The 72,089-nt window shown below is 37.9% G+C and overlaps 1 protein-coding gene across 1 annotated transcript; it reads left to right on the top strand.

The window, feature by feature from the left end:
• Positions 1-42,375: 42,375 nt before the first annotated feature.
• Positions 42,376-60,297, top strand: LOC308611190 (dual specificity protein kinase CLK4-like; the record flags this gene model as incomplete). Its single annotated transcript, XM_081260069.1, has 13 exons — positions 42,376-42,536; positions 47,371-47,439; positions 47,755-47,908; positions 48,958-49,048; positions 49,447-49,513; positions 52,458-52,574; positions 52,667-52,833; positions 53,040-53,134; positions 53,384-53,513; positions 56,282-56,364; positions 59,177-59,256; positions 59,979-60,069; positions 60,147-60,297. 13 exons carry the CDS (start codon positions 42,376-42,378, stop codon positions 60,285-60,287), a joined length of 1,446 nt encoding a protein of 481 aa, XP_081116195.1. The 3' UTR covers positions 60,288-60,297.
• Positions 60,298-72,089: the final 11,792 nt, after the last annotated feature.

The raw sequence follows: 72,089 nt of genomic DNA, 5'->3' as shown, positions 1-72,089 counted from the left end.
TCTCAAGACAATAAAAATAAAAGCAAAAATAAACAAAAGGAACCTGATCAAACTGAAAGCTTTTGCACAGCAAAGGAAACCATAAAACTGGGAGAAAATATTTGCCAGTGATGTGACCAACAAGGGCTTAATTTTCAAAATAGACAAACAGCTCATACAACTCAATAACAAAAAAACCAAACAACCCAATCAAAAAATGGGCCTAAATAGACCTAAATAGACATTTCTCCAAAGAAGACATCCAGATGGCCAACAGGCACACAAAAAGATGCTCAATGTTGCTAATTATTAGAGAAATGCAAATCAAAACTTCAGTGAGGTATAACCTCACACCAGTCAGAATGGCCATTATTAAAATGTCTACAAATAATAAATACTGGAGAGGACTTCCCTGGTGGTGCAGTGGTTAAGAATCTGCCTGCAAATGCATGGGACACAGGTTCAAGCCCTGGTCTGGGAAGATCCCACATGCCACAGAGCAATTAAGCCCACATGCCACAACTACTGAGCCTGCGCTCTAGAGCTTGCGAGAAACAACTACTGAGCCCACGTGCCACAACTACTGAATCCCGTGCACCTAGAACCCATGCTCTGCAACAAGAGAGGCCACTACAATGAGAAGCCTGTGCACCAAAACAAAGAGTATCCCCCACTTGCCACAGCTAGAGAAAGCCCGCATGCAGCAACAAAGAACCAACGCAGCCAAAAAGTAAATAAATAAAACAATAAAATAAATTTTAAAAATAATTAATTCTTTAAATAAACAAATAAATAAACACTAGAGAAGGTGTAGAGAAAAGCGAACCCTCCAACACTGTTGTTGGGAATGTAGATTGGTACAGCCACTATGGTAAACAGTACGGATGTTCCTTTAAAAACTAAAAATAGAGTTACCATATGATCCAGCAATCCCACTCCTGGGCATATATCTGGAGAAAACTATAATTCAAAAAGATACATGCATCCCAATGTTCATAGCAGCACTATTTACAATAACCTAGACACAGAAGCAACCTAAATGTCCACCAACAGATGAATGGATAAAGAAGATGTGGTATATATATATATATATATATATATATATATATATATATTGTGGACTATTACTCAGCCATTAAAAAGAATGAAATATTGCCATTTGCAACAACATGGACCGACCTAGAGATTATCATACTAAGTGAAGTAAGTCAGTCAGAGAAGGACATATATCATATGATATCACTTATATGTGGAATCCAAAATATGATACAAAATGAACTTATTTACAAAACAGAAACAGAATCACAAACATAGAAAGCAAACTTGTGGTTACCAAAGGGGAAAGGGGTGGTGGGGGATAAATTAGGAGTCTGGGTTCAGCAGATACAAACTACTGTACATAAAATAGGTAAACAACAAGGTCCTACTGTATTGCACAGGGAATTATATTCAATATCTTATAATAAACCATAATGGAAAAGAATATATATATACACACACACACACACACATATAACTGAATCACTTTGCTCTACACCAGAAACTAACACAACATTATAAAGCAACTATACTTCAATTTTTCCAATTAAATTTTAAAAAAGAAAAGAAAAAGAGTAGACTGGAAATGTAAGGCATTTTTGACTCTAAATTAGAGGATGTTCAAGGATTTATTGTATTTCTTATTGGTGCATATTTGAAGAAAGTTTGTTTTGCTTTTCTCATAAACATTACTCCTATAATGACATAAAATTAGTATATATGTAAGGTTACCATCAAAACACTAAATGCTGCGGTACAGAGGCCCTTACAGTCAGCTCTTACTTTAATAGTATTTTTTTTTACTTTTATTTATTTTTTTTAATTAGTTTCTGCTTTATAACAAAGTGAATCAGTCATACATATACATCTGTTCCCACATCCCTTCCCTCATGCATCTCCCTCCCTCCCAAGCTCCCCATCCCACCCCTCCAGGCGGTCACAAAGCACCGAGCTGATCTCCCTGTGCTCTGTGGCTGCTTCCCACTATCTATCTACCTTACGTTTGGTAGTGTATATATGTCCATGCCTCTCTTTCGCTTTGTCACAGCTTACCCTTCCCCCTCCCCATATCCTCAAGTCCATTCTCAAGTAGGTCTGTGTCTTTATTCCCGTTTTGCCCCTAGGTCCTTCATGACTTTTTTTTTTTTAAATTCCGTATATATGTGTTAGCATACAGTATTTGTCTTTCTCTTTCTGACTTACTTCACTCTGTATGACAGACTCTATGTCTATCCACCTCATTACAAATAGCTCAGTTTCGTTTCTTTTTATGGCTGAGTAATATTCCATTGTATATATGTGCCACATCTTCTTTATCCATTCATCCGATGATGGACACTTAGGTTGCTTCCAGCTCCGGGCTATTGTGAATAGAGCTGCAATGAACATTTTGGTACATGTCTCTTTTGGAATTATGGTTTTCTCAGGGTATATGCCTAGTAGTGGGATTGCTGGGTCATATGGTAGTTCTATTTTTAGTTTTTTAAGGAACCTCCATACTGTTCTCCATACTGGCTGTACCAATTCACATTCCCACCAGCAGTGCAAGAGTGTTCCCTTTTTTCCACACCCTCTCCAGCATTTATTGTTTCTAGATTTCTTGATGATGGCCATTCTGACTGGTGTGAGATGATATCTCATTGTAGTTTTGATTTGCATTTCTCTAATGATTAATGATGTTGAGCATTCTTTCATGTGTTTGTTGGCAGTCTGTAAATCTTCTTTGGAGAAATGCCTATTTAAGTCTTTTGCCCATTTTTGGATTGGGTTTTTTGTTTTTTTGTTATTGAGCTGCATGAGCTGTTTATAAATTTTGAAGATTAATCCTTTGTCAGTTGCTTCATTTGCAAATATTTTCTCACATTCTGAGGGTTGTCTTTTGGTCTTGTTTATGGTTTCCTTTGCTGTGCAAAAGCTTTGAAGTTTCATTAGGTCCCATTTGTTTATCTTTGTTTTTATTTCCATTTCTCTAGGAGGTGGGTCCAAAAGGATCTTGCTTTGATTTATGTCATAGAGAGTTCTACCTATGTTTTCCTCTAAGAGTTTGATAGTTTCTGGCCTTACATTTAAGTCTTTAATCCATTTTGAGCTTATTTTTGTGTATGGTGTTAGGGAATGATCTAATCTCAAACTTTTACATATCCCTGTCCAGTTTTCCCAGCACCACTTATTGAAGAGGCTGTCCTTTCTCCACTGTACATTCCTGCCTCCTTTATCAAAGATAAGTTGGCCATATGTGCGTGGGTTTATCTCTGGGTTTTCTATCCTGATCCACTGATCTATCTTTCTGTTTTTATGCCAGTACCACACTGTCTTGATTACTGTAGCTTTGTAGTATAGTCTGAAGTCAGGGAGCCTGATTCCTCCAGCTCCGTTTTTCGTTCTCAAGATTGCTTTGGCTATTCGGGGTCTTTTGTTTTTCCAAACAAATTTTGAAATTTTTTGTTCTAGTTCTGTGAAAAATGCCAGTGGTAGTTTGATAGGCATTGCATTGAATCTGTAGAGTGCTTTTGGTAGTAGAGTCATTTTCACAATATTGATTCTTCCAATCCAGGAGCATGGTATATCTCTCCATCTATTTGTATCATCTTTAATTTCTTTCATCAGTGTCTTATAATTTTCTGCATACAGGTCTTTTGTCTCCTTAGGTAGGTTTATTCCTAGATATTTTATTCTTTTTGTTGCAATGGTAAATGGGAGTGTTTTCTTGATTTCATTTTCAGATTTTTCATCATTAGTGTACAGGAATGCCAGAGATTTCTGTACATTAATTTTGTATCCTGCTACTTTACCAAATTCATTGATTAGTTCTAGTAGTTTTTCGGTAGCATCTTTAGGATTCTCTATGTATAGTATCATGTCATCTGCAAACAGTGACAGCTTTACTTCTTCTTTTCCAATTTGGATTCCTTTTATTTCCTTTTCTTCTCTGATTGCTGTGGCTAAAACTTCCAAAACTATGTTGAATAAGAGTGGTGAGAGTGGGCAGCCTTGTCTTGTTCCTGATCTTAGTGGAAATGGTTTCAGTTTTTCACCATTGAGGACAATGTTGGCTGTGAGTTTGTCATATATGGCCTTTATGATGTTGAGGAAAGTTCCCTCTATGCCTACTTTCTGCAGGGTTTTTATCATAAATGGGTGTTGAATTTTGTCGAAAGCTTTCTCTGCATCTATTGAGATGATCATATGGTTTTTCTCCTCCAACTTGTTAATATGGTGTATCACATTGCTTGATTTGCGTATATTGAAGAATCCTTGCATTCCTGGAATAAACCCCACTTGATCATGGTGTATGATCCTTTTAATGTGCTGTTGGATTCTGTTTGCTAGTATTTTGTTGAGGATTTTTGCATCTATGTGCATCGGTGATATTGTCCTGTAGTTTTCTTTCTTTGTGACATCCTTGCCTGGTTTTGGTATCAAGGTGATGGTGGCCTCGTAGAATGAGTTTGGGAGTGTTCCTTCCTCTGATATTGTTTGGAAGAGTTTGAGAAGGATGGGTGTTAGCTCTTCTCTAAATGTTTGATAGAATTTGCCTGTGAAGCCATCTGGTCCTGGGCTTTTGTTTGATGGAAGATTTTTAATCACAGTTTCAATTTCAGTGCTTGTGATTGGTCTATTCATATTTTCTATTTCTTCCTGAGTCAGTCTTGGCAGGTTGTGCATTTCTAAGAATTTGTCCGTCTCTTCCAGGTTGTCCATTTTATGGGCATAGAGTTGCTTGTAGTAATCTCTCATGATCTTTTGTATTTCTGCAGTGTCAGTTGTTACTTCTCCTTTTTCATTTCTAATTCTATTGATTTGAGTCTTCTCCCTTCTTTTCTTGATGAGTCTGGCTAATGGTTTATCAATTTTGTTTATCTTCTCAAAGAACCAGCTTTTAGTTTTATTGATCTTTGCTATCATTTCCTTCATTTCTTTTTCATTTATTTCTGATCTGATTTTTATGATTTCTTTCCTTCTGCTAACTTTGGGGTGTTTTTGTTCTTCTTTCTCTAATTGCTTTAGGTGCAAGGTTAGGTTGTTTATTCGAGATGTTTCCTGTTTCTTAAGGTGGGATTGTATTGCTATAAACTTCCCTCTTAGAACTGCTTTTGCTGCATCCCATAGGTTTTGGGTCGTCGTGTCTCCATTGTCATTTGTTTCTAGGTATTTTTTAATTTCCTCTTTGATTTCTTCAGTGATCACTTCGTTATTAAGTAGTGTATTGTTTAGCCTCCACGTGTTTGTATTTTTTACAGCTCTTTTGCTGTAATTGATATCTAGTCTCATAGCATTGTGGTCAGAAAAGACACTTGATACAATTTCAATTTTCTTAAATTTACCAAGGCTTGATTTGTGACCCAAGATATGATCTATCCTGGAGAATGTTCCATGAGCACTTGAGAAAAATGTGTATTCTGTTGTTTTTGGATGGAATGTCCTATAAATATCAATTAAGTCCATCTTGTTTAATGTATCATTTAAAGCTTGTGTTTCCTTATTTATTTTCATTTTGGAAGATCTGTCCATTGGTGAAAGTGGGGTGTTAAAGTCCCCTACTATGATTGTGTTACTGTCGATTTCTCCTTTTATGGCTGTTAGTATTTGCCTTATGTATTGAGGTGCTCCTATGTTGGGTGCATAAATATTTACAATTGTTATATCTTCTTCTTGGATGGATCCCTTGATCATTATGTAGTGTCCTTCTTTGTCTCTTCTAGTAGTCTTTATTTTAAAGTCTATTTTGTCTGATATGAGAATTGCTACTCCAGCTTTCTTTTGGTTTCCATTTGCATGGAATATCTTTTTCCATCCCCTTACTTTCAGTCTGTATGTGTCTCTAGGTCTGAAGTGGGTGTCTTGTAGACAGCATATATATGGGTCTTGTTTTTGTATCCATTCAGCCACTCTGTGTCTTTTGGTGGGAGCATTTAATCCATTTACATTTAAGGTAATTATCGATATGTATGTTCCTGTTCCCATTTTCTTAATTGTTTTGGGTTCGTTATTGTAGGTCTTTTCCTTCTGTTGTGTTTCTTGCCTAGAGAAGTTCCTTTAGCATTTCTTGTAAAGCTGGTTTGGTGGTGCTGAACTCTCTCAGCTTTTGCTTGTCTGTAAACGTTTTAATTTCTCCATCAAATCTGAATGAGATCCTTGCTGGGTAGAGTAATCTTGGTTGCAGGTTTTTCTCCTTCATCACTTTAATTATGTCCTGCCACTCCCTTCTGGCTTGTAGAGTTTCTGCTGATAGATCAGCTGTTATCCTGATGGGGATTCCCTTGTGTGTTATTTGTTGTTTTTGCCTTGCTGCTTTTAATATGATTTCTTTGTGTTTAATTTTTGACAGTTTGATTAATATGTGTCTTGGCGTATTTCTCCTTGGATTTATTCTGTATGGGTCTCTCTGTGCTTCCTGGACTTGATTAACTATTTCCTTTCCCATATTAGGGAAGTTTTCAACTATAATCTCTTCAAATATTTTCTCAGTCCCTTTCTTTTTCTCTTCTTCTTCTGGAACCCCTATAATTCGAATGTTGGTGCGTTTAATGTTGTCCCAGAGGCCTCTGAGACTGTCCTCTGTTCTTTTCATTCTTTTTTCTTTATTTTGCTCTGCAGCAGTTATTTCCACTATTTTATCTTCCACCTCACTTATCTGTTCTTCTGCCTCAGTTATTCTGCTATTGATCCCATCTAGAGTATTTTTTATTTCATGTATTGTGTTTTTAATCGATGCTTGATTCATCTTTAGTTCTTCTAGGTCCTTGTTAACTGTTTCTTGCATTTTGTCTATTCTATTTCCAAGATTTTGGATCTGGGAAATAGAATCTTGGATCATCTTTACCATCATTATTCTGAATTCTTTTTCAGGTAGACTGCCTATTACCTCTTCATTTGTTAGGTCTGGTGGGTTTTTATCTTGTTCCTTCTCCTGCTCTGTGTTTTTCTGTCTTCTCATTTTGCTTATGTCACTGTGTTTGGGGTCTCCTTTTTGCAGGCTGCAGGTTCGTAGTTCCCGTTGTTTTTGGTGTCTGTCCCCAGTGGCTAAGGTTGGTTTAGTGGGTTGTGTAGGCTTCCTGGTGGAAGGTTCTAGTGCCTGTGTTCTGGTGAATGAGGCTGGATCTTGTCTTTCTGGTGGGCAGGTCCACGTCTGGTGGTGTGTTTTGGGGTGTCTGCGGACGTTTTATGATTTTAGGCCACCTCTCTGCTAATGGGTGGTGTTGTGTTTCTGTCTTGCTAGTTTTTTGGCATAGGGTGTCCAGCACTGTAGCTTGCTGGTCGTTGAGTGAAGCTGGGTGCTGGTGTTGAGATGGAGATCTCTGGAAGATTTTTGCCGTTTGATATTATGTGGAGCTGGGAGGTCTCTTGTGGACCAGTGTCCTGAAGTTGGCTCTCCCACCTCAGAGGCACAGCACTGACTCCTGGCTCCTCAATTTGGGATGATTTGTTGTCTATTCATGTATTCCACAGATGCAGGGTACATCAAGTAAATTGTGGAGCTTTAATCCGCTGCTTCTGAGGCTGCTGGCAGAGGTTTCCCTTTCTCTTCTTTGTTCTCACAGCTCCTGGGTCTCAGCTTTGGATTTGGCCCCGCCTCTGCGTGTAGGTCGCCGGAGGTCGTCTGTTCTTCACTCAGACAGGACAGGGTTAAAGGAGCAGCCTCTTCGGGGACTCTGGCTCACTCAGGCCGGGCGGGAGGGAGGGGCACGGAGTGCGGGGCGAGCCTGCAGCGGCAGAGTGCGGCGTGATGTTGCACCAGCCCAAGGCGCGCCGTGCGTTCTCCCAGGGAAGCCGCCCCTGGATCCCGGGACCCCGGCAGTGGCGGGCTGCACAGGCTCCCGGAAGGGCGGTGTGGACAGTGACCTACGCTCGCACACAGGCTTCTTGGTGGCAGCAGCAGCAGCCCCAGCGTCCCACGCCCGTCACTGGGCTCCGCGCTTTCAGTCGTGACTCGCGCCCGTCTGTGGAGCCCCTTTAAGCAGCGCTCTTAATCCCCTCTCCTCGCGCACCAGGAAACCAAGAGGGAAGAAAAAGTCTCTTGCCTCTTCGGCAGCTCCAGAGTTTTCCCGGACTCCCTGCCGGCTAGCTGTGGCACATTAGCCCCCTTCAGGCTGAGTTCTCGCTGCCAGCCCCAGTCCTTTCCCTGCGCTCTGACCGAAGCCCAAGCCTCAGCTTCCAGCACCGCCCGCCCTGGCGGGCGAGCAGACAAGCCTCTCGGGCTGGTGAGTGCCACTCGGCACCGATCCTCTGTGCGGGAATCTCTCCGCTTTGCCGTACCCAGGTATGTGGGGAGTTTCTTGCCTTTTGGGAGGTCTGGGGTCTTCTGCCAGCATTCAGTAGGTGTTCTGTAGGAGTTGTTCCACGTGTAGCTGTATTTCTGGTGTATCCGTGGGGAGGAAGGTGATCTCCGCGTCTTACTCTTCCGCCATCTTACCCGGAAGTGTTGTTTGAATTTTTAAGATTAAAATGTTTCCTTCCTCCTTAGTTTGAGTCTCCTAAGGAAGAATTGTGCTCCCCTTTGTTAGGTCTCACTGGAGTTTCGCAGTCAATAGAAATATGCCGAGCCATGAGAAGACACTTCATAGCCTTGATGTAGGAATTATTCACAGAAATGCTGGTGTGAAAGTTCACCCTTGTGAGGAACTAGTGAGTTATGGAACCATAGAGCTAATAGTATTAATGTTGATGATTTATGTACTTTCAGCTAATTCTTCTCTGTGTAAAGCTCACATTTTTGTCTGAGTTTTTCCCCCAGGTTCATCACTCTTAGCAAACATGTTGATGTATTGTCATGAAAACCACCGTGCCAACGATAATAATACGTACATAAGTGTAGGGTCCTGCAAATAAGAGCAGAGGATTTAGGAGACTGGAAGGTGATGAGACTTATGGCACATGTCAACAGACACAGAGAAGATGAACTTCATTTATGAGATGAAAACCAAAGGAGACATTTACAGACAGCAGGAATTACATGTTCTGATGTCCCTAAAAGAGCTCTCATGAGTAACAGAGATTGGATGAAGCCAAGCAAGGGATTGGGAATTCCGCCAGGCACAAGAAGCTTCCTTCATCTCTCATAGGGTTTTGATCTCCTTCCCCTAGCATCTCTCCTCCACACACAGACATTCATAACTGTTCTCAAGAATGACTATGTGTGTTCACCCTCTCAACAGATATAAGGAAATGGCACACTACTAAAACACCAGTTAATAAACAAAAGTTTGAACATATCCTGTCTTTAAGAAGAATGGTACCATTGAGGGTGCCTGGGAGGGGATATATTGTCAAGCAACTGTGAGGACACATATACATATGCATACATTTGTATGCATACATACAAATCTGTTGCATGTGCATGTGTGCATTATTCCAGAGAAATAAACTTTTGTCAGAAATTTCATTACCGGAGTTCAGGAATACCCTCTAGAACCTTGCTATTTAAAGTGTGGTCCTTGAGCAAGCACCATCATCACCTGGGAGCCTTTTAGAAACTCTCAGGCTCTAACTCAGACCCACTGAATCAGAATCTGCATTAACAAGATCCCTTATGATTCATGTACAGATTAAATGTTGAAAATGCTGATCTACAATACTTTTTTCAAGGAGCCTAATAATCACTCATGAAATCAGTTTAGGCTGTTGGAACCAGCCCTTGGAAGAAAAATCAGGACAGGGGGATGGAAGAAGAGATGGCAGGAGACGGAAAGAGAAATGGAGAGAAGGTGAATCAAAACAAATAGGAGATATGAGAGCATATTGCAGTTAATATGGATAAGTATTATTTCATGAGCATGTGGTTTCCAAGGTCACCATAGCAGAGGAGGAGATATGGAGGCTGCACACTGACTTTATACAGCCTAAACCAGAAATCTCTGCATGCCCACAGTCCATTGGCCAGATTTAGTCACATGGTTCCAACCTCACTGCAAGGAATGCTGGGAAAAAGAGAGGAGCACATGAATATTCAGTGAACACTGTCTCCTCCACAACCCATGCACTGTTTTACCCCACAAACTTGAATGTGACTTCTATGAGAGATTTATCTGTTAGGCCTCCCTGCTGGATCCCCAGCCATGAGCTCTGTACCTGGCACAGAGTATGCCCTTGTTAAATGTGTAGAGAATGAATAAATGTGCCTTTACCATTAAGTTAACTAGATACTGAGATTACAAAAATAAATCTGATGCCGTTCCTCTTTTCAATGAGCTCCCAGGATTCTTGTCTCACATTTTGGAAAAAAAACAGGTTTCAGAAAGTTCACCTTGCCATCTCTATATCTCCTAAGAACTTCCTTTGGCCTTAACTACATCAATCATCACTTCTCTCCCTTGGTCACTACTCTTACTCTACACATACAGAATTCTCCTGCTGCTCTCCAAGCGTCTTCACATCATCCCAAACCTAAAAAAAAACCTCTCCCTTGGTCACTACTCCTACTCTACACTTACAGGACTCTCCTGCTTCTCTCCAAGTGGCTTCACATCGTCCCAAACCTAAAATAACCTTCTCTCAAAGCTGCTTCCCCTACATGGCTCCACACCTCCCATTCACATGCCACAGTCTTCTATCCTCACCTATTTATACTCTATTTAAAATGCTTCCTCAAAAGCTATTGGTGACATCCTAATTTTTAAAGCAGATTTATTGATATATAGTTCACATACCATACAATTCACCAACTTAAAGCTCAAAATTCAGTCATTTTTAGCATATTCACAGATATGTGCAATCATCACCACTCAATTTTACAGCATTTTCATCGCCTCAAAAAGAAACCCCATACACTTTAGCAATCACTCCACATCTTCCCACCATCCCCTACCAGCCCTGAGCCATCATTAATATACTTTCTTTCACTCTATTTTCTTTCATATGAATGGAATCTTATAATACATGGCCTTTTGTGACTGGCTACTTTCCTTAGCATAATATTTTCAAGGTTCACCCATGTCGCAGTGTGTATTAGTACTTCAATGCTTTTTTTTTTTTTGGTGTACATGGCCCTCTCACTGTTGTGGCCTCTCCCGTTGTGGAGCACAGGCTCTGGACCCGCAGGCTCAGCGGCCATGGCTCACGGGCCTAGCTGCTCCGTGGCATGTGGGATCTTCCCGGACCGGGGCACAAACCCATGTCCCCTGCATCGGCAGGCAGAGTCTCAACCGCTGCACCACCAGGGATGCCCCCTTCAATGCATTTTATTGCCAGATAATATTCCATTGTATGGATATGCCACATTTTGTTCATTATTCATCAGCTGATGGACATCTGGATTATTTCCACCTTCTGGGTATTATGAATAACACTGGTGAGAACATTCATGAACAAGTTCTTATGTGAACATGTGTTCATTTCTCTTGGATATATACCTAGAAGTAGAATTACTAGGTCATATGGTCATGTGGTAACTCCATATTTAACATTTAGATGCTATCAGACTGTACCATTTTAATTCTCTCAGCAGTGGACAAGGGTTCCAGTTTCTACATGTCTCACTAGACTAGTTATTCTCTAACTTTTTGATTTTAGCCATCCTAGGGGCTGTGACATCATACCTTATTATGGTTTTAGTTTGCATTTCCTTGAAAATGAAAGACTTCCTAACTTGTTAATTCATTTTTTCCCTCATTCTTTATCCAATGTGTCCTTTCTTTAGCTTTTAACACAATTCTTGACACAACTCAGTTCTCTCCCCTTATATGGTACCTGAGATCTGCTGCTCACCCCAGGTTCTGTTCCTGAATCTCTGGCCTCTTTTTCTCAGTCTCCTTCACTGTCTCTTACACCCACCCCATAAACTCTGCTGCCCCCCAGGTCTCCATCCTCACCCATGCCCATGTCCCTCCATTGTCCGTCCACTGACCCTGTCCATGCCTGTGCCTCCAACCATCACCCAGATGGAACTTTGGAATGTATATACTTCCCAGGTCTTAATACCAAATTTACTTTTAAATTAGTTTTAATAAGAAAACCAATTAAAAGTTCAATCAAATATTAATAAAACGTTCATGGCTAAGATGCACAGAAAATATTATAAACTATAATTAGTGATATGATCCCTTCATCAAGCTATCAGTTAAAAATAGGTACATAGATAACATTATATATTAAAAGAAATCCCCAGATAAAAGAACATTAAGTTGTAACGTACTGTTTTCTCAGTGTCTTTGTGGTCCAAGAAGGCAATTCATGCTCTAGCCCAGGAGTCAGTAAACTTTGCTTAAAGAGCCAGATATTCGATATTTTAGGCTTTGCTGGCTATATATATGGTCTCTGTCATAACTTATCACTCCATCTTTGTAATACAAAAGCAGTTATACACAATATGTAAATAAATAAGCAAGGCTGATTTCCAATAAAACCTTGTTTCTAGAACAGCCAGCCAGCCCACGGGTTGTGGATTCCTGCTCTAGTGGATGTGATGACATCTGCATCACAGCCAGCAGGAGGAGGAAGGAGAATAGAAATGTATACCTTCAACATTTAGGAACATTTCTACTTACTTATCATTGCCTGAAATTTGTTCACAAGGCCTTACCAATCTGCAACAGAGTTGGCAAAATAGAGTCTTTAGTCTGACTATCAGCTGCTAAATATTGGGGAGGAGAACTATTACTGAGGATGTAGGAAAGAGTAGATTTAAGGACAATTAGCATTCCCTGTATCAGTAAGCTATTTTTATGGGAAAAAGACACGTACTATATGATCTCACATGTAGAATGTTTAAAAAAAAACAGAGTTAATCGATACAGAGAACAGATTAGAGCTTGCCAGAGGTGAAGGTGTGGTGAGAGGTGGGGAGGGGGAAACACAGTGTGGGGGGAAGGCCAACATAGGTGAAGAAGTCAAAAGGCACAAACTTCCAATTATAAAATAGATAGGTCATGGAGATGTAACATACAGCATGGTGACTATAGTTATTAATACTGTATTGCATATTTGAAAGTTGCTAAGAAAATAGATCTTAAAAGTTTTATGACACAAACACAAATGTGTAACAACATATGGTGATGGATGTTAACTAGACTTCTTGTGATCATTTTGCAATATATACAAATATCAAATCATTACATTGTGCACCTGAAACTAACATAATGTTATAGTCAGTTATATGTCAATAATTTAAAAAAAAAACGAATATCAGGTAAAAGGGAAAATGAACCCCTACCATCAGAACATTCCACTATAGCTCCTGATAATTAATATAATATTACTATTCCTAGGTTCATTTTACATTGGAATAAAATGAGAACATGTATCTTTAATTAAAAAAATCATTATTCTTATGTTGATCTAATTTTTCTGAAAAGTCTCTCTGGTAAACTTTCCCCAGCTTGGGATTGGCTTAAGAAATCAGAAGTTATGGAAAAATATGGTCACTGAAGACAACTACATGGCACATGAAGACATGAACAAAAGCATCAGCATTAACAGAATTCTTGGCCAAAAGCAGCCACATTTCTTATTTAAGGAAAATAATATGAAAGTGACATAATATAACTTCACATTAAGGATGTTAACCAAGAATGGGACCCATCCCTTCACTAGATGCAGATATGGCTCCTAATATTCTAGTTGGGAAGCCTACACCTCATTCTTGCGGTTATATTTTGCAGTTCTATCATCTATTTTTCTCCACAAAATACTCTCTACCCTATACGAAAGAGAACAAAAATAAGGAAAAGTGAGCTGTTGGCTCAAAAAGGTAGCTTCAACCTGATTGAGACCAAGAAGACCTAAAGTTGTCACCAGCCAGCTCAAAAACTTCTCTCAGGAGCTTCCATTCACTGAATTCCTTAACTCCCCGTCTGAAATATCCTATCCCTAAATCTCTCAGAATGCCACCGCTTCCATATGTACCTAAGAGCCTGAGTTCCCTGTGATTCAGCTCAAAATATGACACTACCCTCACCCTCCTTCTCAGCTGTTTAAAAAGGCAATACTTATAACAAAGCAGGGAAGGGGGAAGAGGAGCAGGGAGAAAAAAAAGAATATAGATCTACCACAGCAAAAAGGATGCAAAAAAAGGCCAGTTTTCCCATCACCCTTGTAAAATATCTTCATGCATTACCATGACATATCCCTCCCCCTTCATTAAACACACACACACACACACACACACACACACACACACACACACACACACACATGGAGAAGGGGGCTGTAGCTACCACCTCTTTATCATTCCCCAAAGAATCCACCCCGTATTAGACACATAACCAGAATTGTGTGTTAGTGAATATGTTCATGCACAAACCTATTCAATCTTCTCATGTCTAGGTAAAGATCTCCAGTGACCCATCTGCTCTTTTACATGCCCACACTCCCATGTTAAAAAGGTATTATGCCCCTGAATGGTAAACACATATCACCTTTCCCTTGAACAAGTCACCTCTGGTAACTCTCCCCAGTGTTGCCCTATTCCCAAAGTCATGTCTCAGATACAGAAAAGAACTTTTCAGATCACTTTTGATGGCCCTCAGACAGCTATCTTGTGGTGCTCCTTGGACTGATGAATTAGCCTGCAGCAATGTGAAAAGGGGTAAGACAGTGAGACAAGATTTATGAGGTCCAGGTTTCTCTAGTATGACTCAAGTAATTCCCAAGACCAAATTATAGGCTATTGTGTGATGTCTCCACCATGAAGGGCATTTGTAAATATTTAGGATGGTTTTATACAACAAAGAATTATTAACATGAAAGCATAATAATGGCATGTAATATATACATTCTCAGATTATGTAGATAACGGAAAGGTTTTTTTTTTCATTTTAAATTGTGAGATATAATGCATGCACAGAAAAGAACATAATGAAAAGTATAAGCAAGGTTTTTGAAATATTTGGGGTTTTTAAGTTGTAACAGATATGTTCATTTAAAAGCAAGGTATATTTTTTGCCTATTGAATTGGAAAACATAAAAAAATATCATCTTGTGATGTAAAGTTTTGGGGGTATGTATCAGAAAGTCTTAAAAAATGTGTACACACTTCTACTGGAATTCCACTTCCAGGAAGTTATCCCAAGGAAGTAATCTGACCAATGTATAATTATTTAGTTACAGGGATTATTGTTATGTTTTTAAAAAATCATATTCCCAAATTGGACAAAAATGTATCACAGAATCAATGAAATAAGTATAAAAGCCAATGTAAGATCTGGGAAGAAAAAAAAAGAAATGTATAAGCAGGGTTGACAAACTTTTTCAGTATAGGGCTAGATAGTAACTATTTTAGTCTTTGTGGATCATTCAGCCTTTCACAGCTTTTCAACTCTGCAGTTATAGTGCAAAAGCCACTATAGAAAATATGTGAGTGAACGAGCATGGGACTGTTCCAATAATACTTTATTTACAAAAAACAGGCTGGATTTGGCCACCCTGGCCATAGTTTGCCCATACCCAGGGTAAAGAAAACTCACAAGGCAAATACACAAACAATCACTAAGTCCAGAAAGAGTGCATAGCCAACATTCACAGGACTTAATTATAAGAGTAGTAGAAATTCAGAGGTTGACTTCTCAACCCCAGTAAGTCTTCTATGCCGTGGTCAGGACCCTATGTGGGAAGGGGTAGGACCTGACACTTGGAATAAGGCTATCTGAGTTGATGCACTCAAGTATCTTGAATTCTTAGAATGCTCTGAGCCTTCTAGGCATGCAGAAGTAGCCTACTCTTCCCTGTAAAAGGCCAGTGCTTCCCCCATGCTTGAAGATACTGAGACTTCTGCTTCACAAGTCATCATGCGCCTTACTCAGGGTCCTCCCACACCTCCCCTCAGGTGACCAACAACTAACCTGGCCAGGGAAGTCCTAGGCCTGTTAAGTGAAGAAAGGGACTGTGGGAAAAACAAGCTCCAGGACCTTGCCAACAAACACTGGCAAGAGCTGTAAGAGTATATATGGACCTGGATCCTCCAGGTACTAGATAAAGAGGCCAGGGTGAGCAGGTCGGTGAAACAGAAGCTTGGAGGAGGGAGAGTTTATCAATGTGGGAGAACTCACCTGTGACCCAGGATTTTAATATCCTGGCAAGGACCCTGAGAGACAAATCTAGTATGCTTCTAGAATTGCTCTTAGAAGCTTAGAAAAAGTGCCATTCACACTATGAAAAGTACAAATGCTGGAAATGCTGTGGAAAATGGTAGAAGAAGGAATCAAAAGACCCAGAAGTGGGCATGATAGAGGTAGCATATTCTATAAGACCAGAAAACTCATCAGCTGGCTACGTGTTGTAGGAGGGCCTGGAGGATGCTGCCTTTACCAAAGTGATAAGAGAAGTGCTATTGAGAGGGTCACCAGCATCACCAAGAAGCTCAGTGGTGAATATCCTCCAGTGACAGCACTGCCATAGAAGAAGTTATTCAGAAATGGAGCTCAGAGCAGGAAATGGCTATGTAGTAGGTCTAGGCTTCGGTGTACACAGCCCTGCCACTTGGACTATACAAGCTGGCTGACCTATTGGTATTAGAGGTATCTGTGGTGGGGAAAAATATGCTATGAGGGGAATTTGTGCTCTATTTCCCCACAACTCTATGCTCCGTTGTTCCAGAGGTCTTCATTCTCAGAGGGAGAGTGCTCCCACATGGACACAGAAAGAGTCCCATAAAACTTTAAGCTACGACTGCTGCCCATTCCCTTTGTGCTGCTTGTGCCAAGAGGGAAAGGAGTGAGTCAGAACACTGACCCCGACCATTAGGAGGAGGCAGGATTGCTGTTACATGATGGAGACAGGAAGAACATGTTAGACACTGAGATGATCCACTTGGTGCTCCTGGGACTCTATTTTCCAGTCTTGACAGTAAATGGACAAGTATAGCAGCTAATGACCTGAGAAGGACACAGTGACTAGGGGCTCAGACCACACAGGGTTGAAGGTCTGACTAACTTCACCAGGTGAGTCACCAAGATCAGTAAAGGAGCTAGCCAAAGACGAAGAGAATCTTTCTTTTCCCCTTGGTGAAATCTCTATTTTCCTACCTGGTATGTGAACAATGTGAACATGAGTCATAAAAGTCAGCTGCACTGAAACACTTCAGCCAGTTGTGGAAGAAGGAGAACATGGTTACCAGCTGTGACTTGGGAACCAGCTGTAGTGGAAGGTGCTATATATATTTCATCCCACTAGCCTACCTCTATTCCTCAGGAGAAGAGAACAACCAGAATCCTGGAAGAGTTGTTCTGGATGGAGTGGATTTATATGAAGGAGGTGGATCTGAGTAGTAGAAGAGGATAGAGTGCTACCCAGATCCCACTTCAGGACCAAGGCACTCGTTCCTCCAGCTGCTAGAAAGTCTGGGCTTTGCTGGCTTTTAACTCATTCACTCTCCAGAAAATGCCTTCAGCCAAAAGAAGCTTCTTATCTGAAGTTTCATGCTTTCCCTGGTGTCAGCCTACTTCTAATGGCTAGTCAATGTGTGAACATAAATATCTGGACTCAACTGGGACAACTGTGAAAGGTGACTTCAGAACTAGATTTCCTAAGAGGATCAGCTGGAGATCACCTCCACCCAACCCTGCTTTTCTTACATTTTTAGAGGTGTTATGCCCCAAAACATTCCTTAATAAACTTCTTGCCACAAATCTCAGAGTCTCAGGGTGTGTGTCCTGGGGGACCCAACGTATAGATTTCTGTTTGTGGGCTCTCTATTCTGTTCCATTGGTTTACCTACCTTTGTGCCAATACCATACTCTGTTAATGACTATAGACTTACTATAATATTAGAACATGTCCCCTACCTTATTCTTCTTCAAGTCACTTGGCTATTTGGGCCCTTTGTAGTTTCATAGATCTTTTAGAATCAGCTTGTCAGTGTACAAAAAAAGTCTCATTTTGATGTTGCTTGTGACTGCTTTGAATCTAATGGGTCAATGTTTAAAGAACTGGCAGTTTTTTAAAAAATATATTGAGTCCTTCACCCAGTGAATTTGGTATATCTTTATTTAGGTCTTTCAAAGGTATCTTAGTAAAGTTTTTATCATTTTTGCCATAGAGGTTTTATGCATATTGTGTTAAGTTTACTCTCAGCTATCTGACTTTTTAAAAATATTTACTTATTTTATTTATATAGGCTGCGCCGGGTCTTGGTTGCGGCATGCAGGATCTTTAGTTGTTGCATTCAGAATTCTTAGTTGTGGCAGCATGCGACTCGTAGTTGCAGCATGTGGACTCAGTTGCGGCAGGCATGTGTAATCTAGTTCCCCAACCAGGGATCACACCCGGGCCCCCTGCATTGGGAGCACGGGGTCTTACCCACTGGAACACCAGGAAGTCCCTCAGCTACCTGATTTTTTATGTTAATGAAAATGGTATCCTTTAAATTTAACTTTCCAACAATTTGTTACTTGCATATAGAAATATTTGATTTTTTACATGAGTTTACATCCATCAGACTTGTTCATAATTTATAGGTTATATTGCATTTTCTACATATATACACTAACATCCACAATTATGATAGTTTGTTTCTTCCTTTGAAATTCATTTATTTCTTTTTCTTGCTTTGATGTGCTAGGATCTCCAGAAAAATATTGAGTAGTGTTGAAAAAAGCTTAAGGCAATGGAGAATAGCATAAGATGCAGCCAGATTTTGTAAAGCCTTATAGGTCATAGTAATGAATTTGGATTTGTTTTTAATTAAAATTTAAAATTATTGATAGCCTTATATAGAGTAATCAGTTTAATATTTTTCAAAGATTACTAGAACTTCTGTGTGGATAATGAATTAAAGGAGAGTAGAGAGAGCCCCAATATATTTCATGGACACAGATACAAAAATCCTTTTAAAAAAAGTTTGCAAACAACAACAATGACCAAAATGTATAGATATGAAAGTTTTATCAGAAATGCAAAGGTAGCTTAAGTTAGAGAATATCTAAATATATTTTTTTTTTTTTTCAGTACACGGGCCTCTCACTGTTGTGGCCTCTCCCGTTGCGGAGCACAGGCTCCAGACATGCAGGCTCAGCGGCCATGGCTCATGGGCCCAGCTGCTCCGCAGCATGTGGGATCTTCCCGGACCAGGATATGAACCCGTGTCCCCTGCATCGGCAGGCGGACTCTCAACCACTGCGCCACCAGGGAAGCCCTAAATATAATTTTTATATTACTATAAAAAGCATATGACCATGTCAAAAGAATCATAAAGAGCAAATTAAATGCCTACCAAGAATGTGTGTGTGTGTCTGTAAATTAAGCAAATTAGAAATAGAAGGCAACCACCTTAATCTAGTGAAAAGTTGCTACCAAAAACCTGTTATACATATCTATCCTAATGGCAAAATCTTAGAAATCTTTCCTATAAAATAAGACAGGACAGTGTTGCCCACTAGTACTGCTTCTATTTATAACTGTCTTATACATCACAGGAACAGAAGAAAAATAAGTGGTGTAATGGTTGGAACAGGTGAACCAAGTCCATTATTATTTGCAGATGATATGGTCTTATATATAGAAAATCTAAAAGAATCCAAAGACAGAAAATTAGACATAACAAGAGAGTTTAACAAAGTGACCAGACATAAGATTGATATTAAAAATCAATTGCTTTTCTCTACTGTAACAAATGTTAGAGCTGCATGCTCAGTATAGTAGCCCCTAGCCAATATGCTATTAGACACTTAAATTGTGACTAATCCAAATTAAGATGAGCTGTAAGTGTAAAATATATATCAGATTGCAAAGACAGTATTTTAAAAAATGTAATGTATTTTATTAATAATATTTATAGAACCAAGTCAACATACAAAACTCAGTTGCATTTCTATACACTAGCAATAAACTAGCGAAAAATAATCAAATAAAACACTCCCATTTACAATAGCATCAAAAACAGTAAAATATTGGGAATTCCCTGGTGGTCCAGTGGTTAGTACTCTGTGCTTTCACTGCCGAGGGTGCGAGTTCAATCCCTGGTTTGGGAGCTAAGATCCCACAAGCCACGAGGCCCAGCCAAAATAAATAAATAAATAAATACTTAGAAATAAGTTTAACCAAGGAGGTGAAAGATCTCTACACTGAAAACTATAAGACAGTGATGAAAGAAATTGAAGAGAACACAAATAAATGTAAGAATATCCCATGCTCATGGATCAGAAGAATTAATATTGTTAAAATGTCCATACTACCTAAAGCCATATAGATTTGATGCAATTTCTATCAAAATTTCAATAGCATTTTTCACAGAAATAGATGAAAACAATCCTAAAATTCATAGGGAACCACAAAAGACCCCAAATAGCGAAAGAAATCCTGAGAAAGAAGAACAAAGCTGGAGACATCACACTTCCTGATTTCAAACTATACTAATAAAGCTATAGTAATTATGACAGTATGGTACTGGCATAAAAACAGACACAGAGACTCATGGGAACAGAAACAAGAGCCCAGAAATAAACCCACATGTATATGATCAACTAATATTTGACAAGAGAGCCAAGAACACTCATGGGGCAAGGATAGTCTCATCAATATAGGGTGTTGTGAAAACTGGATATTCACATGCAAAAGAATAAAATCGGACCCCCCTCTTACACTTCTCACAAAAGTTAACACAGAATGAAATAAGACTTAAGTGTAAGATCTGAAATCATAGGACTTCTAAACGAAATTATAGGAAAAATCTTCCTGGCATGGCTTGGCAATGAGTTTTTGTATTGGACACCAAAGCACCAAGCAACAGAAGCAAAAATAAACCCATAAGACTATATCAAGCTAAAAAGCTTCTGCACCAGACACACAAAAATTAACAAAATAAAAAGACAACCTACTGAATGGTAGAAAATGTTTGAAGCCATATATCTGATGAGGGGTTAATGTCCAAAATGCATAAGAAGTCATACAATGCAACAGCAAAAAATACAAAAACAAATAATCGACTTTAAAAATGGGAAAAGGGCCTGAAAAGATATTTTTTTCCAAAGAAGATATACATGGTCAACAGGTACACGAAAAGGTACTCAACATCACTAATCATGGAAGTGCAAATCAAAACTACAATGAGATATCACCTTACACTTGTTAGAATGGTTGTTATCAAAAAAAGAGAGAGTGAGAGAGATAAGTGTTGGCAAGGATATAGAGAAAAGGGAATCCTTGTGCCCTGTTGGTGGGAATGTAAGTTGGTGCAGCCACTATGGAAAACACTATGGATGTTCCTCAAAAAATTAAAAACAGAATTACCATATAATGCAGAAATCCAACTTCTCTGTATACATCTGGAGAAAATGAATTCACTGTCTCAAAGAGATATCTGCACCTCCATGTTCATTGCAGCATTATTAAAAATAGCCAAGACATAGAAGCAACCTAAGTGTCCTTCAAAATTTAAATGAATAAGGAAAATTTGATATATGTACAGTGGAATATTATTCGGCTGTAATAAAGGAGAAAATCCTGCCATTTGCAACATGGATGAATCTTGAGGGCATTAACTAAGTAAAATAAGTCAGACAGAGAAAAACAAACACTATATGATCTCACTTATATGGACTGTACAAAAGCCAAATTCACAGAAAAGAAAAGGTAGCTTAATGGTTGCCAGGGGCTGGGAAGTAGGGGAAATGGGGAGATGTTTGTCAAATGGTACAAGCTTCTAGTTATAAGGTACATAAGTTCTATGGACCTAATGTACAGCATGGTGACTGTAGTTAACAATACCATATTCTATACATGAAAGTTGCAAAGAGAGGAGATCTTAGATGTTCTCACTGCACAAAAAATAATGGTAACTATATGAGGTGATGAATGTGTTAACTAACCTTATTGTGGCAATCATTTCACAATATATACTTGTAGCAATCATCACATTGTACAACGTAAACTTACATGATGTTATAGGTCAAGAGTAGTGAGAGTGGGCAACCTTGTCTTGTTCCTGATCTTAGTGGAAATGGTTTCACTTTTTCACCATTGAGGACGATGCTGGCTGTGGGTTTGTCATATATGGCCTTTATTATGTTGAGGAAAGTTCCCTCTATGCCTACTTTCTGCAGGGTTTTTATCATAAATGGGTGTTGAATTTTGTCGAAAGCTTTCTCTGCATCTATTGAGATGATCATATGGTTTTTCTCCTTCAATTTGTTAATATGGTGTATCACGTTGATTGATTTGCATATATTGAAGAATCCTTGCATTCCTGGAATAAACCCCAATTGATCATGGTGTATGATCCTTTTAATGTGCTGTTGGATTCTGTTTGCTAGTATTTTGTTGAGGATTTTTGCATCTCTGTTCATCAGTGATATTGGCCTGTAGTTTTCTTTCTTTGTGACATCCTTGTCTGGTTTTGGTATCAAGGTGATGGTGGCCTCGTAGAATGAGTTTGTGAGTGTTCCTCCCTCTGCTATATTTTGGAAGAGTTTCAGAAGGATAGGTGTTAGCTCTTCTCTAAATGCTTGATAGAATTCGCCTGTGAAGCCATCTGGTCCTGGGCTTTTGTTTGTTGGAATATTTTTTATCACAGTTTCAATTTCAGTGCTTGTGATTGGTCTGTTCATATTTTCTATTTCTTCCTGATTCAGTCTTGGCAGGTTGTGCATTTCTAAGACTTTGTCCATTTCTTCCAGGTTGTCCATTTTATTGGCATAGAGTTGCTTATAGTAATCTCTCATGATCTTTTGTATTTCTGCAGTGTCAGTTGTTACTTCTCCTTTTTCATTTCTAATTCTATTGATTTGAGTCTTCTCCCTTTTTTTTGATGAGTCTGGCTAATGGTTTATCAATTTTGTTTATCTTCTCAAAGAACCAGCTTTTAGTTTTATTGATCTTTGCTATCGTTTCCTTCATTTATTTTTCATTTATTTCTGATCTGATTTTTATGATTTCTTTCCTTCTGCTAACTTTGGGATGTTTTTGTTCTTCTTTCTCTAATTGCTTTAGGTGCAAGGTTAGGTTGTTTATTCGAGATGTTTCCTGTTTCTTAAGGTGGGATTGTATTGCTATAAACTTCCCTCTTAGAACTGCTTTTGCTGCATCCCATAGGTTTTGGGTCGTCGTGTCTCCATTGTCATTTGTTTCTAGGTATTTTTTAATTTCCTCTTTGATTTCTTCAGTGATCACTTCGTTATTAAGTAGTGTATTGTTTAGCCTCCATGTGTTTGTATTTTTTACAGCTCTTTTCCTATAATTGATATCTAGTCTGATAGCATTGTGGTCGGAAAAGATACTTGATACAATTTCAATTTTCTTCAATTTACCAAGGCTTGATTTGTGACCCAAGATATGATCTATCCTGGAGAATGTTCCATGAGCACTTGAGAAAAATGTGTATTCTGTTGTTTTTGGATGGAATGTCCTATAAATATCAATTAAGTCCATCTTGTTTAATGTATCATTTAAAGCTTGAGTTTCCTTATTTATTTTCATTTTGGATGATCTGTCCATTGGTGAAAGTGGGGTGTTAAAGTCCCCTACTATGAGTGTGTTACTGTCGATTTCTCCTTTTATGGCTGTTAGTATTTGCCTTATGTATTGAGGTGCTCCTATGTTGGATGCATAAATATTTACAATTGTTATATCTTCTTCTTGGATGGATCCCTTGATCATTATGTAGTGTCCTTCTTTGTCTCTTCTAGTAGTCTTTATTTTAAAGTCTATTTTGTCTGATATGAGAATTGCTACTCCAGCTTTCTTTTGGTTTCCATTTGCATGGAATACCTTTTTCCATCCCCTTACTTTCAGTCTGTATGTGTCTCTAGGTCTGAAGCGGGTCTCTTGTAGACAGCATATATATGGGTCTTGTTTTTGTATCCATTCAGCCAATCTGTATCTTTTGGTGGGAGCATTTAGTCCATTTACATTTAAGGTAATTATCGATATGTATGTTCCTGTTCCCATTTTCTTAATTGTTTTTGGTTCGTTATTGTAGGTCTTTTCCTTCTGTTGTGTTTCTTGCCTAGAGAAGTTCCTTTAGCATTTGTTGTAAAGCTGGTTTGGTGGTGCTGAACTCTCTCAGCTTTTGCTTGTCTATAAACGTTTTAATTTTTCCATCAAATCTGAATGAGATCCTTGCTGGATAGAGTAATCTTGGTTGCAGGTTTTTCTCCTTCTTCACTTGAATTATGTCCTGCCACTCCCTTCTGGCATGTAGAGTTTCTGCTGAGAGATCAGCTGTTATCCTGATGGGGATTCCCTTGTGTGTTATTTGTTGTTTTTGCCTTGCTGCTTTTAATATGATTTTTTTGTGTTTAATTTTTGACAGTTAATCAATGAATTTGGTAAAGTTGCAGGATACAAAATTAATGCACAGAAATCTCTGGCATTCCTATATACTAATGATAAAAAATCTGAAAGTGAAATCAAGGAAACACTCCCATTTACCATTGCAACAAAAAGAATAAAATATCTAGGAATAAGCCTACCTAAGGAGACAAAAGACCTGTATGCAGAAAATTATAAGACACTGATGAAAGAAATTAAAGATGATACAAATAGATGGAGAGATGTACCATGTTCTTGGATTGGAAGAATCAACATTGTGAAAATGACTCTACTACCCAAAGCAATCTACAGGTTCAATGCAATGCCTATCAAACTACCACTGGCATTTTTCACAGAACTAGAACAAAAAAATTCACAATTTGTATGGAAACACAAAAGACCCCGAATAGCCAAAGCAATCTTGAGAACGAAAAATGGAGCTGGAGGAATCAGGCTCCCTGACTTCAGACTATAGTACAAAGCTACAGTAATCAAGACAGTGTGGTACTGGCACAAAAACAGAAAGATAGATCAATGGAACAAGATAGAAAGCCCAGAGTTAAACCCACGGACATATGGTCACCTTATATTTGATAAAGGAGGCAGGAATGTACAGTGGAGAAAGGACAGCCTCTTCAATAATGGTGCTGGGAAAACTGGATAGGGACATGTAAAAGTATGAGATTAGATCACTCCCTAACACCATACACAAAAATAAGCTCAAAATGGATTAAAGAACTAAATGTAAGGCCAGACACTATCAAACTCTTAGAGGAAAACATAGGCAGAACACTCTATGACATAAATCACAGCAAGATCCTTTTTGACCCACCTCCTAGAGAAATGGAAATAAAGACAAAAATAAACAGATGGGACCTAATGAAACTTAAAAGCTTTTGCACAGCAAAGGAAACCATAAACAAGACCAAAAGACAACCCTCAGAATGGGAGAAAATATTTGCAAATGAAGCAACTGACAAAGGATTAATCTCCAAAATTTATAAGCAGCTCATGCAGCTCAATAAGAAAAAAAACAAACAACCCCATCCAAAAATGGGCAGAAGACCTAAATAGACATTTCTCCACAGAAGATATACAGACTGCCAACAAACACATGAAAGGATGCTCAACATCTTTACTCATTAGAGAAATGCAAATCAAAACTACAATGAGATATCATCTCACACCAGTCAGAATGGCCATCATCAATAAATCTAGAAACAATAAATGCTGGAGAGGGTGTGGAAAAAAGGGAACACTCTTGCACTGCTGGTGGGAATGTGAATTGGTACAGCCGCTATGGAGAACGGTATGGAGGTTCCTTAAAAAACTACAAATAGAACTACCATATGACCCAGCAATCCCACTACTGGGCATATAACCTGAGTAGACCATAATTCAAAAAGAGACATGTACCAAAATGTTCATAGCAGCCCTATTTACAATAGCCCGGAGATGGAAACAACCTAAGTGTCCATCATCGGATGAATGGATAAAGAATATGTGGCACATATATGCAATGGAATATTACTCAGCCATATAAAGAAATGAAATTGAGCTATTTGTAATGAGGTGGATAGACCTAGAGTCTGTCATACAGAGTGAAGTAAGTCAGAAAGAGAAAGACAAATACTGTATGCTAACACATATATATGGAATTTAAGAAAAAAAATGTCATGAAGAACATAGGGGTAAGACAGGAATAAAGACTCAGACCTACTACAGAATGGACTTGAGGATATGGGGAGGGGGAAGGGTAAGCTGTGACAAAGTGAAAGCGCGGCATGGACATATATACACTACCAAACGTAAGGTATATAGCTAGTGGGAAGCAGCCGCATAGCACAGGGAGATCAGCTCGGTGCTTTGTGACCGCCTGGAGGGGTGGGATAGGGAGGGTGGGAGGGAGACACAAAAGGGAGGGGATATGGAAACATATGTATATGTATAACTGATTAAATTTGTTATTAAAAAAAACTGATGAATTACTGGAAACAACCATTTCAGAACTCTGGAAATTAACTAAACGTATACAAGTTGAGAAACATTTATTCAAGAAAAACTACTGAGCCTCGGTAAGAACAATAGGTTCTGTGACATTTTAACTTGGAACTTGTTCCATCCTCACTTTCCCCGACTCAGCAACATGGTATTTTAGGCCTTGCTGGTGCCAGAAGGGATTGATATGATTTGGAGTTCCAAGGAAAAGCCCCATGTCCACAGCTCTGTTCAAAACAATAGTGCTTGGTAGCAAACAGTCAAAGGCCAACATGGAAGCTGCCTAAGGCTGTAATAACAATTGAGGCAAGCAAGAGACCAGCCAAACATTTAAAATGGAGGGAATAAGACAGTTGAAATAAGGATATGAAAACTCTGACTTTTTCCTGCTGATTTGGAACGCTGTGCACATGGGTAGGCCCTACATTTACACACAGGAATCACCAGAGAGGACCCCAGTCTACTGTTCATATCTGACTGACATTTAGACCCTGTGCAAGCAAGAAGTGAAAGCCCAGGCAGACTTGTTAACTCCCTGAATTTTGAATGCATTTCCTAACCCATACATAGATCACCTTTGCACTGAATGGAAGCCTAACCAACTCAAAGCGATAGAGTAGGGTAATTAAATGGTTAATTTGAATATCCCACTGGAGGATTGAAGACAGAGAGAGAATTTTAAGGGAGTCTGCAAGACTGTTGTAAGCTAATGACCATGCAAGAAAAGAATCCAGTAACCTAGCAACAATCTACACTCCTTGAAGGAAGACCAGGCACATTCAAGCACCAGGCACATTCAAGCCACAAGTCCTGATAATTAAAAAGCAAGACAGTAGATATGGGTTCTGAATCTTGTTACATGAATTCAGGGAGTTAATGGTTCTTGAAGAGTAGCATTTCTGCATGTGGCCAAGGCAGGAATATAGGTGAAAGGGGAAAAAAAACTAGGTGAAAGGGGACATTATACTGAAACCTGATATGAAGTACCATATTTTAGTATAGGTCACCACCCCTCTGCTAATATACATATGTTTAACTAGTACCATGACAGTCCCATTTAGACCATATAGGGCCAAAGGAGGAACTAATGATGTAAGCCTTGATAGCTACCACAAAATGAGGAAGAAGGTGGTCGTCTCCCCTCCCCACTTTTTCTTTGATTATAAAAACATAGCCTGCTTTGTTCTTGGGGCTGCTGTGCTCCCTTGCCTGCCCATTTGTCAAGCATCCTATGCTAATAAGCTCACTCTTTGCCAAACATTTTGCCTCACACTGAATTCTTTCTGCATTGAGAAAAAAGAACCTGAGCTTCAATAAGTCCTGACACCAGGTGAGCAGTTTCAATTAAAAGACAGTGGGTTTGAGTCCTCTCCTCATGGGTTCAAGTCCCTATCTGAGTTTTGGTTGAGTTCAAGTCACATTCAAGAAGGAGTGTGGTTTCAGCAGCATTCAATCTGACTGACTACTAAGCTATGCTGACCCAAGGTAATCCCTAGGAAGCCAGAAATGACAACAACCCCAGGAGGTGGTATCAGAACAATATATTATCTAAAATGTCCAGTTTTCAACAACAAAAATAAGACGTGCAGATAAACTGGAAAGTGTGGCTATACACAGGATAAAAAGGCAGTCAATAGAAACTGTCCCTAAGGAAGCCCAGATACTGGGTACAATTCATAGAGACATCAAATAAGTATTAGAAATATGTTTAAGTGAAACCATATTTAAAGAGTTAAATGAAAGCTTGACAAAAAATTCACACACACACACACGACCAAATAGAAATTCTGGAGTTGAGAAGTAAAATAACTGAAATGAAAATTTTACTAGAGGGGCTCAACAGCACAATTGAGGCTGCAGAAGAAAGGATCAGCTGAATTTGGTGTAGATCAATGTAGATTATTCAGTCTAAAGAACAGAAAGTTAAGGGATGAAAAAAAAAATGAATGGAGTCTCAGAGACTTGTAGGATACCATTCAGCATATCAACCAACGTGTAATGAAAGTCCCAGAGGAGAAGCAAGAGAAAAAAGGGCAGAAAAAGTATTTGAAGAAATAATGGTTGAAATTTCTCAATCTGATGAAAAACATTAATCTACACACCCAAGAGTCAATGAAATTCAAATAGGATATAATCAATGTTACAACACTTTGACACATCACTGTCAGACTGCCAAAGGACAAAGAGAGAATCTTGAAAGTATGTGGAGTATCTTTTGATGTGCTTCTCAGTCATTTGTATATCTTCCTTGGAAAAAATGTCTATTCAGATCCTTCACCCATTTTTTAATTGGGTTATTTGCCTTTTTATTATTGAGTTGTAAGAGTTCTTTACATATTCTATATACAATGCCCTTATCAGATATATGATCTACCAATATCTTCTTCCATTCTGAGATTGCCTTTTCACTTTCTTGATAGTGTCCTTTGAAGCACAAATGCTTTTAGGTTTGATGAAGCCCAATTTATTTTCTTTTATTGCTTATTCTTTTGATATCATGTCTAAGGATATATTGCCAAATCTGAGATCCTGAAGATATACCCCCATGTTTTCTTTTAAGAGTGTTATAGATTTAGCTCTTAGCATTTAGGTCTTTGATACATTTTGTGTTAATTTTTGTATAAGTTATGAGGTAAAGGTCCAATTTTATTCTTTTACATGTGGTAATCTAGTTGTTCCAACATCACTTATTGAAAAAATTACTCTTTCTCTATTGAATGGCCTTGATGCCCTTGTCAAAAATCAGTTGAGTATGGACCTATGAGTTTCTGAATGCTCAGTTCTATTCTACTGTTTTAGATATCTACCTGTATGCCTTTACCCTTCCCCCATCTTCATTACCATTGCTTTGTAGTAAGTTTTATATGGAGAAATATGGATCCTCCAACTTTTTTTTCAGGCTTGTTTTGGCTATTCAAGGTTCCTTGCAATTCTACATGAATTATAGGATCAGCCTGTCAGTTTCTACAAAGAAACCAGCTGGGATTTTGATGCGGATTCCATTGCATCATTAGATTAATTTGGGGAGTACTGTCATCTTAACAATACTGTTCATCTTCTGATGAACATGGGATATTTTTCCATTTATTTAGACCCTCTAATTTCTTTCAATGATATTTTGTTATTTTCAGTATACAAGTCTTCCACAAAAACTGTGCAATTTGCACCTAAGAATTTGATTCCTTTCAATGTTATCATAAATTGAATTGTTTTCTTATTTTCATTGTTAGATTATTCATTTAAGGTGCATAGAAATACAATTGATTTTTATTTATTGATCTTGTATCCTATGACCTTGCTGGACTCATTTATTAGTTTTAATAATGCTTTATTGGATTCCTTGAGATTTTCTGTACATAATTTCATGTCATCTGTGAATGGATATAGTTCTACTTCTTCTTATTCAATACAGATGCCTTTTATAACTTTTCCCTGTCTAAATTGCCCTGACTAGAACATTCAGTACAATGCTGAAGGAAAATGATGTGCACAGACATCCTTGTCTTGTTCCTGACATTAGGTAGAAATCATCCAGTCATTTACCATTCAGGATCATGTTAACCATGAATTTTCATAGGTGCTCTTTATCAGGCTGAGGATGTTTCCCTGTATTCGTAGTTTCCTTCTATTTATTTATTTATTTATTTATTTATTTATTTATTTATTTATTTATGGCTGCATTTGTTCTTCATTGCTGCTCATGGGCTTTCTCTAGTTGTGGCGAGTAGGGGCTACTCTTCGCTGTGGTGTGCAGGCTTCTCATTGCGGTGTCTTCTCTTGTTGTGGAGCATGGGCTCTAGGCACATGACCTTCAGTAGTTGTGGCTCACGGGCTCTAGAACGCAGGCTCAATAGTTATGGTGCATGAGCTTAGTTGCTCCACAGCATGTGGGATCTTCCTGGACCAGGACTGGAACCCATATCTCCTGCATTGGCAGGCAGATTTTTAACCACTGCACCACAATGGAAGCTGTATTCATAGATTCTTGAGTGCTTTTATCACATTGAATTTTGTCAAATGCCTGTGTCTACTGAAATGATTAAGTGGTTTTTATCCTTTATTCTATTGATATGATGCATACCCTTTTCTCCTCAAATAATTTTAAAAACAACTGCATAAAACAATAATTATAGTGCTCACTTCAGCAGCACGTATCCTGAAACGATTATAAAACATTGTTGGGCTCATAATGTTAAAGATATACTTTACATGAAAATAGCACAAAGGGGGGAGTAGGAAGAGAAACATATTTGAACAGTTTCTGTGTAATATTGGAATTAAGTTAACATTAATCTGAAATTGTTTTTTAACTTAAAATGCATATTTTATTCCTCACTTGAAAATATCTGTTTAACACAAAAGAAGAAAGTAAAAGAGGACAGAGGCACAAAAAAAGATATGAGATATATCCAAAACAAATAACAGGAACACCCCACCCCCACCTCAGTCAAAGCCTCCGCCAGGCAGCACAGGTCCTGGTGACCTGCGTGCTGCCCCCGACAAAGCCTCCTTTGGCCATGCAGGCCCCAGTGGGCTGTGAGCCATCCCCCTCCAAAGCCTCCTTTGGCCATGCAGGTCCCAGTGGGTTGTGCCGTCCCCTGTGGCCATGCCCATGGGAGCCTGCACCCCAGATGGCTTACACTAGCACACATGCTCCAGGCCAGCTTCAGGAGCAGAAGCTGGTGAGAGGAACACACGCAGAGGTGGGTCCGACAAAGCAGGTCCAGAGACCTACCTAGAGGTCTTTCAGGGCCTCCTGGGGAGTCAGGGGTTGACTGTAGCTCTCTGTGTGGGCAAGGACAATAATAGCAGAGGCACCAGGGAAATTTTTACATTTTAATTTTTTTTTATCTTTTAATTTTATTTTTTAATTTTATTTTTAAATATATTTATTTCTAATTTTTTGAACATAATCATATAACGCTTTTTTTTTTTTTTTTTTTTTTTTTTTTTTTTTTTTTTTTTTTTTTTGCGGTACGCGGGCCTCTCACTGTTGTGGCCTCTCCCGTTGCGGAGCACAGGCTCCGGACGCGCAGGCTCAGCGGCCATGGCTCACGGGCCCAGCTGCTCCGCGGCATGTGGGATCCTCCCAGACCGGGGCACGAACCCGTGTCCCCTGCATCGGCAGGCGGACTCTCAACCACTGCGCCACCAGGGAAGCCCTCATATAACGCTTTTAATAAAGGCAAATAATATAAGACAACAGGAGCAAGATAATTCAAAGAAACATCTAGGAACAAGCTTCCCAATGTCCTTATTTGCCTGAAGACATGATTCATCATCTCTGAATGAAACTGCTGTTATTTGTGCTGATGTACATGTGCTTGTAGAAACTTGGTTTCAGGAGAGGTCAGGCAGAAGTTTCCTACAGAGTCTAGTCACCTAGTGAAGATAGGATATCTAACTGATTACCTCAAGTGAAAATTATCAATAAACAAATTAGTCATACGTTCCAATCAGGAATTCTTTTTTTTTTTTACAACTTTATTACAACTTTATTGGAGTATAATTGCTTCACAATGGTGCATTAGATTCTGCTTTATAACAAAGTGAATCAGTTATACATATACATATGTTCCCATATCCCTTCCCTCTTGCATCTCCCTCCCTCCCAACCTCCCTATCCCACCCCTCCAGGTGGTCACAAGGCACGGAGCTGATCTCCCTGTGCTATGTGGCTGCTTCCCACTAGCTATCTACCTTACGTTTGGTAGTGTATATATGTCCATGCCACTCTCTTGCTTTGTCCCAGCTTACACTTCCCCCTCCCCATATCCTCAAGTCAGTTCTCTAGTAGGTCTGTGTCTTTATTCCTGTCTTACCCCTAGGTTCTTCATGACATTTTTTTTCTTAAATTCCATATATATGTGTTAGCATACGGTATTTGTCTTTCTCTTTATGACTTACTTCACTCTGTATGACAGACTCTAGGTCTATCCACCTCATTACAAATAGCTCAATTTCATTTCTTTTTATGGCTGAGTAATATTCCATTGCATATATGTGCCACATCTTCTTTATCCATTCATCCGATGATGGACACTTAGGTTGTTTCCATCTCTGGGCTACTGTAAATAGAGCTGCAATGAACATTTTGGTGCATGACTCTTTTTGAATTATGGTTTTCTCAGGGTATATGCCTAGTAGTGGGATTGCTGGGTCATATGGTAGTTCTACTTGTAGTTTTTTAAGGAACCTCCATACTGTTCTCCATAGTGGCTTTACCAATTCACATTCCCACCAGCAGTGCAAGAGTGTTCCCTCTTCTCCACACCCTCTCCAGCATTTATTGTTTCTAGATGTTTTGATGATGGCCATTCTGACTGGTGTGAGATGATATCTCATTGTACTTTTGACTTGCATTTCTCTAATGATTAATGATATAGAGCATTCTTTCATGTGTTTGTTGGCAGTCTGTATATCTTCTTTGGATAAATGTCTATTTAGGTCTTCTGCCCATTTTTGGATTGGGTTGTTTGTTTTTTTGTTATTGAGCTGCATGAGCTGCTTATAAATTTTGGAGATTAATCCTTTGTCAGTTGCTTCATTTGCAAATATTTTCTCCCATTCTGAGGGTTGTCTTTTGGTCTTGTTTATGGTTTCCTTTGCTCTGCAAAAGCTTTGAAGTTCCATTAGGTCCCATTTGTTTATTTTTGTTTTTATTTCCATTTCTCTAGGAGCTGGTTCAAAAAGGATCTTGCTGTGATTTATGTCTTAGAGTGTTCTGCCTATGTTTTCCTCTACGAGTTTGATAGTTTCTGGCCTTACATTTAGAACTTTAATCCATTTTGAGCTTACTTTTGTGTATGGTGTTAGAGAATTAAGTGTCAAGACACTTTTTAAGAGGGACCTCATAAAAATGGAAAAGGATTTCTCATTTGACGTAGGTATTTTTTATGAAATTGCCATGACTATCTTTTGAAATGGATTTTATTACTTGAAAAACTTTATTTTTTTTACCTAGAGTTTGATGAAGGGATGCTAAGTAATACTGAAGAATTTAAAGATAGTATTATGCACTTCAACACATCAAATTGGAAGGTCAATTCTCAGTTATCAATTTTATGCCAACACATGTTCAGTATAGTGGGTCATAATGCTGATTATGAGAGTCTTTTTTCACTAAAGAATAGTAGTGGACAAAAGAATGAAATAAGGGACTTCCCTGGCCGTCCAGTGGTTAAGACTTCCCCTTGCTATTCAGGGGTTGCAAGTTCAATCCTTGGTCGGGGAGCTATGATCCCACATGCCTTGCAGCCAAAAAAAAAAAAAAAACAAAAACAGAAGCAGTATTGTAACAAATTCAATAAAGACTTTAAAAATAGTCCACATTAAAAAAACTTTAAAAAAATGAAAGGTTATGTACAATTTAAATGGAACACAGATTATAACTGCATTAAATGGATAAGCAAATTCTACAAAACCAGGAACTGTTGAGATCCAAACCATCAGGGAAACATAATTAAAGAGATGTAATTTAGATATGTAGAGTTTGTTTCAGATAAACAATAAATTATTTTGTAGTAGAAGTATGTCCCATGTAATGTTTCTTTTATTTTAATATATGTAGTTGATTCTCGTTATTTGCAGGAATTAGGTTTTATAATGTTGCTGAAAACACTGAATTGGTGACTAGTTACTCATCACTCCTAGGAGAAATAAGGTTGGGTTTCTGTGAGCCTCTGGTTCACAATACTTTCATCAGCCAATCAGCCCATAATTTTTGAAATGTGGTTTTCTGTTTACAAATACCTCATCTAGGGCTTCCCTGGTGGCGTAGTGGTTGAGAGTCCGCCTGCCGATGCTGGGGACACGGGTTCATGCCCCGGTCCAGGAGGATCCCACATGCTGTGGAGCGGCTGGGCCCGTGAGCCGTGGCCGCTGTGTCTGCACGTCCGGAGCCTGTGCTCTGCAACCGGAGCGGCCACAACAGTGAGAGGCCGGCGTACCGCAAACACAAACAAACAAACAAACAAACCTTATCTAATAAACCTTGTTGATTCATTAACATTCACCTCATGACCAAAAGCACTATTACTCATGTCTGAATGAAGCTTATCTAACATTCATATTTTCTCCATAAGGTGCATGATAACTTTCTTGCTTTTAGAAACACTACATAGCACTTCAGCACCACACTTAGGGGCCATTTTAAACAGGGAAGTCACCAATAAAAATCACAAATATGTACTATTAAATAGACTGTGAAAAAGGCACTTCTTTTCAGTATGAGAACTGGAAAAGAAGGCAGAGCATTGCCTTGCTTGACTTCAGCTGGGAATGTACACATTGAGAAATTTTTTGCTGCTCTGCTCATGCCCATGAATAAGCATGAAGGCACTATGAGTATTGATTTGGGGGGTTACAAATAAATTTTAATGAGTAGCTGAATCCATCAATGATGAGGATTGGTTATATATAAGTATTAATTGGTATGACCTATTTCCACAATACATTTAGAAGAAAAGTTACAACATGAAACTTAACTAAAACTTTAGAAGCATTCCCTTTACAAACAGGAATAAGGCAAGGATGTCCCTTATTGTTGCTTCTAAGAGAGAGAAGGTGGTGAAACAGAATAAAGAACATAGCCCTTTGGGTCCAGGAAAAAACCCTCACTGGTGGTGAACTGGGATGAGGTTCAGATGGAGGTGAAACATCAGCTTATGCAATAGCTGGAGGCACTTGAATAGTATGGGGACAATTGCAGTTGTAAGAGTTATTGAGTTGTCTGCCTTTGGTCAGTTGTTTTAAAAGCTCTGAAAACAGAAACTGAGAAGATCAGGTCAGCCAGCTGTCAACTTAAGGCACACTATTGACTCAGCTGTCTCCTGTAGCCACAGGGAAGACTGTGTTGAAAATTAGACCCAGGGCAACAAAGCTACAAAGTAAACTGAGTGCATAGCCTAAATGGTCTCCTAGGCTAAAGTTCAGAACTCTGAGAAGCACGTCTCTAGTGTATTTAATATATTGTCTTTCCAATCCACTCTCTAACATTTATTTAAATATATACGTATCCTCGAAAACATGTGGTGTAGTTGCAGTTTTTAAATATCTGCCTAAATGATATTGTTTTATAAATCACATTTTCTTCTTCATTCAGCATTAACTTTTTAGGTCTATTTATATTGCTATATGTCAATTTAGCATAAATTTAGCAAAATTGTTCATTGCTTTTAACTAATGTGTAGTATATATCCATTTTACTTATATCCATTCCCCTAGTTGAGTCCTAAGGAGATGAAAGCCAGTAAGAAATTATCTGTGATAAGAAATGATTGGGACCTTCAGAATTGTGAATTCTGATACAAAATTTCAGTTCTTTTTGTTTCTGTGCTGTACCCACCCTCTGGTATTCTCAAAATTTTAAGCCTATTCCTCATAAAAGGTACCTAGTCTTTGGAGAATCAAGGAGAAGACTGTGTCAATACTTGGTACAAAATGTTATGAAGCAAGGACAGCAACTGCAGATGAGATGGTATAAGGGAACTGAGGGGTAGAGCCAGGAATGGGAATTTAGAGTGAGAGGTGACAGGAAGCCACCAGAGAAGTTAACACCTCTATAGAAATCATCAGAATACTCTGAAGGATACTGTACTTCCTACAATTACATGAAATAGGAGCTTGATATTTATACATTAAAATAAAAGGTAACCCCAGAAGATTTGGAGACAAATATATATTACATGTTTTCATATGCTTATGTAGGATTCTACAATATTCATAGGAAATTTAGAACTTAGGAATTTACTTAGGCAAATATATTTTCCCTTCAGTGGTTTCACTGGATGGCTGGTAGTTGAGACTATTGGTAGCAGGTGTTGAGAAACTAATTTATTAACCTAGTTCCAAAGCCCTTTCATTAGAGGTAGTGAAAATTGACAAGGAGATTGGAAAGATCAGCTTATCCTATTCCCAAAAGAACCTCTGAATTAAATCACTCCTGGCACCCCTCCATTCCCCACCTTTGATACACTGCAAAGTGCACTGTGTATCAGGGAATGTTTCTGGCACTGTTTGATGATTAGATCCTGCTTCATGGTGTGCTGTGTGACTCTCCTCACAACCAGTCTCAGGAAATATTGGAGAAACCTGGGATGTTATCCATCTTAGGCAGCATGGGATGCATGGGAGACCCTTTGTGACTTGCTGTTGAACAGTGAATAAGGCACCCTGGGACCTTTGATGACCTTGGTGTGCTGGAGATAAACTGAGTCATTGTTTCATCATGAGGAGCCCTTGATGATATATCACCTTGAAAAGTGCTTTTTTTAAGACGAACTCCTTTGATCTTGCTGAAAGATGAACTCAGCCTGGTTTCCCTAATGACTAAGTAAAGTAAGTTGCTTTGTACTTTGCTGTATGAGTTGAAGCAGCCAGTAGAACGGGTTAAACACAAGAGCTTTGGAGCAAGTAAGTCCTGAGATTGAATCTCGGTTCTGGTACTTGATAACTTGACTGCAAGCAAGTAACCAATGATCACTTTACAGTGTTGTTTAGATTATTAAATGAGATCATGTATACAAAGTAGTTAGCACATCATGAGTATTTAATTGATAGCTAAAAACACAAAAAATCTAATTAAATACAGATTGGTAATTATCAGTAATAGCAACTTAGAAATTATAAACCCATAAAGGTTTATACCTTTGTAAAGATTTCTCCATATAGCTGACAGTCTTTTGTTAAACGTAATTTACACAACAATTTAGACTTTTACTCTGGAACTCTGCTTTCAGAGATGACTGTTTCCTATATCTGAAGTTAAACTTGTAGAATGTCTGGGCTAGAATATATGATAAGAATATTCCTCTGGTTGCTCTTCAAAGCTAAGATTTTCTTTATATATGGTTTAACTTAAGGATTTCTTAGACATACTTGTTCTTGTGTTAAGACAAAGTTACCAGATTAGACAGTTTTTAGGGTGTTAGTAGTAGATTCTGAGAAATTAGACAGACTTTTTATTAAATCCTCTGATACAAGGTATTCATTTTCCAGGTAACTGACTTAATAGAAAGGGTTAAGGTGCCAGGTAAGATTATTAAGCCAACTGGCCCAGGGATTCTGGGAGTAAATTTCAACCTTTGATTTAATCCAACTTAACCCAACTGAGCAAAACAACCAAAAGCAGCTTCCATAAACAACCTACAAATATGTACTGGGTTGTACCACTGAGATACCAAAGAGAGTATAAATCAGGTCCTTGTCTCCAGTCAAAGCACATAAGCCACAGAGAGTAAATAGGAGCACCATACATGTCGACCTCCTCCTGATCATGACACACTTTCAAATATTAGACCTTAATATTTAAGTGGCAGACAAACTTGAATATTCAAAATGACACTAAAATAAGATAGCAGCAACTACAAAGCAGACTCCACTACTGGGTAACGTTGTTTTGTGATGTCTATAAATCCCTCTCTAGGGGGCCTTTCCACTTGGCTGTCTTTTAACTTTATATTGTTGTTTGAGCAAAACTGTGCACTGTCCTGACCACATCCTCTTTTAGCCTCACAAGACAAAGATCCTTCATGTGCCAGGAAAAAAGGGGAACTTTTCTTTGCTGACAGCTTAATTTATGCCTCTATATGCCTCAAGCTGAGTCCCACTTTACCTCGCAAGATGGCCCAGTCTACTCAGATAAACATTCCAACTGATAGATGTCCCTGAAATAGTAGGTGTAATCAATTGTAGAACCAATACATTTCACACTATGGGCAAAGTTGGTCATCATATTTTGGTGGTTCCAGGCACACCAGTGTGCCTTGGCCAACTGATTAAGGACCTCATCTCTAACCAGAGTAGTCAAGAGCAGGGAGATGGGTGGGAACTCATGTAGTCAGAGATAGCATCTTAGAGACAGACCTCAAAGGATGGGTAAGATTTACAATTGTAGATGCATAAATGGTGGCTATTCCAGGTGAGGAGAATAACGTCTGTTTCATTTACAGCATAAAGGATTTTCACTTCCAATTTTCCAATTATCTTTTCAACTTCACTTCTTCACTTCTTAACATGGGGTACAATCTCCATAACAATTCAATTTATCCAAAGTAGGTGGCACAAGTTTTCTACAATATTAGATCATGAAATGACAGGGCCCTCCTTTCACCTAACAAGGTACAAGGTACAAACCCACATGCTATTGGATTTATGCCTGCAAGAGTCCAACCGTGCCCTCCCAAATCTGATTTCTGACTTTCTCTTTTATCCATTGAATGTTTGTCAGAACACAAAATCCCCTTGACACTTTTCAGGACCAACCCTACCTGACTCCTTCCCAGCATTTGTCACTGTCAGCCTTTCCCTCATTTAAACCCTTCTCTCGCTTACTCTGACACCAAACTCTTGGTTCTCCTCTCCTTCTGATCATTCCTTCTCAGGCTCTTTTCCTCTGTCCCTTAAGTGCTCCCCAGGGCTCAGATTTTGGCCCTCTTCTCTCTTCTCACTCTACACGCTCACAAAGGGAAACTGTCTGGGGATCCTTAGAACTGTGAAATACCTTATTTGAGGTAAGCAAGCCCCTTAACGGGGCTCACTAGCTCTCAGACATTACTCTGCATTGGTTAAATAAAACTGACTCACAGGAATAAATAATGGGGAAAAGTTTGTTAGGGAAACTTCCAGCTACCGAATCTGCCCAGGAGGCAGGGACCACAACAGGAAAAATTTTGTAAGGAGTCTCAACTGAAACTTATTTTTTTGTTTTTATCAGGAACACAGGCCTTAAAAAGATAAGCACCTCTGAGCTTGTTTCCTAAGACATCTTATTTATCAGAATCCATTTTTAGACAGGACGTTCCAAGCGGGCTGGACTACACAATCGCGTTCACTGAGCTAACCCCAGCACCAGCCTGGGCCTAGCACCGAGCCGGTTAGGGGTTTGTCTATTGCACGGTGGCTCTGCCTGACAGTTCAGCCGTGCTGCGGCCCACTGGGGCGGGAGAGCAGGGAACGGAGCTAAGGTTGGCTCTGCTGAGAGGTGCTGCATTCAGAATAACTCCTCGAGTAGCAGCAGACACCTGCCACAGGCTTAAGTCGTCTCCTCCTGACTTCACCCAGGTTCTCCCGCAACGAAAACAATCTAAGGAGTCGCCTCAGCCACAGCACATCTCGGGGCCGGGACTGCTCTGCCCACGCAGCAGCGCGGTGGAGGGCCGGGTGCAGCCCTGACGTCAAGCTTGACCCCGCCCCTTAGGGGAGGGGCGTGAGCGCGGGAGCTCTGTTACATAGGCGCCTTCGTCCTATATAAGTGGCGCTAGAGGCCGACGGTGGGGTTTTGGGGAGATGGTTTTGCCGCCATTTTGTAGGGTGTTTGTTGCAGCGACAGGGAGAGAAGACGGCGGTTTGGTGACAGTTATTGGCCAAAGGGCCTTTTGCTTTTGAGGAGGTAAGGTTTCGGATAGGGTGTTCTGGGCTGGGCGGTTTCCCAGTCTTTTAGGTCTCGAAAGCTAGGTGTCAGAAAAACGACGGGATTCGGGGCCTCGGTGACCGGGGTTTCTTCGGGGCACAGCTCTGCTCGTGGCATTTGAAACCTAAAGTTGCCCCGGTGTCATGGTAGATTTAAAATCCAAGGGCGGAAAGGCCTCGGCTCTGCCATTGACTCGTCTCAGAGAGGCCAGGCCACTCATATCACGGCTCCTTAGGCCCGTGACCCGTCCCGCCGATCAGAGTGAGACCCTGCAAGAGCCTCCTGGGGCAAGTGTTGTCCTAGATCAAGCCTTACTCTGGGTCCCTGGCTTCGGCCGTTTGTAGCATTCTGGGATTTTCCGAGGTCAGACTTCTGCCTCTGAGTGCGCCAAAGGCCCTGGCCAGGTGCCCTGGTGGAGAGGCAGGGGGTGGGGACTGGGCGTCTGAGGAACTGCTAGTTTGCAAGTCCAGGTGGTGGAATTTAGCTCGTGCTTGTGAGAGGTCAATACGGAGAGGCTCATCCTTTGTGCGAACTGTTTTTTTCCTAAAGTGGAGCATAGTATTGTTGCATCAGATGTGCATTTCTGATACTTTTGGATCACCCTGTCCTTGATTACTTAAGTAACCATGAAATGCTTATACTATTCTTAGGAAACAGCGCTCCAAACTGACCACGTCAACCACCTGGTCTTATTTTATAGGTATCTTTGTATGATTGTGCTCCATACATACACCCACAGGCTTCTTGTTATCCATTACATACAGTACTCTTGGAGCCATCTAATCATAACTTTAACCTATATAGATATTTTTATATAGATAACGTCAAATTGTTGGGTAATATAGGGTGTTAAAGGGCAGTAGAGAATCAGGTTTCTAAGATGGATATAAACATCTGATGTTTATTGTATCTGATGTTTTTATTGAAGGACGTCCAATGATTCTAACATGTAGGATTCTTTGTTACTAAGAAATAGTGTGATAATTCTAGATAGTTTTTCTTTTTTTTGTATGCGAAGGAACCTAATCTGTATAACCTGGATCTGGGATTCTTCTCTTGGCCCCCTGAGAAAATATCTCTGAACAGTAGTGGTGGTGGTGGTGGGGACAGCTTCCTAACAGCTGAATTAAATTTAAAGTAATGAACTTGGCTAGAGAAATAAAAACCTTTGGCTCTCCCAAGATGCTTATTTTAATACTTGCATATTGATAACTGTGGTTATTTAAGAATTCTGCCTTGGTGAGCTAGTTATGGCCTACTGATAGTAGAAGGAAAAAAACAAAACTGAAGCAGGCACACGTGTTTTGCAAAAAATGCATTATAATAATCATAGTAATAAACCTCAGTCATCAGATGTTGTAATTTTGCTTGCTATGATTTAAGAATGCTTAACTAAACATTTTTAAAGAGTTCCTATGTGGTTAAAATATAATTTGGGTAATTGAAGGGTTAGAAGAATTCCACTAGAAATATAATTTTTTTGATGGCTTTTCTGATGGTCTTTTGGCTCAGGTTAATTTGTAATGTCATTTATTTCAGTTTCCCATATTCAAATGACTATGTAAATCAGAATGCTCACTTATCAATTTCCAGTGAGAACCCTGACTAGAGTTTTAGGATTTTTGTTGGACCTAAGAATCAACAAGAGAAGTGAGTTAAAAGATCTAAATATTTGGTGGCTTCGGTCCCTGATGGCATGATACCTACATTTTCTTAGGGAATACCTCCCAGGAGATGCCTCATTTTAAAGTCTTTTAATTCATTTGAAATCTTTTAAATTTTTTACTTGAATTTGTTTGCTTGTTACTGAGTCATTTGGGCTAACTGAAGGAGGTTAACTAAGTTGGTTTTGCTCCATTTTACCTGTTTTCAGCTCCTTGCTGAGTTGTGAACCTCACCCTCTTCAACAGTTTGGACATCACTGTTAAAAACTTGACTGCTTTGTGAAAGAATTAAGATTTGAAGAGGCAGAATGGGATGACATTGTTAGAACACAGATCCTGATCCTGAATGGAACCTGTGAGGATGTAGTTGGAGCCAAGGAATTGTCACAATTATCTGATTTCAGTGTGACCATATTCATCCTTATAGGTTCATTTCTTTAGTCACCCCAGATCTACAACAAATATGTTTAATTTTAAGAATGGTTGCAGGATGATCTGAAAATAAACAGTCATCTCCTATATTCTATCCCTAAGTGTTTCTCTGACTTCAGTTATTTGTATCACAGTATTTCAACAAAGCTGCATGACACTTGTGATATTTGTTTTAAATTAGTTCACATTTAAAGTTAACATCAATAACTTAATAATTTGACTATATCAATAACTTAAGAGATTAGTAATAATTTACCATAGAAAGAAGGTAATGATAAAAATAAAACCAAAAAAGTTATTAATTTCTAGCTAGATATTGTTGTCTACTGAAGGCTGTAAGCCTGAATCCTGACTCTTTTTTTAAAAATGGCAGTTAGCCAGTGTTAGTTGAAGATATGCACCAAGCTGAGAATTTATCCAGAAGAATGGAAAGAAAATGCATTAAGGTCTCACAGTGTTATCATTTAGTTCTAGGTGTGTATGCCACTTAGAATCATCTGACATACCAGTGGGATAGTGCCTCCATGCCTTGGGAACCATTACCTATGAAGATTTTAGAACCTGTATGACCCCATGTGCTGGTTTTTTTCTATTTAATTAATATTAATGTGAAATATTTTATTTACTAAATATAACCATCTGTAAATTCCACAACTCACTTTTCATTTCCATTAACAGATGAGGCATTCCAGAAGAACTCACTGCCCTGACTGGGATAACAGAGAAAGCTGGGGACATGAAAGCTACAGTGGAAGTCACAAACGGAAAAGGAGATCCCACAGTAGTACACAAGAGAACAGACCTTGTAAACCACATCACCAGCTTAAAGAATCTTATTGGTAAATTACGCTTGAACTAGTACCATTTTAACACTAATAGTTGTAATGACTTGTCATTAGCTTATATAGCTTTCATCTGTCAGATTGTTTTATAAATCAGTCAACAAATACTCATTCAGAAAATATTTACTGAGTGCCTCTTATATGCTAGACACTGCTGTGAATAGAACAGAGTTCCTACTCTCACATATCCGTGTACATTTGGGAGCTGTAGGAAACAGTTGCTGGAGTCCCAGCTGCCAGTAATATAGTTGTGGGAAATGAGACACACGAAAGTTAAGTAAGTGATTAAAGGACCAGTGGGTGCCTTTAACTTGTATGTAGTAGGGAGAGCTGTACATTGGGGCACTTATTTAGGGTTCCACAAATGAGAGCTAATGAAGGGTCGGGAGGAGTTCATCCAGATGGAAAAATAGCATGTGGTGTGTGAGAATGTTAAAGTGTGTTGGGGATTAGTTGCTTATACTGTATTCTACAGGTTATATTTGTAGATAAGGCCAGTGGATATGTTTGGGATTTTTAGAAGCTTGGCTGTTGTAAGAAGGACCTCATTAAAAATTTCCAATGGCATGTGTCCTGTTCTGTTGTATTCTTACCAGTGTAAAATTTGGAGGTACTACGTTTATATAGAATTGAAGGAATTTTTCAAGTTCCTAAATGATTAAACAAAGCCTAGGTGAATAGAGTTTCTTTCATTCTGTCCTCCGTTAATTTCCCTTTCTCATTTGTTTTTGGTGGTTCTATGTTTTCTCCTTGTTTTGTGCAGATGTTCCACTGGGACTGTTTGCCAGATTGCTTTCTAAATTAGCCAACTGGCGTTATTTAAAAAACAGTATGCAATTTTTTTCCTTCTCCATGCCAAAACAGACTTGTTCTGTAGAACAGTGAGCTTGTTGTTAATCAGTGCAGACTAATCATTCTTCACACACTATCATATGGAGGGAAGAGGGAGAATCTATGCCAGGATTTCAATGACCTGAGCTAATTAATGTATTATACAAGAATATCTGTACCCTATATTATGATAACTACAAAATACTCTGTAAGCCTTAACATATAGTACTAACCATTCATGGATTTATTATGCATTGTATGTGTCGCAAGGAAGTGATATGAATGATGAACAGTTATTCATATTCACAATTAACCACATCAAGATGATACTGAGTCAGTGCAATAACCACTAGGCCAATAGTTTCTTCTTTGATATTGGCACCAGAGATGTCTGGTGGTAATTGCTCTCCGTAATCTGGAGTAATCTAATAGTCTTTTTCAAGATTCAAATCTTCATAAGAGTTTTTCTTTTGTAAAATTATTGGAAAAAAAATGAAAAATACAGAAGCATATAAAGAAGGTACTCTTGGTAGGATGCTAGTCCCTCATTTGGATGTAAAGTTATTTCTTCTGAAAAATATCTTTGTATACAAATCTTTGCCTCTGAATATTTCCTGAAAATAGGTTCTAAGAAGGGACAGTTTCAAGTGAAAGGGTGTGACCTCTTATAAGGCTCTTGCTACATATTCACATATTTTTCCACATATTTTTCTAGAAAGTTTGTACCAAGTTACACTCCCTACGACATGCTGTCACTAGTCTTGTGTATTTTGAAATGCCAAGAATAGTGTTTTCTTTTCATTTGAATGTTTAAATTTCTGCTGAATTTGTCCTCTGTCATGTGCTTATTGAACACTTGAATATTTTTTTAATTGAAGTCTAGTTGATTGTGAACATTATTTTTGTATTCTTAGCCTATTTTTTCTATTAAAGCATATTTTTCTTATGATTTATCAGCGCTTTTATTGTATATCAATTATCTTACCTTTTTTCCTATATATTTCAGAGTGTCTTTTCTTTCTGATTTGTAAGTAGCCTGTGAATTGCTCCCTTCCTACAAGCTTAATCAATTAATTCTACACAGGAAGACTGATGTGGCTGTGAACACTGTGAACACATTTTATATCCTTAAATGTCTTGTTGTAACATAGAGTATCAAGCCTTAAACCAGTGATTCTCAAACTTTAGTGTGAATAGAATCACTTTGGAGGTATGTTTAAAATGCATATTACCAGATTATTCAGTGAGTCTGACCTGGGGTCCAGGGATCTTCATTTTTAAAAATTCAGTATTTCGATATTGTTAATAAACAGACCACCCTTTGAGAAACACTGTTTTAAGCCCTTTAGCCTGGCATGCAAGATTTTGGATGATCTGTTCCCAGCTTATTTATTTGCCTATGTTCCCCTATGTGAAAATTGCTCTTGCTGAAATTGTCTACTTACTATTTCCTAAGTAACATGTAGACAAACTCATCTCTAAACCATTCTGGCTAAAAGTACTCTATAAATGTAAGATGGTCATATGCCATTTTTCTTTCCTGGCACCACTTCTACTTCCTACTTTATCCAAATCCTGATGTCCCTATAAGATGCAACTCTTCCCTTCTTTTTCACGAAATCTTCCCTGACCATTTTAAGCATTATGAGTTTTTTCTCCTAAGCACTCATATCCAGGCTTTCGGCATTTCCTGCATGGTTGAGTTTTGTTTTATTTTTGTGTGAGTAACCTCAAATTGAACAGTTATTTGTTGGCAGGGATTTTGCCTCATATATTTTTTATCTTCCACAGGACCTGTGTGGAAATAGAAACGAATGCCCATAGCCTCATTAGTCTTGGCTGTTTTAAAGAACTACAGTGAAATATTCACTGGACATTCAGTGACTATTTTTAGAAATTCAATCAGTCTGTTCATCCTGTTCACTCTGTCCATATAGCCTTTATAATTCTGTAGACTTTGTTTATATAATCTCTAAGGCTCGGTTGTTGTAGGCTGAAGAGGTCCTCATCTTTTTAGTTTATCCTCATAGTATTACTTCACTCCATGTTTGTTATTCTATAGATTATTTATGGATTATCAGCAGCTCTAATTTCATGCACTAGTCCAGCTAAGGATTATTAGTGTTAGAGTTTTCCGATACATTTTAGACTTTTATGGGAAGGATGCCTTACAGAATTAAACACATGCCCTTTAGAGTATGGTAATTTCTAGTTTGACGTATTGTAGATCTCTCCCTTAACGGTTCCAAGCAACTCATCAGATCCCTGACTTAGACCCAGATTTAGACCCTAATATCCTGAGTTGGTTCTCCAATGGCTAGAACTTAAGGCTGACACTGGGGAAAGGGGGTTTCTGCATCTCCCCAGCCTGGATTTGATGCCAGCCCTGTTGAGTAGCAGTTTTAGAGATGCTTCTCCTTTATTTTTGCATAAACCAGCCTCCTGAGAAAAAAGAATGACAACATATTCTGGAAAAAGAACGAGGTTAGTGAGGGCAGTCTAGTTAACATCTGTCACTCCATTGCTTGTCAGGATTATTTTAGCTGGTGTGTGTGACTGGGCAGGTGTCCCCTCTCTCCCTCAGTGCTCCACGTGCATCCCTCTTGAATCTTCACACTGTTGAAAAGAATACTCATCCCAGGTAGAGAGGGGGACAGGAAACTGGGTCAGTTGACTCTCTCTTTTTCTTTCCATCAAATCAAGGCTACTTAACTGGAATCCACTGACTTCCTGAGGTCCATGATCTCTGAAATTCCTTGCCAAGTTTTGTTTACGCATTTGTGCATTTCTTAGGGGAGAGGGTCCATACCTCTCAATTAGATTTTCAAAGGGATCTGTAGATTCATCAGTTAAGCACTATGGGGCTTACCTGGTGGCACAGTGGTTGACAGTCCGCCTGCTGATGCAGGGGATGCAGGTTTGTGTCCCGGTCCGGGAGGATCCCACATGCCATGGAGCGGCTAGGCCCATGAGCTATGGCTGCTGGGCATGTGCATCCGGAGCCTGTGCTCCACAATGGGAGAGGCCACAACAGTGAGAGGCCTGCGTACCGCAAAAAAAATAAATAAATAAATAAAAGAAGTTAAGCACTATGGCACCAGATGATGCTGTTTTCCCTGAATTCTTGTCTATTTCACAAGCAGGAGTGACAGGAAATTCAAAATGCAAAGGGAAGTAGGGGGTTGGGAAATCCTAAGCAAGCAATTACTAGAACCTTTTCTCATTTGAGGGGGATATATTTTAGATATTTTTGGCACATGAAGCAGCCTTCAAAAACTGTGTTGTCTATTTCTCAGAAAGATACAGGAAGCTCGAAATAGAGGAGAGGAGATGGAATAGGTGGTGTGTATAATAATACTGGCACATACAATAGGATTTAGTATGTGCTCTACAACCATGGCAAATCGTTTTCCTTCTAGGGATCTCAGTGTAGTCATCTGTAAAATGAAAGTCCTGAAATATATTTAAGATTCCTTTTAGCTCTAATACACCTTTCGTGAAAGAACTCTGTGTGCCAGAGATACCTAACTTACATTAAGAAGTAAAGGAATCCTGTTTTGCCTGCCTCATATTGTGTGTGGCTCTGCAAAAAGGAAGAGAGCTTAGTTACAGATGCATATATCATAAGATTGATGAATTTCAGAAGAGCAGTTTTGTGAATTTTTGGTCTTAACTTTCACCAGAAGGTAAAGGGACACTTAATCAAGTAAACACTGAATATGTTGAATGATTTGACCCAAGGTTTGTTCCTTCATAGCAGTATATATTAATAGAGATATATGTACCCATTTGCTTGTTGGTTAAAGTAAAATTATTTAAGTTTTGTGAGTTAAGTACAAATTCTAATTCATCAATTTGTATTTTTTTCTTTTATTGAGTTAGCTGTTGAAACCAGGAATTCTTGAGAGAATGTTTTATTTTAACCACGTTAAAATGTGGTTAAACGTTAAAATGTTCTAGAATGAAGAGAGTAATTTTAAATCCTGTAATGTGTTTGCAGTCATTATTTAGAAGCAAGGTTCTTGAATGAGAGATATTATCGGGACCAGAGATACATTGATGAATACAGAAATGACTACTGCAAAAGATATGTTCTTAATATTGATGAATACAGAAATGACTACTGCAAAAGATATGTTCCTAACATTGATGAATACAGAAATGACTACTGCAAAATATATGTTCCTAACATTGATGAATACAGAAATGACTACTGCAAAAGATATGTTCCTAACATTGATGAATACAGAAATGACTACTGCAAAATATATGTTCCTAACATTGATGAATACAGAAATGACTACTGCAAAAGATATGTTCCTAACATTGATGAATACAGAAATGACTACTGCAAAAGATATGTTCCTAACATTGATGAATACAGAAATGACTACTGCAAAAGATATGTTCCTAGACGTTATCACAGAGACGTTGAAAGCAGTTATCGAATCCACTGCAGTAAATCTTCAGTCCGAAGCTGGAGAAGCAGTCCTAAAAAGAAGCGTAATAGACAATGTTCAAGTAATCAGTCACGTTCGGTATGATTGATTTTGTTTTTATTTTGGGTAGATACTTATTTGTGTGTAAAAGCTCTTACTGAGCCAATAAGTTTGAAAAAGTTTATAATACTATATGAATATAATTGTGTTTATATTACTTGAATCCTTAAAGGAAACTTCCAAATTCTTACAACTAATCTGCATTTATTAGTTAGTCCTCATTTGCCCACATTTACTCATTTTCTGCAGACCAGATCATGAGGTTCTTGATTTTAATGTTAAAAATATTTTTATCTTTTATAACATAATCATACGAAAAGATGAAGCACCCATCTTTTCTTTCATCTTAAACATTTTTTACTTTAAAAGAAACCCCTTTCCCAGTACTTGGAGACAAATGTAGAAAGTTGCACTGGTGGATACTTACCCTGTGTATAGCACAATCTGCAATTAGTTCCATTGGAGTTCTGAAAGTGGGTGCTGAAGGGGAAATTATTGTCCAGAAAGCCTGCCTTTTTTTTACACTCATGAATCTTCACTTGTTTGCAGTAAACTATGAATTATTATTTTCCTCCCCAAGTTTTCTTCAGTAGAACTATCATTGATTAGATCAAACATTGACATTAGCCTTTATTTTCCCCTTTTATTTTAATAAGTATGTTTAAAAATATTGCTCAGTATCAATTTGAACTAATCTTGACATTTTAAAACATTTTCCTGCCAAACCAGACATTTCAACTCACAGCATAGGCTATTTTATAACGAGATTAATAGATCATGACATTGTATTCTTTAAATTTCAGACTTCAATTAAGTCAGTATTTTAGAGACAATTGTGTTGTTTTTTCTATTGCCACTTTAAGTAACTTATCTGAAAATCTTGCCATGTTTTTCTTCTGTAACATAAACTGTGTCCTGTGAATTTCTGGGGACTGAATTTGAAATTGCTCCTGCCAACTGTTCGTGGCCTGGTTCTTATCTGAATGCCTGAATATCTGCCCGCTGAATGAATTGCATATTCTGCCCTGAATTCACTCTGCTATATTGATTGGCTGGAAGATCTTGGTGCTGCCCACTTGCCGTTCCAGAAGAGCCACCAAAGGAAAAGATCCAGGAGTATAGAAGATGATGAAGAGGGTCACCTTATCTGTCAAAGTGGAGACGTTCTAAAAGCAAGATGTATAGAATATTTTTCAACACTTTTTAAACTTTGCAGACAGAATAATCTTTTTAAGAATAGTTTGTCAGCGGGGGGCTAAAGAACTCTTCATTGATTTTTTGTTTTGTTTTTTGTGGGTTTGTTTGTTGTTCTTTTGTATTTCTTCTTTTCTATAGAGTTTAAATATTTCTACTCTAAAGTTCCAAAATAATCGGTGGAATTTGAGATTAGAGCAAGAAAGATAGCTCTATCTAAGTTATTTTTGTAGCAGCTGAAAATAAAATAATTTGAGTGCTGGAACCTTAATTATGCTTTAATAGAGAGCATTTGAAAAAATTCCACACTTAAGCATTCATTATTTGAATAACTGATAATTTGTACTCATGTACTTACACTTCTTTCTCCCCCCTCACTTTAGATGAAATCGTGAACACTTTGGGAGAAGGGACCTTTGGCAGAGTTGTAGAGTGCATTGATCATGGCATGTAAGTTTGTTGTTTTTCTTTTTTGAAGATTCTGATATTTTTGGTGGAGAAGGATCCATAATTTAGATGAAATGGAATTTAAGTGGTAGCTATGTGTTTTCCTGGGAGGTATAAGTATTCAAAAGTTCTTGAACTGTGTATGATTTATTTACCATAAGTATGGATTTTGACCAAGAATGCTGAAAATTTTTATCAGATGGAGTTCATTGAAATTAATGTCAGTGTTCAAGTGAAGACTTTCCCAGAACTTAGGTCCTTGGCTTTCTATAAGAGATTTGGAGTGCTTTACCCTACTTTTGAATTGCAGAGACAATAAATTAGCATGTCCAATCTTCTTGGTTGAAAAAGTTTTATTTCCAAAGGATAATATTTGCACGTTAGGATTAGCTTCTCAAACTATAAATAAATTATATTACTTGAAGCCTACAGAATAAAGTCCAGATTCTTTAATGAGTTATACTAAACTTTTTGTTATTTGACCCTCTCTGCTTCATTTTCATGTTTTCCTCTAGGATCTCTATTCTGCGGTTGCAAATTTTTTTGTAAGTGAACGTCTTACAACAGTTTAGTGGAAACTGCACATTTCTAAATTGACATCTCAACTTTTCATCATAAAATAGTTGAGGATGTAATTTCCAGCTTATTGTAAATGCTGATTTTTAAAAAAAACATATTTCTCTTTCTAAATATGTTTGGGGGAATCTAAATACAACAGCTTGATACCTCCTGTCATCCATGAACAAAGTTTGCTTGAATACTTAGAAATGCTTTATCTTGAACTTAACTTTTACTTCTCTTTTCATAAAGAATATTATCCTACATATCTTTTATTATCACCCTTTCCTCTCTATGACAAAAATGTGAACATAAAGTAAAATTTTAAGATATTTTGAAATACTTTGACTTAGGAAAGTTGCTAAGAATTCCCATCTCTTCTTCACCCAGATTCCACAAATGTTAACATTTTACAGTGTTTAATCATTCTCTATATTTACATGTTATATGTATTTTCAAGTTTTGCCAGCTTATCTACAACCTGATTCACATTTCACTAGTTGTCCCATTTAGGTCTTTTAAAAATTTCTTGAGGTTCCAAGACTTGAGTATTTGAGATATTCCAATGAATAGTATTCAATTGATCAAGTACAAATCTGTTACAAATTTTGATACTTATTAGACCTAAAACATACAATGTAATTGAAAATATATCTTTTATTGAGATGGTTGGGGCCTTTGAAAAATGAGTTCCTGTGTCCATAGATAAATCTTACTGTTTTAACATTAAGTTTCCATTTTTCTTTTTTTTTTAACTGACAAGTAATATGAAAGCTTATAAGTTTAAGGTGTATAAAGTTGGTTTGAAACATTTATATACTGCAATATGATTACAATAGTAGCATTAGCTAACACCATTATCCATTTTTCATTTTTATAGCTATTAGCACTGTTCATTTTTATAGCATATTAGCAGTTAGAAAACTTGTCCATATGATGAAATAGATGAGACTAGAAGAAGTTTTGTCACAGCAGTTTTATAGTAATTCTTTTAAGTCTTGAGATATATGCTATACATCATAGGGAGATAAATCATTAAAAATTTATTTTGATGATTATATATCAGCCCACAACTTCACTGGGACCTTGTCAAAAGAAATGAGTTTGGAATAGGTTTGCTATCCAGCCACTAGAAAAATTTTTGCCTCAAAGAATTTTTTTTCTTTTTTATAAACAGCCTGGTGCACAAACCTTGCCATATTAATTTCACGTGCATGGGGTTCTCATTTGTAATGTGGGAAGGCCATAGTGAAAAATGCAGGGTTGACTGCTGGCTTGTATTCAAGAAGATCAGGTTTAGAAGAGAGGTCAGAAGGAAGCTGAAGATTTGGAAATCCTTTTCCTCAAAATCATTTACAGCTTTTTTTTTTTGGCCATGCCACGTGGCTTGCAGGATCTCAGCTCCCCGACCAGGGATTGAACCTGGGCCCACGGCAGTGAAAGCTCATGTCATAAACCACTGGACCACCAGGGAATTCCCTCTGCACTTTTTAGGAAGTACTACAGATGCCCCGGTCTAAAACACGCTGCCATACATTGTTGCTATTTATACCTATTCGCATCAGTGAATGCACTAAACATTTTTTTGGCTTGATGACTTATTGATGGTGTCTCCTTTGCCAGAATTATCTAACAAACTGATAGTTGTCTTTCTTCTCTGAGGAAGTCTGAGCTCCCCTATCTCTGATGGTTAGGCTCTTTCTTCTCTCTATTCCTTATACCAGGCACTTCTAACCTTATGATAAGTTGTTCAAGTGTCTGTCTTTTCCATTAGTCTGTGAGGTACATGGGACAAGCTCTTTTTAACAGTGATTCCAATGCAACATCTGGCACAGTCTGTCTAGCCTGGTGAATGAGTAAATGTTTTCAGCAGTAGTATGTTCAAGGTTTATATTTTTATCCTTTTTTTAAAAAAAAACTACTTATAATATCTAGGTAAATTTAAACTTTTGGAAACAAACATTAATGTTCATAAGTATTATGAGAAATCATCACTCTGTATAATGTATATTTTGTCATAATGTTTTGAAAAAATGTTTATAGATCTGCTATAATATACCCTGAAAGATTATTTAGGAAAATAGCATAGAGTGATTGGTACTTAACAAGATGATGCTTTAGAGCAGGTGTCCCCAACCCCTGGGCCGTGGACTGGTAGGAACTGGGCCTAACAGCAGGAGGTGAGCAGTGGGCGAGCGAGTGAAACTTCATCTGCTGCTCCCCTTAGCTTGCATTACCACCTGAACCATCACACCCTCCCCCCAACCATGGAAAAATTGTCTTCCATGAAAACGGTCCCTGGTGCCAAAAAGGTTGGTGACAGCTGCTTTAGAGGATACATGTCTTCAACGCCCTTCTGTACATTTACCATTTTCATTTTGTTTTAAAGGGGTGGCATACATGTAGCAGTGAAAATCATAAAAAATATGGGACAATATCATGAAGCAGCTCATTCAGAAATCGAAGTATTAGAGCATTTAAATAGTACTGATCCCAATAATGTCTTGTAAGTAATAAACTTGGAACTGTGATCCATTATGTTACATGAAATAATCAGAATTCTGTGAACTGAATTATTTGTATTCTGATCTGTTTTAGCCGATGTGTCCAGATGCTAGAATGGTTTGATCATCATGGTCATATTTGTATTGTGTTCGAACTCCTGGGACTTAGTACCTATGATTTCATTAAAGAAAATAGCTTTCTGCCATTTCAAATTGACCATATCAGGCAAATGGCATATCAGATCTGTCAGTCAATAAATTGTAAGTATACTTGTTAAATTTTTAAATACCAGTAAATTAAAGGTTTTATTGGACAAGCAACATATCAAACCATTGTCACTAAAAATGCACGTTGCAAGTAAAGATGAAACCACTTTTGATCCCTACCTCTACTACTAATTCTCCTTTCCCCCGGTACAGATTAAATTTGTAAGTGAAACTAATAATGTCTTTTTGTTGGTTTGTAGTTTTGCATCATAATAAATTAACCCATACAGATCTGAAGCCTGAAAATATTTTATTTGTGGAGTCTGACTATGTAGTCAAGTATAATTCAAAAATGGTAAGTTACACTTGTTTTAATTTTGGTAGTTGTCTTTAAAATTAATTTAGCTTGGTGATCCTTGGATGAGGAATTTTACCTTGAGGCTTATTATATCCTGACGTTTAACCCAAAAAGGGTAATCTTTTGCCTTTCTCATGGGGTTATTTTGAAAATCAAAAAGAGAATTCATGTGCAAGCCTTTTGGATAGTGCTATAAAATATTTCATATCTTTATTGATCTTTGTGTTTACTTAACTGTATCTCTAGAAACGTGATGAACGCACACTGCAAAACACAGATATCAAAATTGTTGACTTAGGAAGTGCAACATACGATGATGAACATCATAGCACTTTGGTATCTACACGGCATTACAGAGCTCCAGAGGTCATTTTGGGTTAGTAGATACCAGACTTCCTGATATTTTAATTGAAAAAGAGATATTTTGTTCTCTATAGCTTTTATTGGGGGGCAGGTAGTTGGGGGATAGCTGTAATTTTCTTAGCAGTGTACAGAAAATGTTTTCTGTTTTCATAAAAGCTGTCTGGACATTGCTATAAATATTTTTCCTGAGTGGGAAAAATGTGATATCATCTGTAAAGATATTCCAGGTGGTGGTTCTTTTTGAACAAGTCAGTCTTACAAGATCATAAGAGAACAAGCTGTATTGGCTAAGTCCATGACAGCAGTGTGATTTTGAAGCAATGTGGGCACCTCTTTTCGTCTCATCACAAAGCATGGTGCTGGGGAAAATGCTAAAGATTTGGCTGGCAGACGTCTAGATGTAGGGTGGATGGAGGTTAAGAGGAGAAGAAAGAGGGGCTAGTCTAAGAGGAGAGCTTTGATCATCTTTGACGTGGGAAAGCATGGAAAGGAAAATTAGTTAAGGTGCAGGGTTTTTCAATATTAATAAAAGGGAACTCAGTGAGGGAGAGCGCATCTTATGCCTCAAAATTGAAAAGTTCGAGACCGAGTCATGTTGATAGAGCAAGGAAGTCAGAGATGGATTTGGGGGCTTGGAGACAGTGGGAATAATTCAGATCAGGTGATATTGGGAGATAGTTAAATGGTATAAGCATATTACTTCACCAAAAGTAAGTTTCAACCGAGGTTGGATAGTAAAACATCTTTGTGGAATCAGTCTTTTCCACTTTTTACCTTTTGTCTAAGAGGACTTGGTAGTTGAGAATATGAGTGTGAGAGCAAACTAATGATGTTTACCTAGAGTAAAGAATTAGTAAAAGGGACAGGAAATTAAGAATAGTATGTAGTGCTGGCTAGTAGAACTTTCCATGATGATAGAAATGTTGTATATCTGCACTATCCAACATGGTAGCCATTAGTAGCCACACGTAGACTACTGTGTACGTTCAGTATAGCCAGTGTGACTGAGGAACTGAATTTTAAATTAATTAAACTTTTCGATTTAAATAACCACATGTGGCTAGTGGCTACCACATAGGATAGCACAGGTTTGGAGCTCATCTTTGAGAGTGATGTTACTAGGATTTCTGCTTAGTATGGTCTGAAAGAAGCTGCTGTGTTGCAGTAGTTTAGAAAATGTATTCATGGTTGAGGACTGAAGGCTGCAATGAAGGTAAAAGAATAGAGTGTGGGAAGAGATTGTGGACAGAGAGGTATTTTCAGAGCTTAAAAAGAGATAACTTGCTGTGTTTTATCAATTTTAAGAAGAAGATTTTTCTCCACATTTTAACATGTGAGGAAACATAAGACAAAACGGCATTTTTTCTTGGTTATTGGTTCATAAAACAGTGGTGTATCTTACAGTTAGTTAATGGCCTCCTCCTAGATTGTGTAAGATACAGTGATTCCTAGTAATAATACAGTCCCATGTGTGGCCAGGCTGGGGATAGTTGATATAAATCTGAAATTGGGGTTATTGGTGTTTAGGAAAAGAAATGAACAGATGGGAAGATTAGAAAGGTTCTTTGTGTGTTTGTGAAGTGTTACTCCTGAGGATGAAGGCAGAATTAGGTTGAAGAGGAAGATGTTGTCAGGTGCCACCACTGAGGAGGGCAGTTGGTCTCATGACTTGGGTGTTGGTAGTAAACAGAAGTTGGTAAAAGTGAATGATGTGAAATTCCAAAGAGTATGAGAGCTGAGCCATAAGAGAATGAGGTAGTTTACAGTCACTTGGGAGAAAGCTGGACTGGGAGACAGGAGTGGCTGGAAAAGAAAACTTTCATCTTAGATCCAAGCTCTATCATTTGCAGATTTTGTATGTGTTACTGTAAGTAGAAACCATGCTCCATTATCCTTTTGTTCAAGTGATAAGTACCATGAGGGTTAACAAAAATGGCTAAATCATAGTCAAGTTCCTTGAATATATTGTTTCTTCCTTTGTCTTTAAATTCAGTAATGTTACTGAAAGTAATTGAAATGTCTTTTAAAGTAGGTTTTATTTGTACATTATTTTTTTATTAAAAACTTAATCTTTAAAAGGTTAAAACATCTGTATGGTTTACTCTTTTCCTTTCTAATTAGATAGAGACTTAAGGCTAGGTGTTTTTTTCTTTTCTGCATAATGTTACTATTGAGAATTCTGAAGGAGAAAGTATATATGATCATGTATAGACAACCTGAAAGTACATATATAGATACCTCTCTATGTGAACTTTAAATATCTGTATAATTCTGCTTATGGGTGACACTGCTTATAATATCCATTATAATTCTTACATAATTTATGTGACACTACTATTTCTTTTAATGGAAGAAATAAACTCAGATATCAAGCTGATGGTAATTGATAAGGGGTTAGTAATTACACTCTGAGGATAATTATTGACCTATGTTTGCACTAATAAAATGTAAAATTTCATAGAACAACCGTTAAGTGGGTATAACAGTGCTCCTCATTGCACAAGCAATTCAGAGACTATGGAATATTTGCTAACCCCTCTTACTTTCCATAAAATGCCTCCTCCCCCAGGTTAAAATACTGTAAGTTGATACAAGGATATGGAGGACTCTGAAAGCATACTGAATAATGTTTGGTATAAAACTAAAAATGTAAACCCTGAATTTACTATCATATTCTCCTAAATGGGCTATATAAAGAGAGCACCCACATAGGAAAAGATATTGTGTATTGGCAATTAAAAATGGTTGCATAATAAAATGTTTGGTTTTGTTTTTAAATAGCTTTAGGTTGGTCTCAGCCATGTGATGTTTGGAGCATAGGTTGCATTCTTATTGAATATTACCTTGGTTTCACAGTCTTTCAGGTATGTATTTAGTAAATGTTACTTACTGATTCATAATGAGCTTTAATGATAAAGGCATGTTAAAGTTTTTGTTTCCATATTGGAAAGTTGCCATAGTGTCATTATTCTTAAGATGTAAACTTCCATGTGCAAAATAGTCATCCTTCTCTAAAACCATAGTTGAATGAAATACTCTCAGTGAATGGTCATAATTCATTCTGCATGTGGAGCTTTTAAACACATGATCCATATTGACTTCATATGATCCAGTTTATTGTGATGCTCCTTCATAAATTTACATTAGTGTTACTATGGTCAGTTTTAATTCAGCTCTGGTTATGTTGCACTTTTATTAAAAGAATTCAGAAACAGTAAGATGTATTAAGCATGTATGACACCCTAGGCACATTTCTAAGCACTATGTGTATAAAAATGAAAAGACAGCATCTCTCTCCTCAAGGAAGACATACACAGAATAGACATGGGATAACGTACAGTACAATGTGATACTTGCTATAATGGAACAATGTAGAAGGGAACCCAGAAAATGGGAACAGTTAAGTTTCCTTCGAGAAGGCATCACTGAGGAGTAGGGAGTTTAATCCAAGCTATAAGGAAGAGTAAGAGTTTGTCAGAAAACTAGAGTGTGTGATGGCCATATCAGGAAGAAATGGTATTCATAAATGCAAGAGGCATAAAGGAAGCTACTCTAGTTGAGGAAGGATGAATAGTGCTGCCGGAGTGTCTTGGATAAATAGGAAAATGGTGTGAGTAGGCAAGTACTGATTCATAGTGGATTTGTTTGCCATAGAAAGGTATTTGTTTTATCCTAGGAGTCAGTGGTTTCCAAATGTAGACCGGTCTAAAATGAAAATGATTTTGTAGGGTTGCCGTTCTGGCTTTCATTTAGAAATTACCTCTCCTGGTTTTTTTTTGGTATTAAAATGTTCTTTCTATGAAATGATAATAGTTATTGGCTTACTTGGCAGAACAAAAAGGAGAAAATGTTATTTAGGTCTCTACTTGTTTTCCTCATAATTTTGCTTATGTCGGAAAACTAAAAGTCTTGAAAGCTTCAAGTGGTGTAACCATTGGAGAACTTTAAGAGGGTTGTGATTTGATCAAGGTGTGTTGTTGGATGGGGTGAGGGTGGTTAGGAAGTTCCTGGCTAATACTGTCAAGGTTGCTTTGAGGTTATGGCAATGCAGGATGAGGAGGGAGGAAGCTGTGATGAATTATAAGTCACTTAGGTGGCTGTTGCAGAATATATGTGTTCACTGCTATGGGGCACCTCACCAAACTTCTGTCTACTCCGTAGAGATCTGTTAAAAGTACTCTGAGTTTGTAGACAAGTTTGATATCTAGAACATAGCTGTCGGACATTTCTCGGGGGTGGTGTCTGGTTTTGTGGTAGTAAGCTATAGGGTCAAGGAAAAAGTTGAGCACAGTGCATGCTTTCTTCATTCTGACACATATAAAATCCTTCAGATGGTTTTATGATTGTAAATCATTCTGAGATCTTAAGCGTCGATTATTAACTTTGGTGTGAGATGTTGTTTATATTTTAATTCCACCCTCCAAAATAGTCGTCAACTAAGGAACTTTTTGAAGATAATGGAGCTTGTATTATTTATTCCTGTCATGACTTAAGAACATTTTGAAAGCAGTGTGCTAGGCACAGTAGTTAATGGATTTAAAAAGCATTGCACATAGACTCTGCTCTTCAGAGCAAGGATTGGCAAACTATATCCTATCTGATGCCTGCTTTAAAAAATGAAAAAGAATATGTGGTGGAGACCATCTGTGACCATCCAAGCCTAAAATATTTACTATCTGGTCCTTTACAGAAGAAGTTTGCCAGCCTCCACTTAGGAGTGTACCATTTAGTTTAACAATTTATTCTACTTTAGCCAAAGCTCTGTTACTGTGTAATTTAAGAATATGAGTTTTGACTTGGGTTCATAGCTCAGGTTTCCTCATTGATGAGCTATATGAGCTTGAGCTAGTATCTTAACCTCTTTGAAAGTTATGTTCCCACATTCCTAGCACAAGGTTGTTGTAAGAATTATTGGGACTGTATTTTTATTGTCTAGGATTAGTGTTACAAAGTTGCTATCCATTGGGTAATGGAGGTGAGTTAAGCAACCGATAAAATGAGTAGCCAGGTTTTTGGTAATCTTCCCAGTCATCCCTCAGTTAAACAGTGCAAATAATACAAATAAGGAAAAACTGTTCTGTTTTACATTAAACAACTTATTCGAACATTGTAAATCAACTGTACTTCAGTAAAATATACTTAAAAAGTTGTTCCTCAATCAGCTATACAGACCTTACCAATTCATTTCAGAAATCAGACAATCAGTGTAGCTCATTCAGTTTTATTCCATCTTTGAAGTAGAGTGTAGTATAAATTGTATAGCTGTCTAATCTAGTCCTTTTATGGAAACACTATTTTCTTGGTTTTTTCTTAACATTTATTTATTTACTTTTTTTTTGGTTGCATTGGTTGTTCATTCCAGCACGTGGGCTTCTCTCTCATTGTGGTATGTGGGTTTTCTCTCACCAGTTGTGGTGTGCAGTTTCCAGAGTGTGTGGGCTCTGTAGTTTGTAGCTCACAGGCTCTCTTTCTGTGGTGGGCAGGCTTAGTTGCCCCGCAGCGTGTGGGATATTAGTTCCCTGACCAGGGAGCGAACCCACGTCCCCCGCATTGGAAGGTGTATTCTCTGCCACTGGACCACCAGGGAAGTCCTGGAAACACTGTTTTCTTGTGTTTTCCTTTTATGTGCATGTAGGGAAATGGAAAGTGCTAAGTTTCTTTTTCCTATTTTTTTAGACTCATCATAGTAAAAAACACCTGGCAATGATGGAACGTATATTAGGACCCATACCAACACACATGATTCAGAAAACAAGGTATGCTTTTTAAGATTAAAGTCCTTATTGGGTACATGCAGTGGCCTATACTCAAACTATAGAAAAGCCATCTTTGTTGTTATTGCTTATTCCAAAGACTGTAGATTTTGAATTTTTTTTTCATGAAGTCAAGTTTTTGAAAAATAATGCAATATTTACTTTGTGATCCAGTAAATAAAGTGGTGTTTTTATACTCAAGTTAACCTCTGCATAAATGTTTTCCTAGGTTGATTTAAAAATAATACATAGAGTAGTAAAAAGAGCTTGATTTTGGAGTCCTATCTAAATTTGAACTCCAGACTGTTGCAAACCACATGTACGTCTTTGGACAAGAATACTATAAGTGGTTTCAAAACATAGCTTCACTGCAGAAGTCATCCAGGGAATTGTTAACGATTTCTAGCCCCATTCCAGATCTAGTGAAATCAGAATTTACAGGAATGGATCTAGGATCCTCTGTTTTTCACGCTGGCATTGTTTCACATATGGTACAACTTAGGTGGGATACTAAAACTTTAGAGCGTACAAGATTAGGAAAAATACCATATAAGGTATCCAATATAATTATTGCTGAGATATTTAGTAATTGTGTGTTTATGTATATATATAGAGATGTCTATGGTTCCATCTTTTCCCCCAATCCCCTGGTGGGGGCAGGGTAAGAATGTGGGTTTTGGGGGTTTTTTTTCTTGAAATTTAATCCAGACTTCTCTTTCCTATAGGAAACAGAAGTATTTTCTTCATAATCAGCTAGATTGGGAGGAACATAGTTCTGCTGGTAGATATGTTACGAGACACTGCAAACCATTAAAGGTAAAACAAAAAAACAAAAAAACCTGTTTTAACTATTTTTTATTGTCTTTCTTAAACAAAGTCATTTTTCCCCTCAGGAATTTATGCTCTGTCATGATGAAGAACATGAGAAACTGTTTGACCTGATTCAAAGAATGTTAGAATATGATCCAGTGAAAAGAATTACCTTGGATGAAGCATTGCAGCATCCTTTCTTTGACTTATTAAAAAAGAAATAAAATGGAAATCAGTGGTTTTACTATACTTCTCTAGAAGAGATTATTTAAGACTGTGTCAGTCAACTCTAAACATTCTAATATTTTTATAAACCTTAAATTATTTTGTACAGTTAAGTGTAAATGCTGTATGTTTTGTATCAATTGCATAATTATCTTGTTAAGCAAATATGGTCTTGATAATGAATGAAATATAAAAGCTAAAATTAATTTTCCTTTTTTGAGATTAATTACCATTTTTAAAGACCTTTGGAATATCCTTTGTGTCCAGTGATTGATCTTGCCTTTTTGTACATGGAGGTTGACTCTTGGAAGTGATTTTTGTGTTTTGTTTTTTGGTTTTTTTGAGTAAAAGGAAATCTTGACTACTTCATTCTTAAATGAATATTCTTTATTTACCTCAAACTTTCCTTAACTTTAAAAGATTTTTCTGTAATTGTTGAACAGGTAATAAGTATTATTAACTTTAAGTAGGCAGGTATTAGAAACCAAAACCCATAGGAACTGTTTGCTGTTGAAATTTCATTAAATTGTAAGTATTGTGTTCTGTTTCATTGGTTGATGTCAGTGGTGGTAAGTAGCATTCATGGAAAGACATCCAACTTGTGCATCGTAATAGATTAATAAAACCACATACACACTTCGTTTAAGATTAAAGTCTACCTGGAAAGTTAGCTTGGAAAGTCCTGTTTTCCAATGGTTATTTATGTAGTTAGTCACAAATGTAGAAATAGGAATTCTGATGACTGAGGTTTTTGTTTTTAATGCCAAATCTTCAGGAGTCTAGAAATTGTCCAATATCTGTCTCCTTACCATATGAAGTATAAATACTTAAACCTCAGCCTATGAGACTTTATGGCTATTATTAAACAATTTGTATTTATGTTACTGTTTACTGGAAAACAAAAAAAAAGATGATTTGATCAGAGAACACTTGGGAAGAAAACTGCAGAAATTTCCAGACCCTGATTGGTTAACATAATGAACTTTTTGTTTGTCTGTAGGTATTTTTTTCTGTTTACCTGTTTACACATGAAAAACTAAATGGTAGGGGCTTCCCTAGTGGCACAGTGGTTGAGAGTCCACCTGCCGATGCAGGGGACACGGGTTCGTGCCCCGGTCCAGGAAGATCCCACATGCTGCGGAGCGGCTAGTCCTGTGAGCCATGACCTCTGAGCCTGTGTGTCTGAAGCCTGTGCTCCACAACGGGAGAGGCCACAACAGTGAGAGGCCCATGTACCACAAAAACACAAAAAACAAACAAACAAAAAACTACATGGTAAATGATAATTTAGTAAAAAAAACACCAAAACTATTGATCAGTATGCCAGGTAAAAGTTTTTTTGTTGTAGAATTCATGATTGCTTATCCAGATAAAGCTTTTTGTTAAAAGTATTCCCATTTCTGAAGTGCATTACCAAAGATTTGAGTTTCATCTGTATTCTGAACATAAAATGCATGTAATTTATTGGTATGACAAATGGTGATACCAAGTGGGTTTCTCTACATGATCCGCTGGTAGCATTTGCACATATAGTAAAGCTATGTTCCTGACATTGACTAGGAATTTAAGAAAGCTGAAATAAGTTTTGCCATAGAATCACTGCCTAAATTATTCTTAGGCCTCTGATGCAGTCCACATATAGTTCAACTATGTTATATGTTATAAGGTTTTTTTAAAGGAGCATTTGATGTAAAGAAAAGGTTTTTCCTTAACACAGCAATCTCGTTATAGAGATTAAGAAGTCAGCCATCCTTTAGTTTCCTCTCCATTTCCATACTGCTAGTGCCACTGTACTACCGAAGCCTCCTGACCTTTCCCTACAAGTGCTCCAGGTTCCCAAATTAATGTTTACTTTCTCCCCCATCAGAAACTCATTCCTTTGGAGTAGCTGATCTCAAGATATAGGAGGAAAGAAAAATATCCACACTTTTTCTTACTAAGAAGTTAATGATTGCTAACCCCTTTCCCTGCTGAAAAGTATTTACATTCTTCACTAAGGGTATTTGCTAGTTCCCAGGCCTAATTCATGGAAGTTTAGGAATTAAAGTGAAACTTCAGTGAATTAGGTAGGATAGAAGAAAAGTTTAGTGGTGAGGATGGTACCTCTGGTATCATATGAGTGTCTCCTGCTAACCTTCCTTCCCATCTTCTGTGAACTCTCAGGTTCCTACTCTTATTTGCCTTTTTCCTTGTACTTCTGGACTCAATTTCTGAAAGCACCAGGTTTTTATTTGACAGTGTTGGGAGCTACAGCACTAACAAGAAAGGTTTAGAATGGCCAGTGTATAAATATGGATCATTTGTAACTGGGTATTTTCCCTCATGATTTGATATCTCATAGTTTACTATTTCTAGAAATTCCATTGACGTCAAACCTAGTTTTAAAAGTGCAGCTAAATAGGTTATTTCCAGTGTTTCTGCTAGTGCTTATTTGCTCAGGTGTTCTCATCCATGCATTCATCAAAATTTTTGGAGTAGACGAATAAAATTGACTTACGCAGTTGACAGTAGAAAAATACCCAGTGGAGTTTTGTAGTATGTACAAATGAAAACTATTCCTCTGAATAATCTTGAAGGGCTTGATGCTAGAGAAATTAGAAATGACTCAGCCACGACTCCTAATAATTGCGGCTGAATTGTGACTTAAACTCAGATATCCTAGATTCTAGCATTGTGCCTTCTTGTGATAATACACCTTACTGAGTTAAAAACTTCAGTTTGATTTTTGTTCATGGTTCTGTGAAATGGGATGAAATGAATGTAATGGCTAATAGTTTAATTACTTGGATTCCATTTTTCTCACGTTTTTCTTTAGTAGTTGATACATAGCTTCAACCATCAAAATGGTTAAAATGGTATGATAATTTGAAAATATACTCTATTTTAAGTAGATAGGCAGATAACCTATATTTAAACTTACCTTGACATCCTGGAATGAAGAAACACTTTGTCAGTTAGTGGCCTGGCTTTTTTTTTTTTTTTTTTTTTTTTTTTTGTGGTACGCGGGCCTCTCACTGTTGTGGCCTCTCCCGTTGCGGAGCACAGGCTTCAGACATGCAGGCTCAGCGGCCATGGCTCACGGGCCCAGCTGCTCCGCGGCATATGGGATCTTCCCGGACCGGGGCATGAACCCGTGTCCCCTGCATTGTCAGGCGGACTCTCAACCACTGCGCCACCAGGGAAGCCCAGTGGCCTGGCTTTTTAACTCATTTCCAGTTTGAAATTTCTGATTCCCACAAAATTTGGTGCAAGTAAGGTATTTTATATTTAAACATCCAGGGACTTCCAGGGTGGTGCAGTGGTTAAGAATCCACCTGCCAATGCGGATGACGCAGGTTTGAGCCCCAGTCCGCGAAGATCCCACATGGCGGAAGCACCTAAGTTAGTGTGCCACAACTGCTGAGCCCGAGCTCTAGAGCCCGAGAGCCACAACTACTGAGCCTATGTGCTGCAAGTACTGAAGACCGCATGCCCATGTGCTGCAAGTCCTGAAGACCGCATGCCTAGAGCCTGTGCTCCTCAAGAGAAGCCACCGCAATGAGAATCCTGCGCACCGCAACGAAGAGTAGCCCCCACTCACCGCAACTAGAGAAAGCCCACACGCAGCAATGAAGACCCAACACAGCCAAAAATAAATAAGTTTTAAAAAATTTGTAAATGTGAACATCTAGTACTTTGTTTAACAAGCTGCATTTTCAGGGAATTCCCTAGTGGTCCAGTGATTATGACTCTGCTTCCACTGCAGGGGGCACTTGTTCAATCACTGGTCAGGGAACTAAGATCCCACATGCCAAGCAGCCAACAACAAAAAAAGGCAACCTTTCCAAATAGAACAGAAGAATTCATGAGTCATTAACAGTATTAATAGCATCAGTAATTGTTGGCTTAGTAGATTGCACGTTTGCAAATAAATAGGTAGAAACAATTTTAATTTTTAAAAGAGTTGATCCAATTAGTTGGTTAATTGGTTTTATTTTTTCCATATTTTCATAGAGGGAAGGTAAAGTTTTAAGTCGGGTTGGCTTTACAACTCCTTGGCCAGTCTAGCCTTTGTGGCCAGTTTTATGTTAGTGATTTTTAAAAATAAAATGCAAAAGTTGAATAATGAACCTCTAAATATATATAGCCCAGCTTAAAAAATCAAAAGCATTTTGCAAATTTTGTTTCATCAGTTCCCCAACTTATTTTCCTGTTGCATTTAAGTACAAATGTCATTTACCATTTCATCCATATTTCTGTACTGTATATCTTTTACCATGAGTTTCTAATGCGAGTATCACACCTAACAAAATAATTCCTTATCTGGTAGGGTCTATAAAGTTTCATGATTGTCTAAAGAGTTATTTTAGGTTAGTTTGAATCAGTACCGAGTCAGGGTCCACACATAGCTAATTTGTCTCAGATCTCTTAATCACTATGTGCCTTTTTCTCCTCTTTTTATTTCTTTGCTAATTGAAACTTGGTCATTTGTCTTTAGAGAATTTCCCATATTCAATATTTCATTGGAGTGGTGTCCTTTCCTCTAGTCCCCACTTATCCTGTAAACTGATAGTGAAGTTTTTTTATAGTATTCCTTCTGATAAATACAGAAGGGATGTTAGAAATACACTGTGTTGCTACTCTTTATGAAATACTATATTTGGGCACCAATCATCAGTGGATGCTAAAACCATGAGGGGAAAACTGATGGAGAACTTTAAAATGAAGGGATCAGGCTGAACCTCAGGTTGGCAACCAGATAGATGTGTTGATATGCGTCTGAGGTGACGCAATAGGAAATACACAGCACCTGTGGGGTATCACTGCCTTTAAAACAAAAAAAAATGAACTTGGATCTAGTCAAGCCTGTAGATTGAAATTGAAATACAAAGAAGCATCCCGATCCTTTTTGTTCATTTCTTACCTGTCTGTAAATTCTTTGCGGTAGCAGGTCAATGAATTAAAAGAGCTCAGACTTCTTACTAGCATGGTTTCAACTTTAGTCCTAGGTCTTCTCTGTGTTTGGAGGAGTAAGTTACTTTAAAGTAACCGTACTTCCTTACTTGGAATTACTGAGGGATAATATCTGTTATCTAATAGCCAATGCAGGGGACACAGTTTCAATCCCTGGTCTGGGAAAATCCCACATGCCACGGAGCAACTAAGCCTGTGCGCCACAACTACTGAGCCCACGCACTGCAACTACTGAAGCCCATGCACCTAGAGGCCGTGCTCTGCAACAAGAGAAGCCACAACAGTGAGAAGCCCGTGCACCACAACTAGAGAAAGCCCGCACTCAGCAACAAAGACACAACACAGCCAAAAATTTAATTTTTTTTTAATCTAGCAGATTACCTGGCTTTTAGTTGACCCACTAGTAAATAGCAGTTATGTACTTTGTTTTCTATAAATGCTTTAACCCCTAGTAAATAGCAGTTACTTTGCTTTCTATAAATGCTTTAACCCAGGTGACTTCATGTTTTTTTAATTTTCCCAGTAATGTTGGTTGTTCCTCTTTAGGTCACCAGGAATTACAAAACTATCAAGAATTCTACATTTCTTTTCTCTTTTTTTTTGTGGTACGCGGGCCTCTCACTGTTGTGGCCTCTCCCGTTGCAGAGCACAGACTCCGGACGCACAGGCTCAGTGGCCATGGCTCACGGGCCTAGCCGCTCCGCGGCATGTGGGATCTTCCTGGACTGGGGCACAAACCCACGTCCCCTGCATCGACAGGTGGACTCTCAACCACTGCACCACCAGGGAAGCCCAAGAATTCTACTTTTGAGACTCTATCATAGTAGTTTTTATTGTGACATTTCACTGAAACTGGAAGGGGGAATAGAATTTTCAAAGAATTTTTCTTTTTTTAACCAATCAAGAATGGTCAACTATTCAGATATATTTTCTTATATTCACTCCTTTCCTGGTTTTAGTTTGTTTTTAAATGTTGCAAGTCTGGGGAGAAGTTATATATAATTAAAAGACTTTAGCATAGATTTAATTGTAAAGGGACACTTTGTTGTCCCTTTGGGATATTTAATCCTAAATCCTAAATATCCCAAGGGAGCAGACACCTCATTGGTCCAGTTCTTTAGATACTATCAACAGCAGTTACATGTAATGAGATTAAAGATTAATTGTAGATTTGGAGGAGTTCCCATGCACCCCTTCCTCCCAGTGACTTAAAATGTTTCCCATTACAAATATAAATGAAAATTAAGGTTTTTTAACTTAAAAAAAACAGTGCTCCTTTTTTTATCATGAGGTTTGAATTTTATTTTTATTGAAGTATTAGTTTCAAGTATACAGCAAAGTGATTCAGTATTATATATACATATATATGTGTGTGTATATATATATATATATATATATATATATATATATATATATATATATATATATATATTCCTTTTCAGATTCTTTTCCATTATAGGTTACTACAAGATATTGAATATAGTTCACAGTGCTATACAGTAGGTCTTTGTCATTTATTTTATATATAGTAGTGTGTATCTGTTAATCCCAAACTCCTAATTTATCCCTACCCTGCTTCCCCTTTGGTAACCATTTATTTTCTATGTCTGTGAGTCTATTTCTGTTTTGTACATAAGTTCATTTGTATCATCTTTTTAGATTCCACATATAAGTGATATCAAGATATTTTTCTTTGACTTATTCACTGAGTATGATAACCTCTAGGTCCATCCATGTTGCTGCAAATGCCATTTTTCATTCCTTTTTCATGGCTGAGTAATATTCTAGTGTGTGTGTGTGTGTGTGTGTCTGTGTGTATCCACTCATCTGTCGATGGACACTTTGGTTGCTTCCATGTCTTGGCTATTGTAAATAGTGATGCTATGAACATTGGGGTGCATGTATCCTTTCAAATTAGAATTCATTTTCATCTTTTCTGGGTATATGCCCAGGAGTGGGATTGCTGGATCATATGGTAGTTCTAGTTTAGTTTTTTGAGAAACCTCCATGCTGATTTCCATAGTGGTTGCACCAAATTATGTTCCCACCAACAGTGTAGGAGGGTTCCATTTTCTCCACACCCGCTCCAGCATTTATTTTTTGTAAACTTTTTGATGATGGCAATTCTGACTGGTGGAGGTGATACCTCAGTAGTTTTGATTTGCGTTTCTCTAATAATTAGCAATGCTGAGCATCTTTGTGTGTGTCTGTTGGCCATCTGGATGTCTTCTTTGGAGAAATGTCTATGTAGGTCCATTTTTTGATTGGGTAGTTGGGTTTTTTGTTATTGAGTTGTACGAGCTGTTTGTATATTTTGAAAATTAAGCCCTTGTTGGTCACATCATTTGCAAATATTTTCTCCTAGTCCATAGGTTGTAGTTTTGTTTTGTTTATGGTTTCCTTTGCTGTGCAAAAGCTTATAAGTTTGATGAGGTCCCATTTGTTTATTTTTGGTTTTATTTCTTTTGCCTTGGGAGGCTGTCCTAAGAAAACATTGCTATGATTTATGTCAGAGAATGTTTTGCCTATGTTCTCTTGTAGGAGTTTTATGGTGTCATGTCTTATATTTAAGTCTTTAAGCTATTTTGAGTTTATTTTTTTGTATAGTGTGAGGGAGTGTTCTAACTTCATTGATTTACATGCAGCTGACTGTCCAGCTTTCCCAACACCACTTGCTGAAGAGACTGCCTTTTCTCCATTGTATATTCTTGCCTCCTTTGTCGAAGATTAATTGACCATAAGAGGGTGCGTTTATTTCTGGGCTCTGTATGCTGTTCCATCGATCCATGTCTTTTTTTGTGCCCATACCACACTGTTTGTATTACTGTAGCTTTTGTAGTATTGTCTGAATTCTGGGAGGGTTATGCCTCCAGCTTTGTTCTTTTTCCTCAGGATTGCTTTGGCAAATCTGGGTCTTTTGTGGTTCTGTATAAATTGTAGGATTATTTATTCTAATTCTGTGAAAACTGTCATGGGTAATTTGATAGGGCTCGCATTAAATCTGTAGATTGGTTTGGGTAGTATGGACATTTGAACAATATTAATTCTTCCACTTTGAGAACATGGGATATCTTTCCATTTCTTTGAGTCATCTTCAGTTTCTTTTATCAATGTTTCACAGTTCTCAGCAAATACGTTTTTCACCTCCTTGGTCAGGTTTATTCCTAGGTTTTTTGTTTTTTGTTTTTGATGTGATTATAAAATGAATTGGTTTTTTACTTACTCTTTCTGATATGTCATTATTACTGTAAAGAAGTGCAACAGGTTTCTGTATGTTAATCTTATATCCTGCTACCTTGCTGAATTCATTTATCAGTTCTAATAGCATTTGTGTGGAGTCTTTATGGTTTTCTATATAGAGTATCATTGTCATCTGCATATAATGACAGTTTTCCCTCTTCCCTTCCACTTTAGATACCTTTTAAAAAAAAAACCCAGTGCTTTTCAACACTGCTGGATTTACTCTTAACTAAAGGCAACATGAGTAGGTACAGTTTTGAGAATGATTGATACTAACAGGCCTAAATGATTAGAGTATGTCATTAATAGAGGAGTTTAATTTTTAAAGATCTTGCTATTAATTTTTAATATTTTTTCAAATTATTTTTAGGAACATTTAAGTTATGTTGTGTGTCCTCACAATAATTGCACACGTGAGAACAATATGACCTCTGTGACAATGCTTGCCTGCAGAGTCAGATTGAATTTAGACCCTGGGATTCCCTGTATAGGTAGACAAATTAGGTATTCTCTGTAGTCTCATCTATGAGTTGAAATACTAATACCTAACTTCCTAAGAGTGGTTGTGAGGATTAAATAAGGTAATTTATATAAAGTAGCTGTTATTTTCACCATTTCTTGATTTATACCCTATATTCTTGATTTATACAGTATTCTATAGTCTATAAATGATTTTCTTATCCTTTTGGTTTTAGTCCTATTGGAGCTATATGAAATGACCACAAATAGATACTATTTCCATTTTTATGTTACCATAGTACATCTTTTTTCATCCATTTATTTATTTATTTATCTATGAAGTGTTTTATGTAGGAAGTATATATTCGGGTCTTGCATTTTTATCTAATCTGACAATCTTTTTTTAAAAAACATCTTTATTGGAGTATAATTGCTTTACAATGGTGTGTTAGTTTCTGCTGTATAACAAAGTGAATCAGTTATACATATACATACATCCCCATATCTCTTCCCTCTTGCGTCTCCCTCCCTCCCATCCTCCCTATCCCACCCCTCTAGGTGGTCACAAAGCACTGATCTGATCTCCCTGTGCTATGTGGCTGCTTCCCACTAGCTATCTATTTTACATTTGGTAGTGTATATATGTCCATGCCACTCTCTCACTCTGTCCCAGCTTACCCATCCCCCTCCCCATATCCTCAAGTCCATTCTCAAGTAGGTCTGCATCTTTATTCCCATCTTGCCAATAGGTTCTTCATGATCATTTTTTATTTTTTTTTAGATTCCATATATATGTGTTAGCATATGGTATTTGTTTTCTCCTTCTGACTTACTTCACTCTGTATGACAGACTCTAGGTCCATCCACCTCACTACAAATAACTCAATTTCGTTTCTTTTTATGGCTAAGTAATATTCCATTGTATATATGTGCCACAATCTTTGCCTGTTAGTTGTGTTTAGACCATTTATATTTAATGGGATTTTTGATATTTTGGGGTTTAGATTACCATCTTCCTATTTTTTTTATTTTTCCCATTTCTTCCCATTTTCCTTTTTCTGCTTTATTTTGAACTGAGTATTTTTCATAATTCTACTTTATTAGCTGGTTTATTAGCTAAACCGTGTGTATGTGTTTGTGTGTGTGCGTGTGTGTGTGTTTAGCATGTGCTTTAGAGTTTGTAGTATACATCCTTATCACAGTATGCTTGTAATTGACATCATACTATGTCACATACAGTAAAAGAATCTTGTAACAGTAAACTACCATTTTCCCCTCCTGGGCTTTATACCATTTTGCCATACATTTTACTTAGCCATATGTTAAAACCCTGCAATACATTGTTATTTTTGCCTTAAGCCATCTAATATCTTTTAAAGAGATAATACACGTTCTTTTTTTTCCTTTTTTTTCAAGCTTTTTCCTTCTGTTTCATTTTAGATAGTTTCTACTGCTATATTTTCCTTTTTTAAAAAATATATTTATTTATTTATTTGGCTGTGTTGGATCTCCATTGCTGTGCATGGGCTTTCTCTATTTGCCATGAGCGGGGGTTACTCTTCGTTGCAGTGTGCGGGCTTCTCATTGCGGTGGCTTCTCTTGTTGCAGAGCATGGGCTCTAGGTGCACGGGCTTCAGTAGTTGTGGCTCATGGGCTCTAGAGCACAGGCTCAGGAGTTGTGATGCACGGGTTTAGTTGCTCCATGGCATGTGGGATCTTCCCGGACTAGGGCTTGAACCTGTGTCCCCTGCATTGGCAGGTGGATTCTTAGTCACTGAGCCACCAGGGAAGTCCCATCTACTGCAACTTTGTTAACCTCCTACCGTGTCTAACCTACCTTTAATCCCATAGAGTTTAATTTTCATCTCAACCTTGTCATTTTAGCCTCTAGATTAGACTTTTAACAAAAATCTTGTGTCTCTACTTAACATGTTCAGTCTCTCCTCTTAGTTCCTTGAACATATAGAATACAGGTATAACCTTTAATATCCTTATCTGCTAATGCTATCATCTCTTTCATTTCTGAGGTGGTTTTGATTGATTGCTGTCTCTCCTATCATGGGTCATATTTTCTTGCTGTTTTGTGTGCCTGGTAATTTTGGCTTTTTGTTTTACCTTGTTGGTTATTGGGTATTTTTATATTCACTTGAGCTTTATTATGGAACATGATTAAATTACTTGAATCATTTTGATCTTTTCAGGTTTGGGGTTTAAGCTTTATTAGGCAGGACCAGAGCAGCATTTAGTCTAGGGCTAGATTATGCCCACTATTGATGCAAAATCTTTTGAGTACTCTACCCAATGCCCTCTGAATTATAAGGTTTTCCATGCTGGCTGGTGGGAAGAAGAGCTCTCCCTGGCCTGTGGGCTGTGGGGATTGCTTCCTCTCTAATTAGAGTCTCATCCTTTTGAGTGGTTCTCTCCTGGCCCCAGTAGTTTCCTCACAAATGTGATGACCTCAGGCGGAGAGTTCTCTTTCTGTGTGCAGCTCTGCTCTCCAGTCCTCTACCCTGCAAATTCTAACTGCCTCAGCTTCTTTGGACTTGCAGCTCCTTCACCTTAGGGTGGCTCTGCCTGGGTCCCCCTTCCTGCACTGTGGCCTGAAAACATCTCTCCATAGAGTAAGGTGGGACAATCCTTGGGCTCACTTCATTTTTCCACCATCTCCCAAGGGTCACTGTCCCTCATTGCCTGATGTCCAGTATCTTGAAAACTGCCGTTTCATATAGTTTGTTTAGTTTTCTAGTTTCAGATAGAGTAAGTCTAGTCCCTGTTGGTATATCCATTTTGCAAACTAGAAAACTGGGGGTCTGAAATAGTAAGTAGCTGTGAGCTATTAGTGGAACCAGAACTGGAATCTAGGCATTATACATCAATACCTGGTGCTTTTTCCACAATATCATACTGCCTTTTCTAAGTAACAATTTCCTCATGTAATTGAAACTTATCCTTTTAAGACTTAAAGCTTAATTTGAACCATTTTTGTTGGAAATTAAAAAAAAAATGTTTAAGTACCCCTGCCTTCTTAAACAGAGCATTTTGAATATATCTGAACCTCTTCATTATCAACATTATTTATAATCTTATACAGTGGTTATCAACCCTATCTGACCCAAGTAATCCCTTTTGAATAAAATATTTTATAATGC

This window comes from Mesoplodon bidens (genome assembly GCF_964165515.1).
Source record: "Mesoplodon bidens genome assembly, contig: HAP1_SCAFFOLD_227, whole genome shotgun sequence".
NCBI classification, from domain to species: Eukaryota; Metazoa; Chordata; class Mammalia; order Artiodactyla; family Ziphiidae; genus Mesoplodon; species Mesoplodon bidens.
This window is presented reverse-complemented; position numbering and strand designations above follow the sequence as displayed.